Source organism: Mya arenaria, chromosome 6, assembly GCF_026914265.1.
Source record: "Mya arenaria isolate MELC-2E11 chromosome 6, ASM2691426v1".
NCBI lineage: Eukaryota > Metazoa > Mollusca > Bivalvia > Myida > Myidae > Mya > Mya arenaria.
The window spans coordinates 62,022,657-62,094,745 of record NC_069127.1 but is presented as its reverse complement, the minus strand read 5'-3'; the positions used below and the strand labels follow the sequence as shown (position 1 = coordinate 62,094,745).

The window sequence follows — 72,089 nt, the reverse complement described above, 5'->3', positions numbered from 1 at the left end:
AAACACTGGGATTAAAGACAATGTTGAAGACATATATGAGAATACAAAAGCTGAGGTATTGAATAAACAGCAAGTGATACAAGTTGACAGTAATGGTTATGCTCCAATGAATGCCATACCTCTTAGAATTTCGGACAAAACTAAAAAGGGCGAAAATGAAAATAAATGTATAGACACGAGTAAAGCGACTGATGCAAAGGACCAATTCCTTGACGGATAAATTAAGAACGACAGCAGTACATTTGAACAAGATATGGCAAGTAATAACAATGGGCGAACGTTTCAAGGCAGTGGTGACAATCTGTTTCCAAATTTAATGGAATTCAAGGGATGAGATCCTAGTGTGAGGCAATCTGATTAGACTGCCATGAATGTTGAAGCTAATGATTCACTAAACAAAGACAATGTGAAAACCAAAAGACATGTGCGATCAGATAATACAAAGGTGAATACATACGGGTTGTACGCAAATAACCACTCGTAATTAATATTATTCGGTAAAGTATGCTTATATATATATTGGTATGTTATTAATGTGTTGATATTTGTAACTGTTGATTGATAGAAATAATATGTACTGGTGTACTTTTATGCCGACATCATTGTCATAGTTTAAAGCCCGCTGCTTAAGGAGCTACTTTCCGCGAGTTTGGGCCTTCGGGACATAATTAAATAGTCATTAACAATATTGCCATAATTAATAAATGTTTTAATGTGTTTTTATCTATTTTCCTTTAAACTTTACTCGTGTTTTCATAGCAACCACGGATTTCGACTGCATTCAAAGTGTCTGTTTTAAAGGTCCTGATTTTTAAAAAAAAACACCATTAGACTTTTCTTTATTTGTGTTTTATAAAGATTCAGTGGTATGATAAAAACTTAAATAATAAGCAAGTTGCAATATTTATACTTTGAGTAGGGGTATAATTTTAAGTTTGTAAATTCATATGATTTGTACACTTAGTCTAATCATAGAATAGTCATTATATGGTAACGCATTAACAAAAGTACTTGGGAACTACAGGGACATGTCCAGCAGTCAAACATTTGACGAATACCCTCAGACTCAATGTTCAGGCATGACATTCACTAAACGAGATATACACTGTACCGATAGAAAAAGACAGACTTAACATGAATTACACAAATCTAGGGGTTATCGCCATGTTATGGTCAACAAACTAGAGTTCACTGTTCACATAAATTAGTTCATGGGTCCCATCCTTACACCTGTCCCAGCATTCATCAACAAAAGATTTATATACGAGTAAATCGCAACACACACAGACGATATGAGCACCAACCACATGCCGAAGGATAATCAAGAAATACTCGTATAGGTTAAATATAACACGCTGTTTATTTGGGGTACAACCTTGGAAGAATCAATAACATCATTAAAGATTCCATTTGGAGTGTGTTTGTAGGCGGGGAGGGGGTGAAATAGTTCACGGGCACCATTCGTCAAAAGTCACATTTCATGCCCTCAAAAGAGCGGGGTATGTAATACTTTTGATTTGCACTAGATAACTAGGATACGTTTGGGCCTTACGTCCAGCATGCCCACCAGTTGACTCATTTTTAGGAAAGTATGCATATCAAAGGTCACGCTCGTGGCGACCATGTGCACAAAAGCTTGTCCGAGTGATAACCAGAGTATGCTTGGTCCTACGGTCCTCAAACTTGGCATGACCAGCAAATGACCGTATTTTTGAGGTAGTAGACACAGGAGTTAGAGTATGCTTGGTATGCCTACGGTCCTCAATTCGCGCAGGGATATTGGTTTTGACCAGCAGTTGACCCCTATCGGGTATGGTGCCAGTAGGTCAAAGTGGTATTGACCTTGAAGAAATAAAGCTTATCCGATTTATAAATAGAGTATGCTTGGCCGTACGGTCGTCTAACTTGGCAGGGATATGACCAGGATATGATCCTCTTGATTTTAAGGTGAAAGGTCATGGTCGCGGTTACATTGAACACAAAAGCTTGTCCGATTGATAACAAGAGTATGCTAAGCCTACGTACTCCAAACTTTGTAGAAAGGTTGGTCACGACCTATAGATCACTAAAGGTTAAGATCAACAGATCAACGGTCAAGGTCACCAGATCGAACACAGCACGGTCACCTATTAAAACAGGCATTTAAAAAAAGTTACAGTGAATAATAACCCAAATGTTTTGCCTAAAAGTTGCAAGAAAATGAAAGTTACTGTCGTACTTTTATAAACATATTGGTCACCACTTGAATTGCCTTTAAGCAGCTGTAGAATTATCTGCATTGCCCATATGCATCTCTTTATGCGATCCGTTTAACTTATTCACTGCTGCCAGGAGGACACGTCCATGTTTTACTGGAAACTATAACTCATCAATTTCTATAACATTTAAAATTGGTCAATAACTATACCTACTATCCTCAAACTTTGAAGGGATGTTGGTCATAACCTTTAATTACCACAACAAACATACACTGTGTCTTGACTAATTAGCTACCGTTAGGGGACATTCATGTTATACAAACATCTCTTCTTGTATTTAGGACTTGCAAAAAAGAATCCGCTTACTTATTAGGGAACACGTCGCAATTTGTAACTGAAAAGTAAAACGAATCAAATTGGCAATTTGTTATAAAAAACACGGAATTAATAATCCGTTCATTTGTAATAAAAGACATATCGAAACACCGATCATTTGTAATAAAAAATGTACCACTCCGCCCATTTATAAAAGGACAAATGGTAGCTACCCATTCATTTGTAATAAAAAAGACAAACTGCAACACTCCGTCATTTGTACTAATAAAAAAGACAAAATGTAACACTCCGCTCATTTGTAATTAAAAAGACAAACTGTAGCACTCCGCTTATTTGTAATAAAAAAGACAAAATGTAACAAATCGCTCATTTGTAATAAAAAAGACAAAATATATCAATCCGCTCAATTGAAGTAAAAAACTGTAACACTCCGCTTATTTGTAATAAAATGACAAACTATAACACTCCGATCATTTGTAATAAAAAAGACAAACTGTAACATTCCGCTTATTTGTAATTAAAAGACAATCTGCAACACTCCGCTCCATTGTAATACAAAAAATATATATGAAACTCCACTCATCTGTTATAAAAAAGACAATCTGTAACACTACGCTCATTTGTAATAAATAGACAACCTGTAACGCTCATTTGAAATAAAAAAGAGACAAAATGTTAATTTGTATAACGGTTAAGCGTTTTAACAATTAAAACGAGTATGCGTACATGGCCAATTTCAAATATTTTTTAGAGTATTTAATACCTCGCCAATGAAGTTTTTCAACCATGTTACAATAAAACAGGAGACAGTGTAATCAAGATTATATTTATTAAATTTATAACAAAGCCATATCTCGCCAAATGATTTAACAGAATAGCATGTAATCACAATACTTAACATCATTTATTAAACATGTAAATCAAGTGCAGTTCAAACATCATAATCCACAAAAAAAACACATGGCAAACATCGAATAGTGTATTCAAACACCATACTATCTTGAAATTCAAAAGTACTCAAATTGATCAAGTCCCAACTACTTAAATCAGATATCTCTTGGGTGATCCTGGTGCTATATATATATATGTTCATTGTATGCTTTCCGGTGGTGTACACATACTTCTGTCATGATTTTCGATGAAATATGGAGTTTTATCAGTGAAATAACAACAGTGATAATACCAATTTGATATTGAAAAATAACGGTGAATTATTTATAGAATAATACATGGTTGACCATGACTTTTGGTCGATTATTGCCCCATTGAGTTAATCGAAAAGTAAGTTCACTGTTTTTACTCCAATTTCCCCGTTTCACAATTAAAAAGAAAGTTATCGCACACAGTGCCGTATATAAAAATCATTGACGTGATTTCCGTAATGACGCCATTTCACTAAACCATGGCGCGAATTTAAATTTAATATCAATTAATTACTGGTTTTGTTGATTTTCAAGCATGAAAAGAAAAAAAAAATGTTTGTTTCAATATAAGATTGCAATATATTTCACTTCGTGAAAACCAAACTATATATGATTATAGATATGAGTGATTTTGCAAACTCAGTTAATTAACTTGCTTTTTTACACTGGAACAAACTATTAAACTATATGTTTTATGTTGTAATCATTTGATACTTACAAGTGGCACAACGCAGGCATGACAAATGAAATAGTTATAAAATGTTTGCTTTTCTTCAGTAATGTTTAGTTGTGGTTTTAAATCTTATACTAGAACATATTAAGATTTTATTTCAGTTCAACTAATGCTAATGTTCTTGAAAATGATGATATGAACGTTCAAACAATGTTTTGGAATCGAAACTGTCAAATTTCTGAAAACCAAGCAGATTGATAAGTACGAGCTGGGCAGTTATTTAATGACCAAATAAATGAACGTACTGTTCCTGAACTAGCATTGTCAGGGTATTGTTTTAAATTACCATCAAAATTTTGAAGGAATGGGGGCCCAAACTCTTGAATATGAGACTTGTATTTCAAAGTCGATTTAATAACATGCCTATGAAATGATGTTTTTAGATCAGGGAATCTTGGAACGCACTCGCTCTCAATAAACCGATCTCCTAAAAAAGGAGTTATAAATGATAATTCTTGGAACGATATTTCACATACTATTATTCGGTAAAGTAACAAGAAGGTAGAATGTAAACAATGTGTAGCGCGCAAAATAAATGACTCCAACGTGGAACGGTATGCCAACAAATCCATGTTGGTACAATGCTTGATGTCAAATTTGCTGAACATAAGCATGAAATAATTATTCATTGAGTTAAAATGGTGAGTGAGAAATGGAACCCTTGTCGACATTAACAAACGAAGTTTACGTATCAAGAATGCAACTGAATTCAAACAAGGATTGCAATTGTTTTCAAGGAATTTGAAATGATCTGTACCGGTACAGGCACGTAGGTTGTTATTTATGCCTATTACCATGACTTGATATTCAGTTAAGTAAGCTATTGCCATTCTATACGAGCTATTGCAAACCAATTGTAGCTGGAAATTCCAGTGCAAACACTCTAATCGTTTAGAAACTGTCCTAGTATTGTAATGCCGTAATGGTACCATGTAAAGTAAGACACAGCGCAGTGGCATCAAACTGTCGATTACTGCAAAACGTGTGTCTAAATGGAACTTAAAAATAGTTGTATGTATTAAACTACACTTTACTTCTTCATTAAATGGTTTGTGAAATAGTTCGTGATTTCCAAACATATTAGAGAAATAAAGAACTGTTTCATTATTGAATGTTTCACACTGTAAAAGTTCAAGACCAAATACTTCGCTTAAAAAATGAAGTGATAATGACATGTTGTTTATAGCCAAAATGTGCGCAAGAGAAAGGCTGTGTCTGTTTGTTTGGCATAAGTCATTTTTGTGAAGATAAAGGATATTGTCAGACAACAATTTCTGTGAGAATATATCTGTGCGTACAAACATGTGGTTCCAAGAAGTGAAATGATGGTGTTTAAATTTGGCAAACTGTGACATATATAAAAGATATGCTATTCATTAAAAATTGTATCGGTGTTAAATTGTTATTATCTTTACTTAGAAAAAGTGTCGAAATGTTATGTATATGTGAATGTTCTTGTATGATAGGAAGTACTTGTAAGTATCCGTTTAATGAAGCGTAGTGTAAAAAGTTTCTTCCAAATTTATCAGTTGCTCTGAGTGAATTGTTTGACCTTAAATGATTAAACATGAAAGCTATCAATTGTCTGTGCCTGTGTGAAACATTTTTGTTTGGTTGCAGAAAGAGGTAATGTAAAGGGTTCATACCATAATTGTCCATTAACTCATCTACGTTTTGAAAAGTGTCATTTAACAAATGTATGCATAAGGGAGATCTGTGGAGAGCAGCAAGATGCACAATGCTCGATCCATTTAATGATTTCGTTGTTAAAACGATGCCGTCCTTATTTAAAAGCTTTATATTGAAATAAAGAAATAAAATATTATCATAAATGGCAGCATGATGAATTGGATAAAGTCCGTCATAATCTGCAGTAAACCATCCATCAGAATTTACAAATGTCTTTGCAAGATGCAGAATAAATTCAGATGTCCCGTGTATGGCAATTACATGTGCAAAATTGCCACCTAACGAACAGATCGGTAATTCTTCATTTGTATGAAAGATGCCATAGATATGATTAGAAATATTTCCACACTTGTCTTCAGCAGTTTGTTTCTCGAGAATCGAAAATATTTCTGTGTTGTTCGACTGAATAGCAATCAACATAGGTGTGAAACCAAGGGCGTTTTGGCAGTTTATTAAGGCGGGGAAATTGTCGATAAGGTATCTTGCAACATCATTTCCTCTTACTTGTATTGCGGCATGCAAAGGATTATTCTTGAACACTCTAGACCAAATATCCAGAGAATTGTACTTGTCTCCTCCGAATTCAAATGTTGGAACACATTTTGATAAATCCTGTATTTGAGCAAGTGCTGTTGCAGATTCTTTTTCTCCAACACAAGAAGGGTTTATTCCCTTTGAAATCAAAAATTCTATTATGTCTGTATTGTTTCCTAACGCTGCATAATGAAAACACCTTGTCAATAAAGACTTTGCATTGAAAAGCTGAACAAAAATTTCGAAATATCCCTTTTCACATGCTATATCCATTGCAGTCTGTCCAGTAATTGTCTTTTCATTCAGCAAATTATTGTTTATATTTTTAAGTAGAAATTTTATAATTTCTTGCCTTTCAAAATATGTCGCAATGTGAAGTAATCCGAAACCTGAAAACAATGCGTTTTGATGGAGGTTGATATTTTCCAATGTCTCTTTGTACCTGGGTTGACAATACGCCTTTCCTTGTTGAAGGAAGTCAATGTTAGCTCCATTTGCAAAAAGGTATTTTAGCTGAGCTGTGTGGCCTTTTAATGACGCTTTGTATGCAGGCGTCGTCAACATTCCATCGAGTGAATTTATTTCTTTATCGTGATAATGCACAAGCCTTAGAGCTTCAACTGATGATGTTTTCATTATAAGTTCATGCAAAGGATATCTTTCAGTGAATTTCATTGATTTAAACAAATTGCCTAAAAGTTTGTCACCAGAAGCCGCAGTATGGATTGCGAGTGTGGTCATGCTGTTGTTGACGGATTTAGTTTGGGTAGCATTCATTAAGAATCTTGCCATCATAAGGTGCCCTTCACGGAGTGAAATTTTGAAGCGAATGCTTTCTTCACTTATCAGCCACTTGTATAGCGACTGATGAATGAAATTCACACCGTCTTCTGTTTCCCATAAGAAGAATGTCATTGTATTGTATCTTTCGTGAAGTGTGTTCTTTTCCGAAACATTATTAAACTCTAATATAGCAAAAATGTCCCCAAGTTTTAGTGGCGTAATAGATGCACATACTAATTCAAATATTGGCCTAACGTCCTGGAAACCATCTTTTCCAAATTCTCTTTCAAAATTTACTTCATAAATATCTTCTAGGGAATGTGGTACCTTCTCAATTTTAGTAAGGTTTGTTTCAGCCAAATACCTCAAAGCATGAACCACATACAGAAAACTACTGTCTCCCTCTTTTATCAGTTTGGATACTTTTACGGGCACCTGGTGATGTATAAGATATTTTCTATATCATTTATATTTCTCTCGTCAGTGTAGTTCAAAGAAAACAATTTGAGGTGACGCTGAAATGTGGGCGCTGTTGTCAAATTTCTAGAGGTGATTATAAATTTAACCCATTTCGGCAAAAGTCGTATTCTTGTCTGAACAAGTTCTGAAATAAGGTTTTGACCACTTTCATAACATTCATCAAGTGCATCAATGACAATTATATGCGTGCCTAGTTTCCCACTAAATTCACCTAATGGAAAAGTAATTGCCTGATCAAAACATGCTTCTATTTCCGATGCGCATTTCTCTTCATTGAATATCAACGAAGTGCTGGGTAAATATGCAAGATATGCCCGATACTCTGCACTTCTTGTTCCTACAAGTCGTTTGATAAATCTATATGGGTTTCTGGTGCTTTCAACATTGAATTTACAAACGTGAAAGGCAACAACTTTCTTCCTGATACTGTATGCAGTTGTACCCTCTACGAAATAACTTGAAATAATAGCAGATTTCCCATACCCTAGCTCCGCACTGACAAATACACCCCTTTTATGCTCAAGAGATTCAATATCGCTCTCCATCTCTGTAAAAAGCCATTTGCGTCCAATCAATTTTCTGTGTTGTTTGAGATATCCAAGCAATGGCAAATCTTGAGGAAAAGGATAGGTATACTGTTCAGATGCGTATTCTGAAAGAAATTTTCAGAATGGAATTATAATTTCTGGTCCAGATTGTACAACATTAGTGTCCCTATGTATTTTCTGTTATGAGCTTTTGTGCATTCCTTATATACAGTATAAGGTAATAGCTACTAATAGTACAGGTTGAGTATCCACAACTCAACAATACATAAACCCGAAAACATTTTTAAACAAGAGCTGTCACAGTATGTGACGAATGCCTCCGAATGTGACATTGACCTATGAACAAGGTCAGTACATGAAAAGTTGATCTTGCCTAAAAGTTACGTGTCAAATACACATGGCAAATTATTCTAAATTGCCCCTGAACATAAAAAATACCACCCATACTTGACAACCTACACTGTTATGTCCTTATATTCAGCATTCCATTGTGAATAAACACTAAGTGTATATTTCACCTTAGAGGTAGGGACATGGGTCTTGTACCCGACACGTCGTCTTGGTATGTCAAACACATGTGGTAAGCTATTTTAAAATCTGTTCATATAAGAGAAAGTTACAGCCCGGACATGACAAACTATACTCTGTGTCCTTATATGCAGCATTCCATTGTGAATAAACACAAAGTGTGACCTTTGACTTAGAGGTAGGGACATGGATCTTGCACGCGACACGTCGTCTTGGAATGTGGAACACATGAGTCAAGTTATTTTAAAATATGTCTATACAAGGATAGTTACAGCCCGGACACGACAAACTATACTCTGTGTCCTTATATGCAGCATTCCATTGTAAATAAACACAAAGTGTGACCATCAACTTAGAGGTAGGGATATGTGTCTTGCACGCGACACGTCGTCTTGGTATGTGGAACACATGATGCAAGTTATTTTAAAATATGTCCATACAAGGGAAAGTTACAGCCAGGACACGACAACCTATATTCTATGTCCTTATATGCAGCACTCCATTGTAAATAAACACTAGCTAAGTGTGACCTTAACCTTAGAGGTAGGGACATGGGTCTTGCACGCGACACGTCGTCTTGGTATGTGGAGCACATGTGGCAAGTTATTTTAAAATATGTCCATACAAGGGAAAGTTACAGCCCGGACACGACAAACTATACTCTGTGTCCTTATATGCAGCATTCCATTGTAAATAAACACAAAGTGTGACCATCAACTTAGAGGTAGGGATATGTGTCTTGCACGCGACACGTCGTCTTGGTATGTGGAACACATGATGCAAGTTATTTTAAAATATGTCCATACAAGGGAAAGTTACAGCCAGGACACGACAACCTATATTCTATGTCCTTATATGCAGCACTCCATTGTAAATAAACACTAGCTAAGTGTGACCTTAACCTTAGAGGTAGGGACATGGGTCTTGCACGCGACACGTCGTCTTGGTATGTGGAGCACATGTGGCAAGTTATTTTAAAATCTGTCCATACAAGGGAATGTTACAGCCCGGACACGACAACCTATACTCTATGTCCTTATATGCAGCACTTCATTGTGAATGAACACTAAGTGTGACCTTGAACTTAGAGGTACGGACACGGGTCTTGCACGCGACACGTCGTCTTGGTATGTGGAACACATGTGGCAAGTTATTTAAAAATCTGTCCATACAAGGGGAAGTAACAGCCCGGACACGAGTTATTGAGTCGGACACACGGACGGACGGACGGTGCGATTTTAATATTCCCACCTTTGGGGGCATAAAAAGCGTTTGTTTACTGTGATCAATGATTTTATGATCTAGATAATTACCGACGCTGACCTTATCGACGCTTGCGAAACTCGGACTTGTATGAGTTAGTATTTTCTTGAAATAAACCATTTATTGTTCCCGCTAACAGGTCAAAATCTACTAACTCGGAATAATGACGTCACAGGGCGCATGCGCATCACATCAGTTCTATTAACCTACATTTAAGATATTTATAAATAGAAATAACGCTTAATTTGTTTTGAAAACGGCGTTGAACGTTTGAAAAGCGAATTATAACTCGCTAGCTAAATTGTCAATTATGAGTATGTAAAATTATTAATTTTACTGTTATGTACATGCATTTCTGCGTGGTCACAAAGGAAGGGAATGAACTCCTGCTTTGGTGTAGTATGTTCTGTATGCTCTTTTCACGGCAATTTACCTAAAAAAGTATTTATTTCTTCTTCATATTTATCAAAGGGGTCACTCCGATCAATCAGAAACTAAATACTTCTGCTGTTTAACAATGTCAAATTAGGAGTTCATTCTCTTGGCTGTGCGACTTTTGGTAGGCCATTTCTAATTGAGTTTTTAATGTATTTATTATACCATCAGTTGGTAAAAGAGAATTATTTTTTTTAAATGGCATGTTATTTTAGAAAATACAACAACACCTTCTTATAAGTGTTCGCGATTTTGATACTCCATAGCGTAATTTGAAGAGTGAGAATTTACTTACCTATAGAAGTCCTATCGTGATCTGGAAAAAGAGTGTGTTTTACTATCATAATTCCACAGACAATGATCAATGCAATACATAAGACTTGCTTGCTTTTCTTACTTGTCACAATCTCACGTGCATATTCTAGTAGTTTTGAAAGAAGGTTACGTGGCTTCGTAACTTCAAAGTCTTTGTCCCATTTTACATGTTCTATCTTTTCTATGATACTTTTGTTATTTGCGAGTATTTCAAGCTGCGTTTTGTTAATTTTGTTGACATCCTCTTTGATTTTATGAATTGCATTCTGAAAAGCAGTGTTTCCATTTTGAAGTTCATCAAATTTCTTTTTACATGCTGCTTTATCCAAATATTGCTGAACATCGGCATCAGCTATAAGATCACAAGCAACGTCGAAGATTTCACTTTTAAAATCTAAACAAACTTTCATTGTTTTGTTACACTCGTGGTATAATTTGTTTCTTAAAACAAGAACTCTTGAAACCGTGTTGTTATTTAACTGAAAAACTTTACAATTCTTCCAGAGGTTGCAAGCGAATGATATATCTGTTATTTCTGGTGTTGTATTCCAGCTTGTTGGAGCAAACACATCTATGATATCTTGAAACGAATTTGACCATATCCAAGATTTGCATTTCAAAAAATTAAAACGACTCTTCGTTACTTTTTCTTTTTCCAGGCGTGTTTTCCAACCGATGCAATGTTGACACCACCTGAAAAACATACAACACATTTTAATTGCCATGTGACTTAACCAGCTTAGACACTTTTAGGATTTTACACCAACGAAACGAATAAATAAGAACGAATAATAATAACGCCAAAGACGTGTGTATACCAAATGGCATATAACGCCACACATATTTATATTTATAAACACTCTAAATCGCTCTCACTGCTCAATATTTACACCTCAACTTCCATTACTTAAATGAACTGCCTTTCGGCAATTGCGTTCATCAATCGATGCACGCAACATCATCGGATATGTTCGGATCGCAAGTCATCGCATAACAGTGAACATGAAAACTATTGATCTTGTTATTGTTTGTATTGTGTTAGCAGGTCCTGTTAACTATAAATCAACATTTTAGAAAGTGTTAAACTACTATATTTTAAACGTATTGTTGCCAAAAGTGTTTCAATTTTACGTTTTAAAGTCATTTGAAGTGGTTGATCTTTTCCCGCGTTATTGTGACGTCATTTGAAAAAATGTTTCCAGTTACTGTCGGGTCTTTCTATTTACAGAATGGGTAAGAAAGGATTACTGAAAGATTTTCTTAAGTGAAATGAATTAATTTTTTAACAATTCTTGAATGAAATTAAAAACTATTGGTGTAAATATAAGTAATGAATTGCGGGATTGATGTCATTATCGGGGATATGAACGCAATTGGGCTGGTCAGAGTACGCGTGTAGTCCTTCGGACTCCACACACTTTGACCAGCCCAATTGCGTTCATACCCCGATAATGACATCAACCCCGCAATTCATTCCTTAAATGGTAAATATCTGCTTCAGGTGCGGAAGGTGGTAGGATAAATATCCGTCTGATATATGTTAATTAAAATACTGATAGTGCTGCACGGCTTGAGCGATTTTTCCTTCTATGTGAGATATAAAAAAGATCATATGAATGATAGCATGGCACTCGCTCGCTCTCATTCCAGACCGTCTATACACCCAACTTGCCGACCCCCCCCCCCCCCCCCCCCCCCCCCCCCCGTTCACTCACTCACTCGTCACTCCCAAACAACCAAACCCAACAACCAAACTGATTCGTTGTATTCTATGAGCAGCGGAATAAAACGGGCATCATAGCAAAAGGTGGTATATAGATTCAACTGAACTTTTATACTAGTGTATTATTCTAATGTGCTTGTCAACTTCAATTTTAAAAAAATGTGAGAACAATTGAGGTATAGAAAATACTCTTTCAAATAGGATCATAGCTTAAACAAAGATTGTATAATAAATTACTTACAAATGTAAATATTTAAATCAATTATCCGTAACAGCACTATATGAAAATACGAATCATTAGAATGTTCATAAGCATATGACTTATTTACGTAGGAGTGGAGATATTTTGAACTTACGCACATATAGCAATACAAATGAATATTACCAAGCTTACCAAGAAGTATGAAAGCCAAATTACACCTTTGCAAAACATGAGGTATATATTAATGGAAAATGATATAGGATATATGTTCTTCCATCTTACATACAATGATACTTGGTATATTTCATCCAAATAGCTTATTTCACTGCTAGAGCAGTCCAGGCAGAAGGGAGAAACCGCACTGGATTAATTATGCAATGTACATCTCAATTCCCTTCCCTGAAGTATCTTATTTATAGAATCATTAGCAATATAGTCCCAATGAGGTCAAAACTAGAACTTCAAGGAGTTTTCCAGTTTATAGGAGTTTTCCCTTTCATATCCGTGTTTTAAACGTGTGTTTTACAGCTAATATAAGCAAAATATTATATACTCTTATATGAACTTAATTTGTAAATCAAACATTATTTCAGATATGTTTCAGAGACTGATTTCTATTGAAATCTGGTACTTTCGAGTATGATGTTCAACTCCACATGTACTCAGTTGAATTTTGGCTGTAGCTCAAACCTAAAAATGAGTTCCAGTATCTCCTTTACCTAACACTCGACATAAGAAGGTAGAACTAGGATATTTGGAGTACCTATTACTGGTGAAAACTGATTAAACGACATGTGTCTCCCGTGTATTGGTGCTTTACGCCGAGCATTTGTAAAAACCAAGAAGTCATTTAGAATATGGCTAGAATATCACACTCGGATCTACTTCTATCTCTTTTTTTTCAACTCTGCTAATATGTATATCTTAATCATTACAAAAATTATATACACATACAATCGGTGCAAAAACTAAAAAGGAGACACCTTTTTTGTTTTTGCACCGATTTGATATGCACATTACACATTCCACGCTGCTCTTAAAATCAGGTTTTGACTAAACTGCGATAGTCGAAATTATCATTCCGTTTTATTGCTATTAATTCAATACGAAACTAGAAATGATTCCAGATCAGCTTGAAACATGCTTAATTATATGACAAGTTCACAACACATCATTCATTTAACTAAGGTAGTTCGGCCTATACTGTTTTCCTCATGTCCAGATAAAGTGACCTTGACTTTGTACCATCAAACTTAATTTGCTACCCATGTTTTGCTATGCATGTCTAAACATGAACTTGCTACATACCAAGTTTCTTCATCGTGTAATTTCTACCCGAAGTCATTAAGGAAAATATATACTCGCTTATTTTAGAAACGGTGATCTAACAAACATTATGCATACCCAATGTAGCTTTTCTTAAGGGCTTGCTCCTATCAAGATAATCCTATTCAAATAATGCTCAAGTTGTTGTTGGAGTAAATACCCTCACCCCCACCCAGTGCAAACAACAAAAGAAAAACGGCAATGTTTAGTATTCTTTTTAAATTTAAGATTTTATATGTCCTCTAAACTTTCTATTTGAAAAATATTATATCTAGTGCTTTTTCACATTTGTACAAACAAACAAACAAAATGTTATATTAAGATTGATGATGTTCTGTTCCAGATTGTATTACGTTGACTTTGCCTCAAAATTAAGATTTAAAACCTGTCTCCATTAATCAATATCCTATTCAACAAATTAAAGATAGTAAAGATGTATAAATATATCCTATTGAAATTTAAACATAACATAACACAACATAGTGTTTATTGTAATATAAGGCCACCAGCCCAGAATACATGTAACAAATTGTAGTATTTAGTACGTCAAATATGAACTATATTGGATATTTACAAAACATGTTTTATGTTGTTGCACAAATCAAGCATATTAAAGTAATGGTCATATACAAATATATGTAAACATATAACCACACACACACGCGCGCGCGCGCGCGCGCACACACACACACACACACGCACACACACACACACACACACATATATATATATACATATAGATAGTTCTATTTCATGTATTAGTAGTTGTACAATAAATTATCTGTGTAAGATCAGTTGCTTTCTCAAATCGAATGCTTTATACACGAATTTAGTTAGCGAGAATATCTCACTAGTGGCATCAGTGCACATTATATTATTGAACAATTGAAAGCTTGAATGAGTGAGCCAGGTAGTCCGGAACAGTTCACGCCGTAAACCATCGTAAGAAGGACAGACCAGAAGAAAGTGGTTCTCATCTTCTATTACATTGTAACCAGTACTCGAACCGGATTTCCCGTGCAATATTCAAGTGTCTTCCTTTTTCTATCATAAGCGTATGACCTGAGCATCTTAAGTTTGCAAAACATTTTTTCCAAGGATGTGGTAGGTCTATTGACAAATAACGCTCTGGGTCAAGAAGAGTTTTATAGTGTTTATAATGTTCAGCTTTTGGTGACGACTCAATATTTGCATACATGTTCTGTAGGGAACAGTCTTTCAACCTGTTCGTGGACATTTTCATGAATATGTTTGGTTGGCCAACATCTTGCGCTATCCATGCGTATCCAAACCCGTGTTCAAATATGATATTTTTAATGTGTGTTGCCCAACTACTACGACCAGCATTACCCATATTCAAAAGCATAATGTAACACTGACGTGGATATCTATTACTGGTCATGTTCATAATTTTGATCCAATATCTAACACATTTTGGAAGATAAATTGTCAGCATTGGTAGTCTACCACACTCGCTCAAAGCAAAAAAGTTTGAAACTGTTCTATTTAGCCCACACAGTTTCTTACAGAAGTTATAATGCACTTTTTCTATGTTCTGGCAGTATTTGTATCCCCAAATTTCTGACGAGTAACATAAAATTGGCGTTACCATAAAGTCGAATAGTTTAAACGCATCTTTGATATGAAAATGACCAAAATGATTTTGGTAGCGGAATATAACTGAAATTGCTTTCGTTGCCTGTTTTGAAAGATGATCGGTTGTCATAGTCCATCTTAATTTAGGCTTAAAAAAATGAGCCGAGGTACTTATATGATGACACAACTTCAAGTTGTATTTCCCTGTACCACAATCTTTCATAATGCCGCAACGTGCCCCCGTTTCGGAAAACCATTACTTTTGATATGTCCGTATTAATGTTCATACCTGTGCGGTGACAGAACCTATCGATAAGGTTAATTTGAGCTTGTAAATTACGGGCTGTATCTGCGAAACTAGCAACATCATCCGCAAACATAAACGCATACAAACTTCCCGTCTCCTCCGTGACGTAGATTCCATTTGGTGAATGTTCTTTTGAGTACGTTTATGAGATCATTCATTAATAGTGAAAATATTCCGGGCGACGAGATGCATCCTTGTTTGGTCCCTATTTCACAGGGGAAGTACTCAGTTAATCCACAAGAGAGTTTTATACACGATTCAAGTTGCCCATTCATTGATTTAAAAATATTTATAAATTTTCCATGAATTCCCGATCTGTACATTGACTGCCACAGTGTATTGTGTAAGCAACCATCAAATGCTTTAAGAAAGTGGACGTAAAATACATAGAAACGACCGCCCTTTTTGGATAAGTATTTCTGTATCACCGATTGTAAATTAAAAATATTGTCAACCGTTGAGTATTTTTTTCTAAAGCCTGCCTGCGACTCGTCAATAACTTCATTGATTTCACACCAGCATGTCAGTCTCTTCGTCAAAATATTCACAAATATTTTACTGAGGCTGTTTGATAGTGTTATAGCTCTATAGTTATTACACTCCTTTTTTATGTATAGGGGTAACTATATTTCTACTCCATTCGGGCGGAAACACTGCACGGTCATAAATTGTGTTAAACAGATCTAATAGGTATGTTTCAACAATGTCTATTGTGTATTTATACATGTTCATATTAATACCGTCTATTCCGGAGGCAGTTTCCCCGAAGGCTCTTTACACTATCACGTAGTTCAGACACTGTGATTTGACTATATAAACAATCAGAGTTTCTCTCCCTTTCTAATGGTGTCAAAATTGTACTATCAAGTGTGTCGTTAGAATGTCTCACTGAAAAGAGATCTTTAAAATAGTTAAACCAAATATCACCCGATATTAGGTCCGTGTCATCTTTTGGCTTTGCCTGAGCAGATTTTATTTTTTTCCAGAACAATTTCGGATTTGATCTACTTTCAATTAACTCGACCCGACGTTTGTTTTCAATAGATCGCTGTTTTAGCTTGCTGTTATGATCTAGTAATTTGATACTGCGAATATTTATTATTTGCTCTTTTGTTAAACAAAGCGAGCTTAAAGCAAAACTAGAACGTTGTAAAGATGACGCCTGAACACTGGCTTAGTGATGAATTTCATAATTTCATTTACTGTATATTGATGCTGAATGAGTTTGCAAAGATGTTACAAAGTTACACAGAGACGAAGTTACAATTGCTACATCAGAGGATTTATAGCGAAATGGCCAGCACACCGCCATGCCAGAAGAAATGCAGTTTAAAGTACGGGGACAAACGCAAATGTAAGTGTTTAATTAAGTCTGCAACCATAAGCCATCGTATAATTCTAAATTCATAAACAAAGCCTTTACAAAAGACATACTACATGTGTCGGAATTTGATAATACCGATGAAATCCTGTTCTTTTACTATTTTGCATATTAGGCATTGGACGGGCAATCACATTTTGGTTGAAATCGCTATTTAAAACAGTTGACGGCTGACTTTCTTAAATCTGTGTCTGGTTTTATTTGATCTGGCAGGACAGTTATCAGGTGAACATGGGTAGTTCTTGATGTTGGCGAGTTGTACATTGCAATCAAATAAATTGTGTCCTTTGATGGCATAACAAGTTGATAGGTAAGGGTTTGTAGTAAATGGTCTGAATAAGAAGCTGCCTAAGTTTACGAGTAAATGCAGTTTTCTTGGCAAGCACAGCAACCCAACCTTCTCTTCATTAACAATGAGCTTGTCAGATCGGCGAATGTAAGAGGTAGGTACACAGGTCGGGCCACCCATGCTCTATGTCCTTATATGCACTATTGCATAGAAAACAAGCGCAACATATGACCGTGACCTTAGAGATCGGGACACGTTTCGAACACATGATACGTCGTCTTGGTATGTCGAACACATGTGGCAAGTTATTTGGAAATCTGTTCTTACAAGATAAAATTCCGTCCGGACAAGATAATTTGAGCCTTACGCACGGACGTATGGACGGACCTTACAGGTAGTGACACGGGTCGTGCATGCGGCAAGTAATGGTGGTATGTCGAACACATGTAGCAAGTTATTTTAAAATCTGTCCATACCAGAGAAAGTTACAGTCGGGACAAAAAAAATACAGCCGGACGCTCGGACAGACGGACCTTAGAGGTAAGGACACTGGTCTTGCACGCTTCCTGTAGTGTTGATATGTCGAACACATGTGGCATTTTATTTTAAAATATGTCCATACATGACAGTGTTAAAGCCCAGATACGACCACATACACTCTATGTTTTCATATTAGCCATTGCATAGCAAACAAAGTGTGACCTTTTTTTAACTAAATTCCATAGATTAGTTATGAAATTCGTGGCTTCGAAAAAACAAGAGCCGTAGTAAGACGCTCGACAACACCGCTTTGACCTAGAAGTGAATACAATAACGATGTTATATTACCGAGTTTGGTTTCTTTATGTCAAACCTAACTAAAATTATTCGATACATAAGGTGACTTTGATGCTGCCCTCCCACCAGCCCGCCAGAACAATGACGCCAAATCATTCAAATAACTTGATTTCCCATTATGAATATGTGATTAAGAATATACAAATATGCCTTTCAAATTAAAAAAATTAAAAAAATTCAAGGGCCATAATTTGTATTTATTTTTGAAGGGTTAAAATGGAATTATGTTTTTTGTTGTAAGATGGTCGTAAATAATTTTGAATTTTATTAAGTGCATTGAATGAATGGTATAGAAGTTGTTTTTTTAATAAAATCTCAACTTACTTTTAAGCTTTTACTTGCCTAAAGCTTTAACCTAAGTCAATCAGGGGCCATAACTTGTATTAAGGATATGGAGTTATGTAACCTCATAGGGTGATGGTTCCTGAACAATTATGTGAAGTATTAAGACAATTGAATGAAGGGTATAGAAGTTATTAAAAAATATCCCAACCTGCCCTATAACTTTAACCTAAGTTCCATAGTCAATCAGGGCCATAATTTGTATTCAAGATAATATGGAGTTATCTAACCTCATTATGTGATGGCTCTGAACAACTGTGTGAAGCATTAAGTCAATTGAATGAATGGTATTGGAGTTTTAAGTGAAAATCACAACTTGCCCTAAAACTTTAACCTGCCCTAAGACTTTAACCTAAGTCAATCAGGGGCCATAACTTGTATTAAGGATAATATGGAGCTATGTAACCTCATTGTGTGATGGTCCTGAACAACTGTGTGAAGTATTAAGTCAATTGAACAAAGGGTATAGAAGTTATTAATAAATATCCCAACCTGCCCTAAAACTTTAACCTAAGTTCCATAGTCAATCAGGGGCCAAAATTTGTATTAAAGATAATATCGAGTTATCTTACCTCATTATGTGATGGCTCTGAACAACTGTGTGAAGCATCAAGTCAATTGAATGAATGGTATTGGAGTTTTAAGTGAAAATCACAACTTGCCCTAAAACTTTAACCTGCCCTAAGACTTTAAACTAAGTCAATCAGGGGCCATAACTTGTATTAAGGATATTATGGAGTTATGTAACCTCATTGTGTGATGGTCCTGAACAACTGTGTGAAGTATTAAGTCAATTGAACAAAGGGTATAGAAGTTATTAATAAATATCCCAACCTGCCCTAAAACTTTAACCTAAGTTCCATAGTCAATCAGGGGCCATAATCTGTGTAAAGAATAATATGGAGTTATCTAACCTCATCATGTGATGGCCCTGGACAACTGTGTGAAGTATTAAGTCAATTGAATGATGGGTATTGGACTTATAAGTGAAAATCCCAACTTGCCCTAAAACTTTAACCGGACGCCTAGCGATCTACATTTACCCCCAACCGGACCAAGAATCTAAGTTGACCTAAATTTATTTTCTTAAGCACTATGATCAAAATTTAGTGTTGTTTGACCAATTGTGTGCCCTCTAAAGTGTTAACAAGTTTTTGTCTTTGTTTGACCTTGTGACCCTTTCTATGACCCCAAACGATCCGTAGTCGACCTTGACGAGTATTTTATAAAGAAACACAATCTGAGAATGTTCCATAGATGTATGGCCAAAACTTTCGCCTCTTCAATTTGGACACGGTGTTTCTTTGATTTGACGAAGATCTGGATGAAATAAACCATACTCGAACTTGATTTAAGAGACAAACATACGCACCAAGTACCATTCATTTCGGGCCAAAATTGTGCCTTCTAGTGTTTAAAACATTTTTCTTAGAGATCTACATGTACTGTTTGACCATACATGACACTGGATCGAACTTGACAAAGATTCTGTAGAAATATTCTGACCAGGTTGCCTAGGTTTTGGATAAAAAATGTGACATCAATAGTGTTGACAAATCAAGAGTGGCAAACAGACGGACGAAAGACTTAATGTAACTTCCCTAAAACATCACTCTAAGCACTGGTATCAAGAGCTATATATCCTCATTAGTAAGTGATTCTAAATTTATAAATCTTTCTGTTGTAGGTGGGTAAAAGTGACTTTCGCTATCGTCTGTTCCATTGCCTTGTCTATACAGGGTTTATACTTGAATGCTTAATACTGTTTGACCATACATGACACTGGATCGAACTTGACATAGATTCTGTAGAAATATTCTGACCAGGTTGCCTAGGTTTTGGACAAAAAATGTGACATCAATAGTGTTGACAAATCAAGAGTGGCAAACGGACAGACGAAAAACTTAATGTAACTTCCCTAAAACATCACTCTAAGCACTGGTATCAAGAGCTATATATCCTCGTTAGTAAGTGATTCTAAATTTATAAATCTTTCTGTTGTAGGTGGGTAAAAGTGACTTTCGGTATCGTCTGTTCCATTGCCTTGTCTATACAGGGTTTATACTTGAATGCTTCATACTGGGCTTGTCCCAATAGTTTTCATTGTTTTATTGCATAGCTTTGATAAAAGATCAACAAAGAGTTACATTACTTGGCTGCAAGATATCCGAGACAACATTGATTTAAGTTTTAACTAACTCGTGTAAGAGGTTTGTAAAATGCAAAACTGCAAAGCAAAGGTGACTGAACAGCCCACCTGAGCTTTATTTATCTATAAATAAAACAATGCATACTCGCTCCTATATTTTGGTCAAAAGTAAGGTTTGTTGTAATGTACTATAACATCATAGTGGTAATAATAAAATGACACAGGATTATTATAGAGACCATTACTGTAGCCATTTAACTCTTCATGCAAAAACATTGTGAAACCTTGACATAAACTCTTCGCTCTTTTTAAAGCACATAATTCTTCACAGCATCATTTTAAGCATTCAAAGCACTAATTATTCACAATACATGTATAACTAAATTAGTTCCTTAATCTGATCTAGAACAAGTTCAACCTTCCACAGCATGACAGACATTGCAAAATTAAGACATTCATTAGTATGTTGATTACTTTACAAAAGAAAAGAAAAGTAAACAAAATACAAATAACAAAACCGGTAATTTAAGTTTAAACATTGTAAATTTTAACAACGATTGTGAAGAAAATTATGATAACTTGTGGAGAGTTTAGTCATTTATTGTGTGGGAAAGCAGAGTACCCGAGAAAACCGACCTAACCCGCTTGGTGACCACCAACCACACTCACATGCACCCAGGCTGGTAATCAAACCTGGGTCGCCTTTGTGAGAAGTGAGTGTGCTTACCACTGCGCTAACCTGACACCGGTAATTTTGACATGCTTTAACAAGTATTTGTAAAATACATATATGTTGTGTTCCGTAACCAAGCCAACCCTTGTCAATGTTCTATAATTCTTGAGCTGACAGCACAAAATAACCTTATTTCACTTTTTGATGGTTCAAAAATGGGTAATACTGGGGTAATTTAATTACGTTCAAGACCATAACAGTCATGTGCAAACACGCATCAGTTTTCTCAGCAGATCAAAATGCAAAACGTACCAGCGTATACACATGAATCTGCCCTGCTCACAACGAAAGGTAATGCAAGGAATGTTACGAATATACATTTTACAATCAAAACACAATTCTAATAATATTATAATACAAAAGAGTTTGTCACAATAAATATTGCACTTAACTAACACAAATGGACTGTCCACATGTAAATGTAATTCATATTGATCAGTAATAATTAAAGGCGCACAATAAACATGTACTAAGGTTGATGCAAAACAAAATTGTTTCAATTTTAATGCATTATCATGTTTACCCTGTACCTCCTTTGACTAAAATGATAAAAACAAAAAAGCATATAATTTAGGAACAGATAAACAAATGTTAGCCTTTAAAAATGTGTTTTTGTTAATCATGAATAGATACGTGGCTACAAAATCCCCAATTAAAACACGTAAAAAAACGCATAGTACTATACATACAACGTTATAATTATATTCAAGGAAAGGAGTGATGGAAACCCTTTCCTTTCTTCGTTTTAATCATTAAAGCCAAACGAGTTCAACACAATAAAGCATTAAACATTTTTGAAAAAAAAATGCATCAATCTATAGTGTACGCCTTTAATATAACATGCATTATTTGTTTTGATGCCCACTGTCTACAGAACTTGAAGATGAAGACGGCCTTGATACATCGGGTCTTGCTGAAGGCCTTCCTTCCGTAATGGTATCATAACGAGGACTGTCTAAACTCCCGTAGTTGTTACTTTGACTACCGAGGAATAATCTCTTTGCTGGAAGTAAGACGTAAAAGAAACAATGAACACACAGCCAGATGTGTTTATGTTTATATTTGTTCTAATTTGTATGAATATGACTTATTTCGATAAAAATGTGTACAGTTGAACCCGGTTGGCTCGAACTCGCTTGGCTCAATTTCTTTGTTGGCTCGAACTAGATGTCAAGGTTTTCTTTCAACCGAATGTAAGCATTCGAATTCCCCGAGGCTCTCCTTTTTTTCACCGGTCCCTTGGAGTTGAGCTAACCGGGTTTGACTGTAGCTCATAGATAACTAGAACTGTAAGCCATAGGCTAACGAATACCCCCCACCCCTCCATGTCTAGGTTGTTTGCCCTGGAGTTAGGCCGGACAAAGCTAATTTTGCCTACAAGGGGAGATAACTCCAGTCAGGGTCATGTGACCTGTACCAAATTCACAGAGGCGAAAGTTTACAACATGGCCATTAATTTCTGAAAGTTTGATAAAGATTTGTTGAATAATAACAAAGATGAATCCCGGACAGGGCTTATTTTGCCTACTTTAACACATCAAGGGGAGATAACTCCAGTCAGGGTCATGTGACCTGTACCAAATTCACAGAGGCGAAAGTTTACAACATGGCCATTAATTTCTGAAAGTTTGATAAAGATTTGTTGAATAATAACAAAGATGAATCCCGGACAGGGCTTATTTTGCCTACTTTAACACATCAAGGGGAGATAACTCTGGTCAGGGTCATGTGACCCGTACCAATTTCACAGAGGCGCAAGTTTACATCATGGCCATTAATATCTGAAAGTTTGAAAAAGATTTGTTCAATAACGACAAAGATGAATCCCGGACAAAAAAAAACCGGACGGACAGACGGACAGACAGACAGACAGACAGACGGACAGACGGACAACCCGATTCCAGTATACCCCCCCCCAAACTTTGTTTTGGGGGGTATAAAGAATTGCGCAAATCCATCTCTTTGGTACACTGGTAGAAATAGAGCTATAAATGAATATGATTAATACCCCAATACACCACCTTCTTGAAGTAAAAAGTTTCCCTGGGAGTGATATATGCTCCTTGAATGCCTTATTAAAAATACTGCACCCAAAGTTATAGTTCCTGTGCACTGCAATTCCCCTGAATGAGATGTATCTGTATATAATGTTTGAAGTCAATACCAGAAGGAAATTGCAAGTTATGCTTCGGACAAACAAATATGATTTAACAAAAGGCAATGACTTAAAAAATACTGCAGACGAGTTATGGTTCATGTGCACTGCGCATTTTTCCTAAATTAGATATCTGTATATGAAGTTTGAAGTCAAAGACTTTCCCATTTATGCTCTGGATAGGATTACCCTGTGGAGAGAAGTATTTATTAATTAGCACTGAGCTAAAGTACATTTATTAACCTTGTGGTTGGGATTACAAAACCCTGTATCAAATTAGCATACAGAATTATGGATGAATTATATATTCTATACTAGCCCGTATTACATGTAAATGCATTCTTAGATAATCACCATGGTTGTTTAACATAGCTCAGCACTTATGCCAGAGATACAATGGGACGCCATTTCCAGACGAGGGAAACAGTTTGAAAAACAATGGCTGTTGCAATGACATTGCAAAAATCTAGAACATATTTTCTATTAATTTACGTCGATATAGATAGAAGATAAGTTTCATAATTTATATAATCAATTCTTTTGAAGTCTTGACTTATCTGTGCACTGTAAGCTGCAACATGGATTGGTACATGGCTGCATGAAAGTAATAGCCAAAAGAAGGTTTTATATGTATATTGACCAGCATGTAAATGATGCCTTAGTTTGAGGAGTTTCCTCAAAACAAGCATAGAATTGTAAATGCGAGCTAGTAGGAGGCCAATGACACGTCACTTTACATGGTTAAAATAATCAACGCAACAATCATGTTGCTGTCTCATCTGTGTTTCCCCATTTAAAATGGTGCATAACGGTTTCCCACTTTAAATCATATCTGTTTAAGAGTACAGATAAATATACAGACCCTAATTTTTTGGATAAACGTCGTAGACAACCGTAGAAAATTTCAAATTGAAAAAATGCACAAAAACTAGAAAAGATGCATGTGTCATAAGCGATGTGATACATAAGTAAGTAAGATTCATGCGTTGTTCACAATGATGTCAATTTTATGTATGGTAAGTTTTTGACAATTCTCTTTTGCAATTGTATCATCTGGTGTCTAGCCCCTTTAAGATGCATTTAAACGCATAAAGTAGGACAATCAACATGACAACTAGCAGGATATTTCAAATAAAAGGTTGGTGCTGAAATCGACCCAGGCACCAACCATGTGTTCTCTACTTACACATGGAATCAGACATAGAACGGTAACCATTTGAGTATTGTGATGAATTTAAATAAAATTTGAATATTCATTTAGTAAAGTAAAGCTTACGTATCATAAAATTTCTCTCCCGCTTGGTCCCATGTAAAGCAGCAGTGATGTAAAAAGCGACGGGCAACATCATGAGGCATGCAATGGTCACTACAGCTGGGACATACTGCCGATGATTGACCGTACAATTCAAAATCTCTCCCCAAGTCAATCTTGTATAGTTCATCTTGAAAAATAAAACATTTCAATATAATATTTAATGAGAATTGTACATGTAACACAATTTAATGTGTTTTGCCAGTTTTGGGGTATTTTTTTACTACACCAAAATAAAAAGTCAGGTTGGTACACACTTAATTTTAAGTTGGAGTCTCCAATATTTCAGTCTCCAAAATCTTTGAATATTTTTCAGCATTTTAAATATCATTTCTACATTATTATAAAGGGTTTCTGATATATTCTCAAGTACACTGTAGCTTAAGTTTGCATTTAAGCTCCTGTGGTATGTATTACCATTCAGTATACAGAATGTGTTTTACCCTGAAAATATCAGTCAATCAATCTATCAAAAGTAATTTGAGTATCCATAGTTTTTGGTACTCTTTTAGGAGTATATTCAATTAAGTACTTGTGCATCTACACGAAAACAATAGTATTGCATGTTAAAACATAATAAAACATTCAAGATACAATGACACCCTTTATTGGAAAGTGTCGTATAAGGGTTTTAGCTTAAGAGTTATGGATGGGTGCTGAACCCTGCCCTTATTTGGTAGCAGGTAGCTCCCGCCCTCATGGAGACCAGCATGGGCAGCCTTCTGCCTCCGTAGAATCAAATGCTGAGGGTTGTCAAATAATTAGTTTGCTTTGCTTAAAATTAATCATATGATTATAAATACTTACAAAATTTACAAATTTCGCTGTTGAAATACAATTAAACAAAATTCCTTTTCAGGTAAAAGTATTTGTGCTATAAAATGTGTAATTTTCTCTTTTAGAATACTGTCGCTCTTCTGCAGCACCGATTCTTTTTTAAACCTTCTAAAACTCTAATATAACAACAAATGTCAATACCAGTGGTGTTTCGCAACCTCAATATTAAATATTAAAAAAAACATCTCACCATATCAACAATATCCATACAAACATGCTGGTTCTTGTTGTCAGCAAAAAGCATGTTGTTGAATCTTGTGTTCATGTCTGTATAATTCTGGTGACATTCTGAACATTTCAACTTATTTACTGAAAGCTGAAGAAATAGACAGAAGTTGTTGCATTTTCTCACATGACATTAATAACATTATTGTCTTGAATTGTGTGTGACAATTTTTAATATATTACATCATATGCTTAGGCAAAAAATGATTTGGTTAGGGTAACATCCTTTTCAAAAACAGGTAGGGTAGTTAGGCTTATTTTCAACTTATTTATTAGGCTTTAAATAAGATCGTAATTATCATCTTGTTCAAATGGTGTTAAAGGAATATTCTGAATAAAGCTTTAAAGGTTTAAAACTGCATATTAAAGCAGACTTAAAAAAAAAAAAAAATATATTTTGTAGGTAGGGTCGGGTAACCCGAACCAAATGTATTTTTGGCCTTAAAACATTGGTCTATTCAGTCTGTAATCAGGAAGTTAATGGAGAAAAGTAATTGATTTTTTTTCACATTGTATTTCCTATCTTAAAAACATATCATTAGCAAGACATTCTCGCATATGTCTGAATTCTAAGTTATTACAGAGCTTTGGATAATTTTTACTTAAAGCACTTATGTAATTTCGTGTAGTGAACACTTTGTACACATTTGTTGCGTTAAACAATAAAGTGTAATGGAGATAGTAAAAGTCTACTGACATGTTAAAGTGCAAGCATGCATGTGTTTTATATACAGATACAGGGTGAGGAATCACTTGACTCAAACTGGGTTCTTACATGGGTCACCACGCTGTCACAACTGATGTAAACATACAAATAAGTGGTCTTAAATCTAAGAGCAGAGTGAGGAATCATGCGACTTCAACAGTGTTCTCACATGGGTCATCACAGGTCACAACAGATGTAAACAAGCAAGTACATTTGTAAATGACGTTATTTTCCTAATTACTTTTTTGACATAAAATATATGGAAATATTTCTTAGCCTATATAAGACTTTCCTATTTTCTGCTTCAACACATGTGAACTTTTTTAGATTTGCTTGTATTCAAATGATGCAACCCTTGGCCAAAAATGCAGCTTTACATCATTCTGCAATATTATATCAAATTTAAATATTATATGGCTGCGTCTTCCCTATATGTCTATATTGGCTGCGCAAACAGCTGCGTTTAGTACCGACCCCTCATATCATCGGACCTCATCCAGTAACTCCTATACTTACCACATTTTCAGTGAGATTAACACAGGCAGTAAAGTTGTTGTATAGGTCAAAGAAATCTTCCACCTCCTTCTTAAGGGTGTAATGCACTGTAGCATTTGCATCTTCACTCAACGAAGAAAAACATTCTGAAGATATGGAGACATATAGTGCTTAGGGTACAACCATAGTTAGAAACAAGTATGTTTAATTTGAAATATGTTTCATCAGAAAAAAAAGTACTTGCAATTATTGAGAAAATAACGGTTGGGGAAAAGAGCATCACATAAATAACTTAAGTGGCACTCTTATTCAAAATCAGTACATTCTCATGTATAACAAACACAAATTTGAGTGATTAACCTTTAACAACTTACTTAATATTAATGCATTTAAGGAAAATATTAGTTATTGATAACAAGATTGTAACCGTGTCATAAATAGCTGAAAACGCAAAAATATTTAATGATTGGTGAGTGCTAAAAGTAAAAGATTTACTGTGATCTATTCACATCTCATAAGGTAGAAATACCGTGTTTTCTGCACCTTTGTTTAAAACTAAATTCAGTATCCTTCATAAGAACCATTGTTTTCGATATTTATTTATCCTTTTTATAGTATATTAAAACAATTGTATTAATTGCGGATTTTTTTTATTTGGGAGTAAGAGTGCATCTTTAAATGTCAGGTGTAGATCCAGGATTTGCATAAGGGGGTACATCTTAAGTGTTGCAAATGAGGTCATGCAACCCTTTCCCTGAACGAAAAAATATACAGTTTGGATACTGTAGGGAGATTTGAGGTTTGAATCCACTAGCAGTCATGTTCATCTGATTTTACCCATTGGCTAAAATAAAGGTTAAGGTTACACCAGTTTGAATACATAGATTGACCTAATGCTTTTCACCTTTTTTTTACAAAAACCATTAAAACTTGTACAGTATTTCACTAAATTGTTTCCAAATAAACACAGAAATCCAAATAACAACTTAGAAACAAACTATAAGTATTAGGTTGATGTTTTTCATTTAAGTAACCCAAGTTTTTAAATTATATATTCATAACAAAGATCAATTTAAAAAAATCATGTTACCTTAAGTGCTCCAGAATGATATTGACAAAAGCTAAATCCATTTTCCAGTCAGCAAAATTGGACTTTAGGGTGAACAAACCCAAATTCTTACGCTTATTATTTTTTACATATCCTACAATATAAAATCAAGTTTGAAGCAAGCCATTACAGCTCTGTACCAGTGCAAAGGTTTATTCTATTTCTGGCCACTATATTTTAGACAATGACAATAAAGTTGGACTTACGTTTACAATCGGCATCCGTCCATATCTTGTCAATGGATGACATGACACTATTTATCACTTGCACTCTGTCTGATACCAGCAGTAGCTTCTTACAGTTGTCCAAAGTTCCATCATTCTGAAAATATGACCAAATAGAAATCATTATCATTTATATAATTAAAGCATACAATCACTTGTTAACTTTTTAGTCTACAAAACTCAAAACCATTAAAACAAGAGTTATGGGCCTTGATACATGTATTGTAGGCATGTGTGTATTGTCAGAGCGAAAAGGTTTCACAAATGTCCTGTTTTAAGGGTTTTTATTATCACTTATGACCAACACTTAAAGACGCACTCTTACTCACACATAAGATTTACCACAATTAATACTATTGTTTTTATATTCCCAAAAGGATGAATAAATGACAAACAATGATTTTAATGAAGGATACCAATTTTAATTTGAAAGAAATGTGCATTAAACACAGTATTTCTACCTTATGAGACTATAGTAGATCACAGTAAATCTTTTAGCATTCAACAATCATTTAATATTTTTTGCATTTTTAGCTATTAAATACATGGTTACAGTCTTCTTTTTCGGTAATTAATTCTTTCCATAAATGCATTTTTTAGTAAGTACCTAAAGGTTTATCAGTCAATATTTATGTTTTTTGTACATGTCTATGTAGTGATTTTGAATAAGAGTGTCACTTTAAGAATTTGCAAAGCACTTACAACAACACCAAAACTCTGACATTACTTTCGCTTTCCTTGTTGCTGTAAAGTGATTTTAATATTAAATGTTAAATATTCTATATCAATAAAATAAATACTTAAAGTGAGATGTGTAAAGTGATAGTGCAGAAAATGGCGCAATGCATAAAGGTCCACAAACAGCATGGAAAATAATTTTCTATTTATAATAATAAGCTACAGCAACCTTACAAATATTCAACGCTTGTCAATGTTTTTATTCATTCTGATAAATGTCTGATGATAAATGATAAATAAAATATTTCCATGAAGAAGACATGTATACTTTTAATTTGGAACACATAGTGATACCTTAAAAGAAGCTTATAAAATTGCATCACTGTGACATAGTGTGATTATTTTCTCTTTCACTCTTTCTCTAACCATTCCAGTGGCTCTTCTTTGAAAATTTTCACTTGCTATTTGGTCTTTCTTATATTTAGAAGCCCATACAGGCTACGCATACACCATACTTTACTTATGGTAAACTACATACTCCAAAGAATATTGTTCCGCAAATTTTCTCTACCAAAGTACATGATCATGATTGTGTGCACTAGCCACAATAATGCGCATTTAGGGAACTTTTTTAACATTTGGACATTCATTTTGTTCCCTTAATGCCAAAACAAAAGTCATCAAAGACCGAAGCAGCTGGTAATATGGACTAACGTGTGCACAAATTTGGAGATTTGTTTTGGTTGACAGCTGCTGATCTATGAAAAAATGGTATTTTCATGTATTAAATTTGTTTTCATGCATTGCATCATGTCTGTAGGTAAAGGACAACAAGATTACAATTATAATGCATTCATACTCTTGTGTTATTTTATGGCTGGGGTGTAGCTACAATAATGAGCTATCAGGGATACTCCTTTGTTATTTTGACATTTTATCTGTATCCCTGTCTGGAGTCTGCCATAGTAAAAAATTTGTCAAAAGACTCGTTGACGGCCTTTTAGGTGAAGTAGCCTGGGGTGTAAAACAACACAAATTTTATGACATAAGTGATTTTTTGCCGCCTACTAAATGATTTCACAGGGTTTCCGCCAGGAATTTCATAAGGCATGTCGGAAGGGGAGGGTTTGGGAGGGGTGTCCCCTCCTGACGTCGATTTTTTTTAATTTTCGTATCCAAAATGGTGCAATTTCCTGCATTTTAAACAAGTTTACAGTTATGTTCCTATGATTTAGAATTACCAACTCAAGTCCTATTAACATTAAACATATTTGTGAAAAGGTTTAATAGGTTCTCTTCATTAATTATTGGTATTTCTTAAGTTTTCCGACGATATCGATCGACTCATGTTTCGTTTAGTGCGGGTATTATCTTTATTGACACTGTTGACGTCACAGCAAAACGTGTAAAGCACGCTGCATGCTGGAACACAAAAGAGCCCAGAGCAAAGCGACTGCTCGTGGGTGTATTCGTATTTAAAGCTGCAACAGCTAATATTTTTAAAGCCGGGTCGGCTAAATAATAACTTAAAGGGAATGTAATGTGTATTTTCAGATTTATTTATCTTTTTTCTAAATAAATTAAAAGAACGATAAAATAATCAAAGTTTAATAATAAGCAACACAAAATATAACTTTAAACTAAACTAAAGACGGGAACGCGACTCAATTACATACGACGACATAGCATAACCATTGTTTATAATAACACAGATATCTTAACACGGTTCTCAATTACAATTTAATAATTGGTTAACAAACGGACTCTGGATTAAGAAACAAAATAAAACGACACATGATTTATGTTACAGAAATCAATTAACACTTATTGTTTACTTTGCGTTCATAGATGATTATAGGGATGAAGGTCGCAATTACGACAGTGGTGTTTTTCACACATTCCCATTTTGATAAAGAATAGGAGGAGTTTGGTTGATTGCACTGTTGAACCTCACCGACACGCCTTCATGCTGTCGTCGATCCTGAATGGCTGATACAAATGCCGTAATCGTCCCGACACGCCTTCTGGCTGTCAGTTGCAACCGCAACAAAATTGTGTATTGTCAAAACTGATGATTGTTTTGATAAGGATTGTCGCTACGCAGATTAAAGCATGTCGGCATAATTAACGCGTGTTGGTAATTAGCCTTGCCAGCGGAAGGCACGTCGGGGCCGACAACCCATAAAGGGCTGATTTCATATAAAAAAACAAAAAAAACAAAACAAGCGTCCAAGGATTTTCTTATCTTAATTCTTATCATATAAATGCAAGTCAATTAAACTATTATTACCTTCACAATGTCATTGTACACAGTTTTTGCTTTCATGTAATGTTCAGCACAACCGCAACAAAAACGAAATGGTCTTGCATTGTCAATGGAACACTCAATAAAGTGAGAGGCACGTTTACTAAATTCGTAGACAAATGCTTTACAATCTGGTAGCAAGTCAGATGAGTTGCTATTTTTCCTCTTCGCTGGAGCATTTATTTTGATATTCCCCAACTCAATTTTCCATTGGAGAAACGTATTTGACAAATCTTCTATATTACAAAATGATTTCTCTAATTGTAGGAAAAAACATAAGCAAACAAAGGCTACTTTGTAATGAAAAAGAACCATTGTTGTTTTCTGTCTGTCATTTCCTTGTTCGCGAAATTATATGATATCAAAACAATAAACACGTATTAACCGTTCTCTTCCGTACCGGTGCAGTCCTGGGATATACAGTCAAAACGTCCCTAGGTCAAAACGTCCCCAGGTCAAAACGTCCCCATTTAAATGGCTCAAGACCACAGTGATCTGCCCCCCCCGTTTTAGTGACGTTTTGACTGTATATCCCAGGACTGCACCGGTACGGAAGAGAACGGTTAATACGTGTTTATTGTATAGCAATCTAATGCATTGCAATCCATTTGAAAGCTGTAGATTATTAAAACTGAACACATATGTTCATATTTGTTTCATCATAAGAAGCTATGCTGATCAATACAGGTTATCATCCATGCAAACAGTTTCATGTGTTATGTAGGAATGTTAAAGTTTAATAAACTTTTATCTGTTGTTTCGTTCGTTAATCAACATGTATGTGCTATTATATATTTGCCAGTTGATTTTCATAATGGTTGTACATATTAGAGCTTTTACTTATTGTACTTACATGTTCTTTCATAATTCAATTTGTATGTTAATAAAGTTTTCTGAAACAATTATTTCGTTTATAGTATTTAATATCTGTTTTAACTATGGGTGTATCCAGGTTTTGGCGCTAGAGTGGCATAAGAAAAGGGTGTACAACTTTAGATATGCGTCTCCTGCCTTATAAGTGCATCCTCTGCACCTTAGCATATCATAACCTATCATGATACACTGGGCAAAACAGCTGTAAAAAATCTCGTACTCATGAATCATTAATAAGGTGAAATCCAGCCACTTGATTGGTCGCATGAGACACACCTCATGCGGTGCGGAAATGGCTGACAAGTTACGGTTGTAAATGTAATATCGGTTCAAAATAATCTAAAGAGATCACGTCGTACACATCGTTTTAGGTAAGATATTGTTAAATATGCCGATAGCTCTTCACAAAGGAGATTAACCGTCTCCGTGGCCTAGTGGTTGAGGCGTCCGCCTACGGAGCGGGAGGTCGTGGGTTCGATCCCTGGCCGCGTCATACCAAAAGACGTTAAAAGTTGGTACAAGTAGCTCCCTTGCCTGGCGCTCAGTTTTTAAAGGGCTCGGAAAAGTGGTGTTCTCAGTAATGGTTCAATACAAGAAAGTTGTATCCCGTGTATCGGTGCTTTACACCGAGCACCTTAAAGAACCAAGAGGTCTCTTTGCAAAGAGCTAGGGTATCGCACCCGGATATCTTGTATCTCACTCTGATTTCCAATGTCTGGATTTGACTGCAAATTGCTGTCACTTCTATCTTATGTCACTTATGGCATTTAAACACAATTTAAGTCGTTATGGCGTCACGGCGGGGTCAAGCCATAATGCAGCCAATGTGCGCGGGTAGACCTTGATAAACTCAAATAAACAAACAAACACAAAGAAGATTCTTTCCTATAATAATAATAAAAATGATAATAATAATAATAATAATAATAATAATAATAATAATAATAATAATAATAAAAATAAGTTTAATAATAAATAATAATAATAAATAATAATAATAGTATAAGTAGTGATAATATCTCTTAACAGCATACTATTATAATGTTCACAACAATCACAGGAAACATACATATGTATATAAAGGAACAAACATTCTGTAGTTCTGTTGAAATGTAAGTGCATAGTTGTTAACTTGACCCTGTTGCTTATTCAAAGAAAATATGTCTACTTCAATTTTGATGTTGTATCATACACCTTAACATAATTGTCGGCATTCCCACGTGTCCAGAGGGCAACATACATCTTGTTCTGCTGCTCACTGTAGCAGACACAGGATGGGGCCGCTATCCCTTCCTCCTTCCCCAGTAGCTGGGTCATCTTGCCACTGGGCAGGTCCAGGCACATTATATTGTCACTAGCATAACCACAGATTATCAGCTGGTTTCCCACTACAGTGATAGCTGTTGGTCCACGTAGAGCGGGGTGCTTGAATGTTTCGAGAATGTTCAAGTTAATGTCCAGCTTAGTGATTTCGAACTTCCTTAAGTCGGACACATATATGGCTGCTGTCTGATCGTCACCGACTATTTTCAAGTACCAAGGGTTTTTAAACGACATATTTGACATTTTTTTCAATACTTTCCCTTCCATATCAATCTTCTGAATCTTCCCGCTGTGAAATGAAATAATTAAACTACCGTTGTGGTAACCAACACCACGACAATCATCATCCACCTTGATGTTCTTCCCGAGGATGAGTTCCCCCCGTGTCTCAAAGGACTGAATACTATGAGAAACACTAACAGCCACCATGTCCCCAGGGATGTGACACATGCCCCATGGTCTGCCTGGTACACTGACCTCGGTCATTAGACTGCTTGTCTTGAGGTCTACGATTTTCAATGTTCCATTTGAATTGTCACTCAGTAACAGCCTGTCCCCAGACAGGAGGAGAATGCCGTTCAGGCAGCAGTTCTTAGTGTCAGATGAAGACCCGACTAGGATGTCATGGGTTGATGTGAACTTCAGGCTGGTCAGGTCATTGCTCACTTTGTTCTGTGTTTCTGGGAAAAAACAAAAAAAAAAAAACAACATCAACAATGTAACCATACACCAAATCGAGGTTACCACTTGTTCTTTTGTTACCACGTACAAAGGTGATATCATATGTATACGTATAATGATATAAATATAATTGTATTGAAATGGCATATTACTTTGTAAACAATATAAAAGGAATAAATGACCATACTTATGTGTCCAAGCTATATGACGCTCATCTTTGCCATGTTACATATACTAAGGTATCCTTTTCTTGTATGACTTTTTTGCAATGTTTTTAATTGATTTATATTGTGAAGGAAACATAATGATACAATTCGGAACGAAACATTTTAATTTTGTTCAATAATTTATAATGTAAAAGCAAAATGATGACACAATTCGGGGTAAAATTTTGAAATACCTTTTAAATGATGATATTAATCATGATAGGGTATGCTATATTAGTTGGTTAATGTGTGGAGTTATAGTACTTCGAGTTGCTTGTGTAAAGACCATACTGCACGTTACCATAGTAAATGTGAAGTTATACTATATACAACAGATCACCCAACTAACATAGTATTTGTTTTATTCCATACAATTTCATAAATAGAGGATCTTTATTATATGATTCTATTCATGACTCAAACTCGGTCCAAATCTAGGACAAAGTTTTTCAATACACATTCTCGTGTATTAAACAGAGCGAAGAATTTATATTGAGTGTTTTAGGATACCTCATCAGCAGGAAAGAAAATAATCCGACATAAAAACATTTTATTTACAATAGAAAAGCATAATTCATGTCTCAATTATCAACCGAATTTCAGAGATTTCACTTAAATAAAAAAAGAATACATATTTCAACCCATTTAAATCAAGCAAATCAATAAAAAGAGCAATGTCAGAACTGCGTGACGTCATTAGTAATCGCACGAGTGTGTACATGTTATTTGGCGGTTGAAGTTTGAAACGAACGTAAGTCAGCGTCTAAGTCACTTTCAATGGTGCGAATTCGCTTTGCAACTGTTCGATTACATAATGGGTTATGGTTATTTTAATGGACTTGCACAATGAGTTTTACCTCAGTGAAAACGAGCACCATAAATGTTGTATAATCATATTAATAGACAAAAACAACCAATAACTAATGATCACCACATGAAATTATCTATTATAGAATGGATTGGTCGTTTTACGCATATTCCATTAGCTAAGCAAAATGTATGAACAATGGACATTGAAAGGCTGAGAGAATGAAAACACATATATTTAGATGTCACGTTCATGAGTTTGACAAATTATCTGCGTGGGATTTTATTCTGTACAGGTTTCGTATTTATAATGTGTTTGGCAGTATTTCGCAAAACATATTTTATATGTAAGATCTTCGCACAACACAATATTTGGTCATTCTTTTAATTACTTTTATCTCTATTGAGTCACATCCGAAGCAGTATTAACTTTTAGGATTATTTACAAAAAAGGTCCGATGGTAAGATTGTTGATTCCTTTTTAGACACTAAACAGATGAGGGGCACAAAAACAACCATATTTACCGAGTGGAATGAAAACGTAATTATTTTCGTGCATTTGAAGTACTGTTTGCTACGAAAACAAATATTATACATGGAGACAATACAAAGTGTGGTAAAATATTAGATCTAGGTTATTATTTAAAAATTATTACTTTGTTTTGGTTTTGCAGATGTTTGCGTTCCACTAGGATTCAAAGGTGGTTCTGGAACTGTATTGGCCGAGAACGTCTTGGTTGTTTGGGTAGCCTGGATGTCGACAACGGCTTGTGTGTTGGAAGCAGCATCAGATGAAGTGGTATTCTCGTTCCTAACTGCTTTTACGTTGGAAGCAGGATCAGATGTTGCACGTATCTTCTCGCCTTCACTTTGTGATGTGGACCTCCTCGAATGCTCACATCTCTGACCTTTGATTTATAAACATTTAACTACTTATATGCAATGTTTCAATCGGATATTTTATATTCTTGTTTAAAATTTTAATTTGTATTATTAGTTTTACTCCTTATTCGTAAGTATGTAATTTAAATAAGTAAAACGGTTTTAAAAATACAAAGGAACACTCAAATGTGATTTTAGCATACTGTTTAAGCAACTAAAATAAATACCTAGCTTTTGTGAAGTATCAATCTCTTCGAAAGTGCCTAGGCCTGTCCTGGAACCGAGCAAACTTTCAGTTGCGGGGTCTTTCCTAATCTGATACTGTTGTATCGTATTCTTCTTCTTAATCTCAGCAAGACTTAATTGCAGTCCCTCCAGCAAGCTTTTGGATATATGGGCCTCAATAAATAACAGGCTATTGTTGTTCTCTTGCGCCGCTAGTTTTGCTTTAATTTCATCGACCTGGGTCTTAAGGTTGTCACATTTTGGTTTCAGTGAGTTTAGGAGTTTTTCAGCCATGTTTTTCATCTGGGCAATGGTTTCAAGGAGTGTTTGTTCACGTTCGTCAAAGTATTTGTTAATCTGATCTCGATAATTCCTTATTTTAGCAATCTCGCGTTCTCCAAGGTCTTTTATGAGCTTAGTGTTCGCTTCAACATCAGATGCACAGGCATCAATGTCCTTCAGTAGTTTGACAATAACCTGTTTGATGCCTTCATAACTCTGGCCGTCTTTGAAGGCTTTAGCAATTTCAGAAATGATCTGCTGTTTACAAGATTGATGATCAAGTACCGAACAATGTCCGCAGTTAAGTGCTTGATGGGTCGGACAGAAGTATTTGATACATTCTTCAGGGTGAATGTCACAAGGTTTTGTGCTCTCTTCTTTGGTTGTAAAATCTTGCATAGTAGAAGGCATGCTGCTCTTGTCAAGAAGTGTATGGGACTTTGTCATTCTTATTTTCTTGTGGACACTTATGCAGTTAATGCACATAAACTCCTTGCAAACAGTACAGTAGGCCTCGGCTGGGAGGGTTTCCCCATCGTGGGAGCAGGGTTGGCAGTAGGTCGCCTCCAGGGCAGAGGCATCTACCTGGAGTTTCTTGCCCGGGACTTGATCCATTGGATGACTGAATTTGCACAATTGTGAAAGTATTAAGCATACCCTATCATCTCCAGATAAAATATAATTATTAAATATTTTGTAAATATTTGTTTAAAAAAAAATTAAGCATTTAAGCATTGAGGTACAACAAACATGTTAACCAATAAGTGTAAATATTTGTAAACAAAACTGATTCAATTTATGTATTTTCCTGTATGTTTGGTTTGAGTAACCATTGGAATTGTTTATTGTCATTCAGGAGGTTATTGGTTAGATTTCAGCCGGTATGTGAGTCGTCTTGTGGTATTGGTGACCACCTCTTACACTATTTGGTGTTGGTTCAATACCCATCAGGTTGAGAGCAGTCTAGTGGTATAAGCCTCTCACAGCCTTTTACATAGCATAAAGGTACTGTTTAAAAATGATCGGAGAGTGAGTCATATCTGCTTTTGGCAGTTTTCACAATCAAGCTTTTTTAAAGTGGAATTACCGGTATACAGAAAAATCGAAAAGCCGCAAAACTCTTTAATTTTCATAAGTTTATATAAGTATACGAGAGTGGGGAAGGGCGTGGGGTTGGTGCGCCTGAGGTTCATACTATATTGAGTGTGATGGCTGTATATCGTGTGTATGGGTGGGTGGTGAGAGGTGGGGAAGTCGGAGTTGGCGGGAGGATGGGACTTAAACTATACACTTTGTGAGGTGAGTATGCTGTTTGTGAGGATGGAAGGGGTCATAGCTGGAGGATTTGTGCCCCTCCCCCTCGCGCACGATACTGTATAAGATAGGGGAAATTAAAGTGTTTTCCGGTAATTAGATGTAGCATTTGAGATATTTTTAAAGCTCCTCCACCCTTCTGACTTCCCCACCCCCTTGCCCATCACCAACACACGATATACACCCATCCAACACAATAGTATTAGCAAAAACCTTACCATCTCCACCCACTTGCCAATCACCAACACACGATATACACCCATCCAACACTATAGTAATAGCCAAAACCTTACCACCCCACCCCCTTGCCAATCACCCACACACACGATATAAACCCATCATACACATAATAGTATTAGCCAAAACCCTACCACCCCCATCTCCTTGCCAATCACCTACACACGCGATATACACCCATCCCACACATAAAAATATTAGCCAAAACCTTACCACCCCCAACCCCTTGCCAATCACCCACACACACGATATACACCCATCCCACACATTATAGTATTAGCCAAAACCCTACCACCCCCAACCCCTTGCCAATCACCCACACACACGATATACACCCATCCCACACATAAAAATATTAGCCAAAACCTTACCACCCCCAACCCCTTGCCAATCACCCACACACACGATATACACCCATCCCACACATAATAGTATTAGCCAAAACCTTACCACCCCCACCCCACCCCCTTGCCAATCACCCACACACGATATACACCCATCCAACACAATAGTATTAGCCAAAACCTTACCACTCCCATCCCCCATGCCAATCACCTACACACACGATATACACCCATCCCACACATAAAAATATTAGCCAAAACCTTACCACCCCAACCTCCTTGCCAATCACCCACACACACGATATACACCCATCCCACACATAATAGTATTAGCCAAAACCTTACCACCCCAACCCCCTTGCAAATCACCCACACACACGATATACACCCATCCCACACATAATAATATTAGCCAAAACCTTACCACCCCACCCCCTTGCCAATCACCCCCACACACGATATGCACCCATCACACACATAAAAATATTAGCCAAAACCTTACCACCCCACCCCTTGCCAATCACCCACACACACGATATACACCCATCCCACACATAATAGTATTAGCCAAAACCTTACCACCCCCACCCCCTTGTCAATCACCCCCACACACGATATGCATCCATCACACACATAAAAATATTAGCCAAAACCTTACCACCCCACCCCCTTGCCAATCACCCACACACACGATATACACCCATCCCACACATAATAGTATTAGCCAAAGCCTTACCTACCCCACCCCCTTGCCAATCACCCACACACACGATATACACCCATCCCACACATAAAAATATTAGCCAAAACCTTACCACCCCCAACCCCTTGCCAATCACCCACACACACGATATACACCCATCCCACACATAAAAATATAAGCCAAAACCTTACCACCCCACCCCCTTGCCAATCACCCACACACACACGATATACACCCATCCCACACATAATAATATTAGCCAAAACCTTACCACCCCCACCACCTTGCCAATCACCCCCACACACGATATGCACCCATCACACACATAAAAATATTAGCCAAAACCTTACCACCCCACCCCCTTGCCAATCACCCACACACACGATATACACCCATCCCACACATAATAGTATTAGCCAAAACCTTACCAGCCCCACCCCCTTGCCAATCACCCACACACACGATATACACCCATCCCACACATAATAGTATTAGCCAAAACCTTACCACCCCCACCCCCTTGCCAATCACCCACACACACGATATACACCCATCCCACACATTATAGTATTAGCCAAAACTTTACCACTCCAACCCCCTTGCCAATCACCCACACACACGATAAACACCCATCCCACACATAATAGTATTAGCCAAAACCTTACCACCCCACCCCACCCCCTTGCCAATCACCCACACACACGATAAACACCCATCCCACACATAATAGTATTAGCCAAAACCTTAACCCCCCACCCACCCCCTTGCCAATCAGCCACACACGATATACACCCATTCAACACATTATTGAATTAGCCAAAACCTAAGCCACCCCATCCATTACAATACTTTATATGATAGGGAAATGAAAGTGATTTTTCGGTAATGAGCTGTAGTATTTAAGACATTTTGAAAGCCCCTTAACCTATTTTGCTCTACCCCCACCCCCTCCAACTTTCTAACCCCTCCCTATCATCCCACCACACTTAAAACAACTCTTACACTCTATAGTACGACCCCGTAGCCATACCAAACCCCCTCGAAAACTTTATTTTAAACACTAATAAAAATGATATTGTTTCCGAATTTTCGTTTTTTTTCAATTTTCCGATAATTCCACCAACCTGACTTTATAAATCAGTACTGTATACAGTAAAATTTAAAATTGTGAGTACATTAATCCTTTTATATTTGCATAATTCATAGATCAATAATGGACAATATCTAATTAATGTATTGGTAAACAAAGTTAAATTGACAATTCTTGCCTCAAATCTTATATGTTCACGTGTTTACTATTGAACCAGGAAGTAAAAGATGATACACCAACTTAACTTGTACTGCCTAAATTATGAATACAGAGGAGTATACAAAGATATCAATGTTTGATTATAATCGGGTCATAAACACATGAACATTAATAAACTACATACCAGTCAGCAGTTTGAGAAATCACTCATTGTAATTTTACAACCAGTCCATCTGGGCCCCGTTTTACTAACTTACGTAAGCGTAACTCCAATATTTCCGTAAGTTTTTGCGTACGCACAATTTCTTAAAAGAGTAGGCAGGCCAGTTTTGTGGTGCTGTTCTATAGACACCATTAAAAGCTACAAGGAAAACTTTACTTGGTCAAATTATTCCAATGCATAAGGAAATAATGGCTCTTCAAAGGTTTGCGGCTTAACATTTGAGGAAAATGGCTGTTTCTGCCTTTTATGAAAATACCACAGGTGCTAATACTTGTCTCATTCATTTAGTATTTGATATATCATTGCCAAACTTTCAGTATGTGTTGCATATAGCCTGAAGCTGAACTATAGGAGTTTTGAAGTCTGTTTCTGAAAAAATGTTGCTTAAATTGATATAGAGGAAGCTTTTGGAGGGGTGGCCTATTTTAAATTGTTATAAATTCTTAATTTATACAGCTATCTGGTTGAAATTTGGCCAGTTGACAGTGCTTAGCCATAGAATATTGGTGTTTGAGTATGAAATGTGAAAATCTTATATTACATAATATAAATTAATAATATATAATTTTCTTATATATTTTTGACATTTTTAAAAAAAACTACTTTCACTTTCAATTTAACGTTTGAAAATAGTTCCAAATGATGGTAACTAATGAATGAAAGCCTCACTTTCAATTCCAAAGTATAAATGGAGGGATTTTTTTAACATAGGAAGCAGACCCAGGAGGAACTGTCTGTTGAAGAACCTCCCCCCCCCACCAAGCTGCCCACCAGAGGCCAAGCTGTACTTGGTGTTTGCCAACATCCTGTAATTTGTAAGTACTTCAAGATAATATATTAGAAAATGGTATCCAAACTGAAGTACAAAGTGAGACAGTTTGGTCATAAAAGCCCATTGAGACTGTTTGTTCCATTCCTAAATGAATTTCTTTCATGTTGTCAATCATTTCTGATGTGGCTTTGATAATAATATTATTTTCTAATGAAACTGCTGGCTTGTATCAGTCTTTGGTCTGTATTGTGCATCTATTCACACATTTTGTTTGCTCTTTTAAGCAAACATTACAATAATTGCAAATTCTATAAGCAATTAAACAAAACTTACTGCACATAGGATGCAGAATGATGTTTTATTTAGTGTGCATATGATTATCAGCTTATGGACAAGAAAACATATACTTTAACAATCACAGCAACACAATGAGATCCCAATTTTAAAGAAATAATGCCACCTTTCATTAATTCATTAATTCATTCTATCAATCATTCATATATATTCATTAATTCATTCATTTATTCAGTTTATTCATTGAAAAACTTGACATTTCTCAAGGCAAAATAAATAAAAAGTGAGCAGCTTTCATAAAGAATGGAGCCTTTTCCCTTAATGCATTAAAAAACACAACCTTAATACAGTATAAATGTTTTAAAAACCCTAATTTATTGCTTATTTTAATAGCCAGCCTGGTTGCTGTAGCCACAGAGGAATTTTCAAGGACAAGAACCAGTGCTGGTAAAACTGTGGTCTTGTGTGGTTTTCCATACCGGCTCTCGGCGAGGATTTTCAAGAAAGGAATACCATCTCCAAGTAAGAAGAAATTCTAAGCATGTCTGGTTTGAATGCTTGCAAATTGCATCTGGGTACTCAATAAGATGAGATTTACCTTTGAGTTGTTAAACACTGATTGCAAAATGTCCAAAAGACTATATATTCTATTAAATTTGTCCTGAAAATCTTTGAATTCATGAACTTTTCTGCATATTTATCACATTTATGACTATATTAAAGGTTGTGTATGCCTCAAATGAGTGTTTACAGGCCTTTTCAAACTTTAACAGTAGTGGCAGATAGTTTTATTTGTGTAAAACATTGCTTTTGTGTCTTGCTTGCAGATCATGATGTGCCAATAAGCTCCAGTTAGCTGCGGCCTTTTCCCCAGGCGGTAGTCCTGCAATCTGAATCCAGGAGATGCAGCTCTGAATCCAATATTTCAGAAGAATGAAGATGTTAGTCAACTCAGTAGTGCTTGTTTGTGTGTAAATGATTCCAATGAGTGAGATTTATAGCAAATCAGGTGTAAATAAGCATCTTATAGACAATAGTGAAGTGCTGTACTCTGAATTTAATGCCAAATCTAGCCTTCAAAACAGATTCTTAAAGTATTTTTTTTTTAAAAATGGGCATAATAATGCTATCTCTGCATTTTCTACATCATGTAGCCACCTCATACATGAAAACACTAGCAGTTGTCATGAATCTTTAAGTTTTGGTGTGTTTTTTGCCATTTCCTTTGTTGCGCCATTTGTCCCGGAAGCCAACAATTTGGCATATAGTGTTGTTTAGACTGTCTATTAACACATTATCACTAAATTTCTTGTGTTAAACTGAACAGTTCTGTTACCTTTGTATATAAGTGGACCAGAAAAGCAAAATTTTGACAAGTTGAGGCATTTCAGTTGGGCTCTATGTCATTTTTTATATAAAACACTAAGCCGATGAAGTGGAAAAACCTTATTTTGCTTAGAAAAAAATCTTAAAAGAGTAGGCAGGCCAGTTTTGTGGTGCTGTTCTATAGACACCATTAAAAGCTACAAGGAAAACTTTACTTGGTCAAATTATTCCAATGCATAAGGAAATAATGGCTCTTCAAAGGTTTGCGGCTTAACATTTGAGGAAAATGGCTGTTTCTGCCTTTTATGAAAATACCACAGGTGCTAATACTTGTCTCATTCATTTAGTATTTGATATATCATTGCCAAACTTTCAGTATGTGTTGCATATAGCCTGAAGCTGAACTATAGGAGTTTTGAAGTCTGTTTCTGAAAAAATGTTGCTTTGATATAGAGGAAGCTTTTGGAGGGGTGGCCTATTTTAAATTGTTATAAATTCTTAATTTATACAGCTATCTGGTTGAAATTTGGCCAGTTGACAGTGCTTAGCCATAGAATATTGGTGTTTGAGTATGAAATGTGAAAATCTTATATTACATAATATAAATTAATAATATATAATTTTCTTATATATTTTTGACATTTTTAAAAAAAACTACTTTCACTTTCAATTTAATGTTTGAAAATAGTTCCAAATGATGGTAACTAATGAATGAAAGCCTCACTTTCAATTCCAAAGTATAAATGGAGGGATTTTTTTAACATAGGAAGCAGACCCAGGAGGAACTGTCTGTTGAAGAACCCCCCCCCCCACCAAGCTGCCCACCAGAGGCCAAGCTGTACTTGGTGTTTGCCAACATCCTGTAATTTGTAAGTACTTCAAGATAATATATTAGAAAATGGTATCCAAACTGAAGTACAAAGTGAGACAGTTTGGTCATAAAAGCCCATTGAGACTGTTTGTTCCATTCCTAAATGAATTTCTTTCATGTTGTCAATCATTTCTGATGTGGCTTTGATAATAATATTATTTTCTAATGAAACTGCTGACTTGTATCAGTCTTTGGTCTGTATTGTGCATCTATTCACACATTTTGTTTGCTCTTTTAAGCAAACATTACAATAATTGCAAATTCTATAAGCAATTAAACAAAACTTACTGCACATAGGATGCAGAATGATGTTTTATTTAGTGTGCATATGATTATCAGCTTATGGACAAGAAAACATATACTTTAACAATCACAGCAACACAATGAGATCCCAATTTTAAAGAAATAATGCCACCTTTCATTAATTCATTAATTCATTCTATCAATCATTCATATATATTCATTAATTCATTCATTTATTCAGTTTATTCATTGAAAAACTTGACATTTCTCAAGGCAAAATAAATAAAAAGTGAGCAGCTTTCATAAAGAATGGAGCCTTTTCCCTTAATGCATTAAAAAACACAACCTTAATACAGTATAAATGTTTTAAAAACCCTAATTTATTGCTTATTTTAATAGCCAGCCTGGTTGCTGTAGCCACAGAGGAATTTTCAAGGACAAGAACCAGTGTTGGTAAAACTGTGGTCTCGTGTGGTTTTCCATACCGGCTCTCGGCGAGGATTTTCAAGAAAGGAATACCATCTCCAAGTAAGAAGAAATTCTAAGCATGTCTGGTTTGAATGCTTGCAAAATGCATCTGGGTACTCAATAAGATGAGATTTACCTTTGAGTTGTTAAACACTGATTGCAAAATGTCCAAAAGACTATATATTCTATTAAATTTGTCCTGAAAATCTTTGAATTCATGAACTTTTCTGCATATTTATCACATTTATGACTATATTAAAGGTTGTGTATGCCTCAAATGAGTGTTTACAGGCCTTTTTCAAACTTTAACAGTAGTGGCAGATAGTTTTATTTGTGTAAAACATTGCTTTTGTGTCTTGCTTGCAGATCATGATGTGCCAATAAGCTCCAGTTAGCTGCGGCCTTTTCCCCAGGCGGTAGTCCTGCAATCTGAATCCAGGAGATGCAGCTCTGAATCCAATATTTCAGAAGAATGAAGATGTTAGTCAACTCAGTAGTGCTTGTTTGTGTGTAAATGATTCCAATGAGTGAGATTTATAGCAAATCAGGTGTAAATAAGCATCTTATAGACAATAGTGAAGTGCTGTACTCTGAATTTAATGCCAAATCTAGCCTTCAAAACAGATTCTTAAAGTATTTTTTTTTTAAAAATGGGCATAATAATGCTATCTCTGCATTTTCTACATCATGTAGCCACCTCATACATGAAAACACTAGCAGTTGTCATGAATCTTTAAGTTTTGGTGTGTTTTTTGCCATTTCCTTTGTTGCGCCATTTGTCCCGGAAGCCAACAATTTGGCATATAGTGTTGTTTAGACTGTCTATTAACACATTATCACTAAATTTCTTGTGTTAAACTGAACAGTTCTGTTACCTTTGTATATAAGTGGACCAGAAAAGCAAAATTTTGACAAGTTGAGGCATTTCAGTTGGGCTCTATGTCATTTTTTATATAAAACACTAAGCCGATGAAGTGGAAAAACCTTATTTTGCTTAGAAAAAAATCTTAAAAGAGTAGGCAGGCCAGTTTTGTGGTGCTGTTCTATAGACACCATTAAAAGCTACAAGGAAAACTTTACTTGGTCAAATTATTCCAATGCATAAGGAAATAATGGCTCTTCAAAGGTTTGCGGCTTAACATTTGAGGAAAATGGCTGTTTCTGCCTTTTATGAAAATACCACAGGTGCTAATACTTGTCTCATTCATTTAGTATTTGATATATCATTGCCAAACTTTCAGTATGTGTTGCATATAGCCTGAAGCTGAACTATAGGAGTTTTGAAGTCTGTTTCTGAAAAAATGTTGCTTTGATATAGAGGAAGCTTTTGGAGGGGTGGCCTATTTTAAATTGTTATAAATTCTTAATTTATACAGCTATCTGGTTGAAATTTGGCCAGTTGACAGTGCTTAGCCATAGAATATTGGTGTTTGAGTATGAAATGTGAAAATCTTATATTACATAATATAAATTAATAATATATAATTTTCTTATATATTTTTGACATTTTTAAAAAAAAACTACTTTCACTTTCAATTTAATGTTTGAAAATAGTTCCAAATGATGGTAACTAATGAATGAAAGCCTCACTTTCAATTCCAAAGTATAAATGGAGGGATTTTTTTAACATAGGAAGCAGACCCAGGAGGAACTGTCTGTTGAAGAACCCCCCCCCCCCCACCAAGCTGCCCACCAGAGGCCAAGCTGTACTTGGTGTTTGCCAACATCCTGTAATTTGTAAGTACTTCAAGATAATATATTAGAAAATGGTATCCAAACTGAAGTACAAAGTGAGACAGTTTGGTCATAAAAGCCCATTGAGACTGTTTGTTCCATTCCTAAATGAATTTCTTTCATGTTGTCAATCATTTCTGATGTGGCTTTGATAATAATATTATTTTCTAATGAAACTGCTGACTTGTATCAGTCTTTGGTCTGTATTGTGCATCTATTCACACATTTTGTTTGCTCTTTTAAGCAAACATTACAATAATTGCAAATTCTATAAGCAATTAAACAAAACTTACTGCACATAGGATGCAGAATGATGTTTTATTTAGTGTGCATATGATTATCAGCTTATGGACAAGAAAACATATACTTTAACAATCACAGCAACACAATGAGATCCCAATTTTAAAGAAATAATGCCACCTTTCATTAATTCATTAATTCATTCTATCAATCATTCATATATATTCATTAATTCATTCATTTATTCAGTTTATTCATTGAAAAACTTGACATTTCTCAAGGCAAAATAAATAAAAAGTGAGCAGCTTTCATAAAGAATGGAGCCTTTTCCCTTAATGCATTAAAAAACACAACCTTAATACAGTATAAATGTTTTAAAAACCCTAATTTATTGCTTATTTTAATAGCCAGCCTGGTTGCTGTAGCCACAGAGGAATTTTCAAGGACAAGAACCAGTGCTGGTAAAACTGTGGTCTCGTGTGGTTTTCCATACCGGCTCTCGGCGAGGATTTTCAAGAAAGGAATACCATCTCCAAGTAAGAAGAAATTCTAAGCATGTCTGGTTTGAATGCTTGCAAAATGCATCTGGGTACTCAATAAGATGAGATTTACCTTTGAGTTGTTAAACACTGATTGCAAAATGTCCAAAAGACTATATATTCTATTAAATTTGTCCTGAAAATCTTTGAATTCATGAACTTTTCTGCATATTTATCACATTTATGACTATATTAAAGGTTGTGTATGCCTCAAATGAGTGTTTACAGGCCTTTTTCAAACTTTAACAGTAGTGGCAGATAGTTTTATTTGTGTAAAACATTGCTTTTGTGTCTTGCTTGCAGATCATGATGTGCCAATAAGCTCCAGTTAGCTGCGGCCTTTTCCCCAGGCGGTAGTCCTGCAATCTGAATCCAGGAGATGCAGCTCTGAATCCAATATTTCAGAAGAATGAAGATGTTAGTCAACTCAGTAGTGCTTGTTTGTGTGTAAATGATTCCAATGAGTGAGATTTATAGCAAATCAGGTGTAAATAAGCATCTTATAGACAATAGTGAAGTGCTGTACTCTGAATTTAATGCCAAATCTAGCCTTCAAAACAGATTCTTAAAGTATTTTTTTTTTAAAAATGGGCATAATAATGCTATCTCTGCATTTTCTACATCATGTAGCCACCTCATACATGAAAACACTAGCAGTTGTCATGAATCTTTAAGTTTTGGTGTGTTTTTTGCCATTTCCTTTGTTGCGCCATTTGTCCCGGAAGCCAACAATTTGGCATATAGTGTTGTTTAGACTGTCTATTAACACATAATCACTAAATTTCTTGTGTTAAACTGAACAGTTCTGTTACCTTTGTATATAAGTGGACCAGAAAAGCAAAATTTTGACAAGTTGAGGCATTTCAGTTGGGCTCTATGTCATTTTTTATATAAAACACTAAGCCGATGAAGTGGAAAAACCTTATTTTGCTTAGAAAAAAATCTTAAAAGAGTAGGCAGGCCAGTTTTGTGGTGCTGTTCTATAGACACCATTAAAAGCTACAAGGAAAACTTTACTTGGTCAAATTATTCCAATGCATAAGGAAATAATGGCTCTTCAAAGGTTTGCGGCTTAACATTTGAGGAAAATGGCTGTTTCTGCCTTTTATGAAAATACCACAGGTGCTAATACTTGTCTCATTCATTTAGTATTTGATATATCATTGCCAAACTTTCAGTATGTGTTGCATATAGCCTGAAGCTGAACTATAGGAGTTTTGAAGTCTGTTTCTGAAAAAATGTTGCTTTGATATAGAGGAAGCTTTTGGAGGGGTGGCCTATTTTAAATTGTTATAAATTCTTAATTTATACAGCTATCTGGTTGAAATTTGGCCAGTTGACAGTGCTTAGCCATAGAATATTGGTGTTTGAGTATGAAATGTGAAAATCTTATATTACATAATATAAATTAATAATATATAATTTTCTTATATATTTTTGACATTTTTAAAAAAAAACTACTTTCACTTTCAATTTAATGTTTGAAAATAGTTCCAAATGATGGTAACTAATGAATGAAAGCCTCACTTTCAATTCCAAAGTATAAATGGAGGGATTTTTTTAACATAGGAAGCAGACCCAGGAGGAACTGTCTGTTGAAGAACCCCCCCCCCCCACCAAGCTGCCCACCAGAGGCCAAGCTGTACTTGGTGTTTGCCAACATCCTGTAATTTGTAAGTACTTCAAGATAATATATTAGAAAATGGTATCCAAACTGAAGTACAAAGTGAGACAGTTTGGTCATAAAAGCCCATTGAGACTGTTTGTTCCATTCCTAAATGAATTTCTTTCATGTTGTCAATCATTTCTGATGTGGCTTTGATAATAATATTATTTTCTAATGAAACTGCTGACTTGTATCAGTCTTTGGTCTGTATTGTGCATCTATTCACACATTTTGTTTGCTCTTTTAAGCAAACATTACAATAATTGCAAATTCTATAAGCAATTAAACAAAACTTACTGCACATAGGATGCAGAATGATGTTTTATTTAGTGTGCATATGATTATCAGCTTATGGACAAGAAAACATATACTTTAACAATCACAGCAACACAATGAGATCCCAATTTTAAAGAAATAATGCCACCTTTCATTAATTCATTAATTCATTCTATCAATCATTCATATATATTCATTAATTCATTCATTTATTCAGTTTATTCATTGAAAAACTTGACATTTCTCAAGGCAAAATAAATAAAAAGTGAGCAGCTTTCATAAAGAATGGAGCCTTTTCCCTTAATGCATTAAAAAACACAACCTTAATACAGTATAAATGTTTTAAAAACCCTAATTTATTGCTTATTTTAATAGCCAGCCTGGTTGCTGTAGCCACAGAGGAATTTTCAAGGACAAGAACCAGTGCTGGTAAAACTGTGGTCTCGTGTGGTTTTCCATACCGGCTCTCGGCGAGGATTTTCAAGAAAGGAATACCATCTCCAAGTAAGAAGAAATTCTAAGCATGTCTGGTTTGAATGCTTGCAAAATGCATCTGGGTACTCAATAAGATGAGATTTACCTTTGAGTTGTTAAACACTGATTGCAAAATGTCCAAAAGACTATATATTCTATTAAATTTGTCCTGAAAATCTTTGAATTCATGAACTTTTCTGCATATTTATCACATTTATGACTATATTAAAGGTTGTGTATGCCTCAAATGAGTGTTTACAGGCCTTTTTCAAACTTTAACAGTAGTGGCAGATAGTTTTATTTGTGTAAAACATTGCTTTTGTGTCTTGCTTGCAGATCATGATGTGCCAATAAGCTCCAGTTAGCTGCGGCCTTTTCCCCAGGCGGTAGTCCTGCAATCTGAATCCAGGAGATGCAGCTCTGAATCCAATATTTCAGAAGAATGAAGATGTTAGTCAACTCAGTAGTGCTTGTTTGTGTGTAAATGATTCCAATGAGTGAGATTTATAGCAAATCAGGTGTAAATAAGCATCTTATAGACAATAGTGAAGTGCTGTACTCTGAATTTAATGCCAAATCTAGCCTTCAAAACAGATTCTTAAAGTATTTTTTTTTTAAAAATGGGCATAATAATGCTATCTCTGCATTTTCTACATCATGTAGCCACCTCATACATGAAAACACTAGCAGTTGTCATGAATCTTTAAGTTTTGGTGTGTTTTTTGCCATTTCCTTTGTTGCGCCATTTGTCCCGGAAGCCAACAATTTGGCATATAGTGTTGTTTAGACTGTCTATTAACACATTATCACTAAATTTCTTGTGTTAAACTGAACAGTTCTGTTACCTTTGTATATAAGTGGACCAGAAAAGCAAAATTTTGACAAGTTGAGGCATTTCAGTTGGGCTCTATGTCATTTTTTATATAAAACACTAAGCCGATGAAGTGGAAAAACCTTATTTTGCTTAGAAAAAAATCTTAAAAGAGTAGGCAGGCCAGTTTTGTGGTGCTGTTCTATAGACACCATTAAAAGCTACAAGGAAAACTTTACTTGGTCAAATTATTCCAATGCATAAGGAAATAATGGCTCTTCAAAGGTTTGCGGCTTAACATTTGAGGAAAATGGCTGTTTCTGCCTTTTATGAAAATACCACAGGTGCTAATACTTGTCTCATTCATTTAGTATTTGATATATCATTGCCAAACTTTCAGTATGTGTTGCATATAGCCTGAAGCTGAACTATAGGAGTTTTGAAGTCTGTTTCTGAAAAAATGTTGCTTAAATAGGCTCAAGACCACAGTTATCTGCCCCCCGTTGACCAAGATCCGGATGTGAATACAGAAACAAAGAGTGCTTGTGTTCAAGTATCAATATTTTATTAAAATTGAATGAAAAAGAAGCAAAAAATGTTCTTTTTGCAGAGAACTTGACTGAATTTGACACTCTTTTGCAGAAATTGATAGTTTTCAATGTAAATATTGGAAAAATCATAGCTTGTGGAAGTCTGAAAATTAGTTGTTTGTAGCCGATTGACTCCCTGGCGGAAGGGTTATGTATTTGAACTCAATTTTGACAGTCGGGTCAATGGTCAACATGGTGTTTTCTTGTGATTATATTTTGTGTCTTGAATTTTTCTAGAGATGCCATGTCCTTGTTTTTCAATTGGGGTGTGTATAAAGTCAAAAGCCAGGTTAGTGTCTATATGAAACATATAGTAAAAATAACTGTGGTCTCACGCCTGATATAGAGGAAGCTTTTGGAGGGGTGGCCTATTTTAAATTGTTATAAATTCTTAATTTATACAGCTATCTGGTTGAAATTTGGCCAGTTGACAGTGCTTAGCCATAGAATATTGGTGTTTGAGTATGAAATGTGAAAATCTTATATTACATAATATAAATTAATAATATATAATTTTCTTATATATTTTTGAAATTTTAAAAAAAAACTACTTTCACTTTCAATTTAATGTTTGAAAATAGTTCCAAATGATGGTAACTAATGAATGAAAGCCTCACTTTCAATTCCAAAGTATAAATGGAGGGATTTTTTTAACATAGGAAGCAGACCCAGGAGGAACTGTCTGTTGAAGAACCCCCCCCCCCCCCCACCAAGCTGCCCACCAGAGGCCAAGCTGTACTTGGTGTTTGCCAACATCCTGTAATTTGTAAGTACTTCAAGATAATATATTAGAAAATGGTATCCAAACTGAAGTACAAAGTGAGACAGTTTGGTCATAAAAGCCCATTGAGACTGTTTGTTCCATTCCTAAATGAATTTCTTTCATGTTGTCAATCATTTCTGATGTGGCTTTGATAATAATATTATTTTCTAATGAAACTGCTGACTTGTATCAGTCTTTGGTCTGTATTGTGCATCTATTCACACATTTTGTTTGCTCTTTTAAGCAAACATTACAATAATTGCAAATTCTATAAGCAATTAAACAAAACTTACTGCACATAGGATGCAGAATGATGTTTTATTTAGTGTGCATATGATTATCAGCTTATGGACAAGAAAACATATACTTTAACAATCACAGCAACACAATGAGATCCCAATTTTAAAGAAATAATGCCACCTTTCATTAATTCATTAATTCATTCTATCAATCATATATATTCATTAATTCATTCATTTATTCAGTTTATTCATTGAAAAACTTGACATTTCTCAAGGCAAAATAAATAAAAAGTGAGCAGCTTTCATAAAGAATGGAGCCTTTTCCCTTAATGCATTAAAAAACACAACCTTAATACAGTATAAATGTTTTAAAAACCCTAATTTATTGCTTATTTTAATAGCCAGCCTGGTTGCTGTAGCCACAGAGGAATTTTCAAGGACAAGAACCAGTGCTGGTAAAACTGTGGTCTCGTGTGGTTTTCCATACCGGCTCTCGGCGAGGATTTTCAAGAAAGGAATACCATCTCCAAGTAAGAAGAAATTCTAAGCATGTCTGGTTTGAATGCTTGCAAAATGCATCTGGGTACTCAATAAGATGAGATTTACCTTTGAGTTGTTAAACACTGATTGCAAAATGTCCAAAAGACTATATATTCTATTAAATTTGTCCTGAAAATCTTTGAATTCATGAACTTTTCTGCATATTTATCACATTTATGACTATATTAAAGGTTGTGTATGCCTCAAATGAGTGTTTACAGGCCTTTTTCAAACTTTAACAGTAGTGGCAGATAGTTTTATTTGTGTAAAACATTGCTTTTGTGTCTTGCTTGCAGATCATGATGTGCCAATAAGCTCCAGTTAGCTGCGGCCTTTTCCCCAGGCGGTAGTCCTGCAATCTGAATCCAGGAGATGCAGCTCTGAATCCAATATTTCAGAAGAATGAAGATGTTAGTCAACTCAGTAGTGCTTGTTTGTGTGTAAATGATTCCAATGAGTGAGATTTATAGCAAATCAGGTGTAAATAAGCATCTTATAGACAATAGTGAAGTGCTGTACTCTGAATTTAATGCCAAATCTAGCCTTCAAAACAGATTCTTAAAGTAATTTTTTTTTAAAAATGGGCATAATAATGCTATCTCTGCATTTTCTACATCATGTAGCCACCTCATACATGAAAACACTAGCAGTTGTCATGAATCTTTAAGTTTTGGTGTGTTTTTTGCCATTTCCTTTGTTGCGCCATTTGTCCCGGAAGCCAACAATTTGGCATATAGTGTTGTTTAGACTGTCTATTAACACATTATCACTAAATTTCTTGTGTTAAACTGAACAGTTCTGTTACCTTTGTATATAAGTGGACCAGAAAAGCAAAATTTTGACAAGTTGAGGCATTTCAGTTGGGCTCTATGTCATTTTTTATATAAAACACTAAGCCGATGAAGTGGAAAAACCTTATTTTGCTTAGAAAAAAATCTTAAAAGAGTAGGCAGGCCAGTTTTGTGGTGCTGTTCTATAGACACCATTAAAAGCTACAAGGAAAACTTTACTTGGTCAAATTATTCCAATGCATAAGGAAATAATGGCTCTTCAAAGGTTTGCGGCTTAACATTTGAGGAAAATGGCTGTTTCTGCCTTTTATGAAAATACCACAGGTGCTAATACTTGTCTCATTCATTTAGTATTTGATATATCATTGCCAAACTTTCAGTATGTGTTGCATATAGCCTGAAGCTGAACTATAGGAGTTTTGAAGTCTGTTTCTGAAAAAATGTTGCTTAAATTGATATAGAGGAAGCTTTTGGAGGGGTGGCCTATTTTAAATTGTTATAAATTCTTAATTTATACAGCTATCTGGTTGAAATTTGGCCAGTTGACAGTGCTTAGCCATAGAATATTGGTGTTTGAGTATGAAATGTGAAAATCTTATATTACATAATATAAATTAATAATATATAATTTTCTTATATATTTTTGACATTTTAAAAAAAAACTACTTTCACTTTCAATTTAATGTTTGAAAATAGTTCCAAATGATGGTAACTAATGAATGAAAGCCTCACTTTCAATTCCAAAGTATAAATGGAGGGATTTTTTTAACATAGGAAGCAGACCCAGGAGGAACTGTCTGTTGAAGAACCCCCCCCCCCCCCCCACCAAGCTGCCCACCAGAGGCCAAGCTGTACTTGGTGTTTGCCAACATCCTGTAATTTGTAAGTACTTCAAGATAATATATTAGAAAATGGTATCCAAACTGAAGTACAAAGTGAGACAGTTTGGTCATAAAAGCCCATTGAGACTGTTTGTTCCATTCCTAAATGAATTTCTTTCATGTTGTCAATCATTTCTGATGTGGCTTTGATAATAATATTATTTTCTAATGAAACTGCTGACTTGTATCAGTCTTTGGTCTGTATTGTGCATCTATTCACACATTTTGTTTGCTCTTTTAAGCAAACATTACAATAATTGCAAATTCTATAAGCAATTAAACAAAACTTACTGCACATAGGATGCAGAATGATGTTTTATTTAGTGTGCATATGATTATCAGCTTATGGACAAGAAAACATATACTTTAACAATCACAGCAACACAATGAGATCCCAATTTTAAAGAAATAATGCCACCTTTCATTAATTCATTAATTCATTCTATCAATCATATATATTCATTAATTCATTCATTTATTCAGTTTATTCATTGAAAAACTTGACATTTCTCAAGGCAAAATAAATAAAAAGTGAGCAGCTTTCATAAAGAATGGAGCCTTTTCCCTTAATGCATTAAAAAACACAACCTTAATACAGTATAAATGTTTTAAAAACCCTAATTTATTGCTTATTTTAATAGCCAGCCTGGTTGCTGTAGCCACAGAGGAATTTTCAAGGACAAGAACCAGTGCTGGTAAAACTGTGGTCTCGTGTGGTTTTCCATACCGGCTCTCGGCGAGGATTTTCAAGAAAGGAATACCATCTCCAAGTAAGAAGAAATTCTAAGCATGTCTGGTTTGAATGCTTGCAAAATGCATCTGGGTACTCAATAAGATGAGATTTACCTTTGAGTTGTTAAACACTGATTGCAAAATGTCCAAAAGACTATATATTCTATTAAATTTGTCCTGAAAATCTTTGAATTCATGAACTTTTCTGCATATTTATCACATTTATGACTATATTAAAGGTTGTGTATGCCTCAAATGAGTGTTTACAGGCCTTTTTCAAACTTTAACAGTAGTGGCAGATAGTTTTATTTGTGTAAAACATTGCTTTTGTGTCTTGCTTGCAGATCATGATGTGCCAATAAGCTCCAGTTAGCTGCGGCCTTTTCCCCAGGCGGTAGTCCTGCAATCTGAATCCAGGAGATGCAGCTCTGAATCCAATATTTCAGAAGAATGAAGATGTTAGTCAACTCAGTAGTGCTTGTTTGTGTGTAAATGATTCCAATGAGTGAGATTTATAGCAAATCAGGTGTAAATAAGCATCTTATAGACAATAGTGAAGTGCTGTACTCTGAATTTAATGCCAAATCTAGCCTTCAAAACAGATTCTTAAAGTAATTTTTTTTTAAAAATGGGCATAATAATGCTATCTCTGCATTTTCTACATCATGTAGCCACCTCATACATGAAAACACTAGCAGTTGTCATGAATCTTTAAGTTTTGGTGTGTTTTTTGCCATTTCCTTTGTTGCGCCATTTGTCCCGGAAGCCAACAATTTGGCATATAGTGTTGTTTAGACTGTCTATTAACACATTATCACTAAATTTCTTGTGTTAAACTGAACAGTTCTGTTACCTTTGTATATAAGTGGACCAGAAAAGCAAAATTTTGACAAGTTGAGGCATTTCAGTTGGGCTCTATGTCATTTTTTATATAAAACACTAAGCCGATGAAGTGGAAAAACCTTATTTTGCTTAGAAAAAAATCTTAAAAGAGTAGGCAGGCCAGTTTTGTGGTGCTGTTCTATAGACACCATTAAAAGCTACAAGGAAAACTTTACTTGGTCAAATTATTCCAATGCATAAGGAAATAATGGCTCTTCAAAGGTTTGCGGCTTAACATTTGAGGAAAATGGCTGTTTCTGCCTTTTATGAAAATACCACAGGTGCTAATACTTGTCTCATTCATTTAGTATTTGATATATCATTGCCAAACTTTCAGTATGTGTTGCATATAGCCTGAAGCTGAACTATAGGAGTTTTGAAGTCTGTTTCTGAAAAAATGTTGCTTAAATTGATATAGAGGAAGCTTTTGGAGGGGTGGCCTATTTTAAATTGTTATAAATTCTTAATTTATACAGCTATCTGGTTGAAATTTGGCCAGTTGACAGTGCTTAGCCATAGAATATTGGTGTTTGAGTATGAAATGTGAAAATCTTATATTACATAATATAAATTAATAATATATAATTTTCTTATATATTTTTGACATTTTTAAAAAAAACTACTTTCACTTTCAATTTAACGTTTGAAAATAGTTCCAAATGATGGTAACTAATGAATGAAAGCCTCACTTTCAATTCCAAAGTATAAATGGAGGGATTTTTTTAACATAGGAAGCAGACCCAGGAGGAACTGTCTGTTGAAGAACCTCCCCCCCCCCACCAAGCTGCCCACCAGAGGCCAAGCTGTACTTGGTGTTTGCCAACATCCTGTAATTTGTAAGTACTTCAAGATAATATATTAGAAAATGGTATCCAAACTGAAGTACAAAGTGAGACAGTTTGGTCATAAAAGCCCATTGAGACTGTTTGTTCCATTCCTAAATGAATTTCTTTCATGTTGTCAATCATTTCTGATGTGGCTTTGATAATAATATTATTTTCTAATGAAACTGCTGACTTGTATCAGTCTTTGGTCTGTATTGTGCATCTATTCACACATTTTGTTTGCTCTTTTAAGCAAACATTACAATAATTGCAAATTCTATAAGCAATTAAACAAAACTTACTGCACATAGGATGCAGAATGATGTTTTATTTAGTGTGCATATGATTATCAGCTTATGGACAAGAAAACATATACTTTAACAATCACAGCAACACAATGAGATCCCAATTTTAAAGAAATAATGCCACCTTTCATTAATTCATTAATTCATTCTATCAATCATTCATATATATTCATTAATTCATTCATTTATTCAGTTTATTCATTGAAAAACTTGACATTTCTCAAGGCAAAATAAATAAAAAGTGAGCAGCTTTCATAAAGAATGGAGCCTTTTCCCTTAATGCATTAAAAAACACAACCTTAATACAGTATAAATGTTTTAAAAACCCTAATTTATTGCTTATTTTAATAGCCAGCCTGGTTGCTGTAGCCACAGAGGAATTTTCAAGGACAAGAACCAGTGCTGGTAAAACTGTGGTCTCGTGTGGTTTTCCATACCGGCTCTCGGCGAGGATTTTCAAGAAAGGAATACCATCTCCAAGTAAGAAGAAATTCTAAGCATGTCTGGTTTGAATGCTTGCAAAATGCATCTGGGTACTCAATAAGATGAGATTTACCTTTGAGTTGTTAAACACTGATTGCAAAATGTCCAAAAGACTATATATTCTATTAAATTTGTCCTGAAAATCTTTGAATTCATGAACTTTTCTGCATATTTATCACATTTATGACTATATTAAAGGTTGTGTATGCCTCAAATGAGTGTTTACAGGCCTTTTTTCAAACTTTAACAGTAGTGGCAGATAGTTTTATTTGTGTAAAACATTGCTTTTGTGTCTTGCTTGCAGATCATGATGTGCCAATAAGCTCCAGTTAGCTGCGGCCTTTTCCCCAGGCGGTAGTCCTGCAATCTGAATCCAGGAGATGCAGCTCTGAATCCAATATTTCAGAAGAATGAAGATGTTAGTCAACTCAGTAGTGCTTGTTTGTGTGTAAATGATTCCAATGAGTGAGATTTATAGCAAATCAGGTGTAAATAAGCATCTTATAGACAATAGTGAAGTGCTGTACTCTGAATTTAATGCCAAATCTAGCCTTCAAAACAGATTCTTAAAGTATTTTTTTTTTAAAAATGGGCATAATAATGCTATCTCTGCATTTTCTACATCATGTAGCCACCTCATACATGAAAACACTAGCAGTTGTCATGAATCTTTAAGTTTTGGTGTGTTTTTTGCCATTTCCTTTGTTGCGCCATTTGTCCCGGAAGCCAACAATTTGGCATATAGTGTTGTTTAGACTGTCTATTAACACATTATCACTAAATTTCTTGTGTTAAACTGAACAGTTCTGTTACCTTTGTATATAAGTGGACCAGAAAAGCAAAATTTTGACAAGTTGAGGCATTTCAGTTGGGCTCTATGTCATTTTTTATATAAAACACTAAGCCGATGAAGTGGAAAAAACCTTATTTTGCTTAGAAAAAAATCTTAAAAGAGTAGGCAGGCCAGTTTTGTGGTGCTGTTCTATAGACACCATTAAAAGCTACAAGGAAAACTTTACTTGGTCAAATTATTCCAATGCATAAGGAAATAATGGCTCTTCAAAGGTTTGCGGCTTAACATTTGAGGAAAATGGCTGTTTCTGCCTTTTATGAAAATACCACAGGTGCTAATACTTGTCTCATTCATTTAGTATTTGATATATCATTGCCAAACTTTCAGTATGTGTTGCATATAGCCTGAAGCTGAACTATAGGAGTTTTGAAGTCTGTTTCTGAAAAAATGTTGCTTTGATATAGAGGAAGCTTTTGGAGGGGTGGCCTATTTTAAATTGTTATAAATTCTTAATTTATACAGCTATCTGGTTGAAATTTGGCCAGTTGACAGTGCTTAGCCATAGAATATTGGTGTTTGAGTATGAAATGTGAAAATCTTATATTACATAATATAAATTAATAATATATAATTTTCTTATATATTTTTGACATTTTTAAAAAAAACTACTTTCACTTTCAATTTAACGTTGAAAATAGTTCCAAATGATGGTAACTAATGAATGAAAGCCTCACTTTCAATTCCAAAGTATAAATGGAGGGATTTTTTTAACATAGGAAGCAGACCCAGGAGGAACTGTCTGTTGAAGAACCTCCCCCCCCCACCAAGCTGCCCACCAGAGGCCAAGCTGTACTTGGTGTTTGCCAACATCCTGTAATTTGTAAGTACTTCAAGATAATATATTAGAAAATGGTATCCAAACTGAAGTACAAAGTGAGACAGTTTGGTCATAAAAGCCCATTGAGACTGTTTGTTCCATTCCTAAATGAATTTCTTTCATGTTGTCAATCATTTCTGATGTGGCTTTGATAATAATATTATTTTCTAATGAAACTGCTGACTTGTATCAGTCTTTGGTCTGTATTGTGCATCTATTCACACATTTTGTTTGCTCTTTTAAGCAAACATTACAATAATTGCAAATTCTATAAGCAATTAAACAAAACTTACTGCACATAGGATGCAGAATGATGTTTTATTTAGTGTGCATATGATTATCAGCTTATGGACAAGAAAACATATACTTTAACAATCACAGCAACACAATGAGATCCCAATTTTAAAGAAATAATGCCACCTTTCATTAATTCATTAATTCATTCTATCAATCATTCATATATATTCATTAATTCATTCATTTATTCAGTTTATTCATTGAAAAACTTGACATTTCTCAAGGCAAAATAAATAAAAAGTGAGCAGCTTTCATAAAGAATGGAGCCTTTTCCCTTAATGCATTAAAAAACACAACCTTAATACAGTATAAATGTTTTAAAAACCCTAATTTATTGCTTATTTTAATAGCCAGCCTGGTTGCTGTAGCCACAGAGGAATTTTCAAGGACAAGAACCAGTGCTGGTAAAACTGTGGTCTCGTGTGGTTTTCCATACCGGCTCTCGGCGAGGATTTTCAAGAAAGGAATACCATCTCCAAGTAAGAAGAAATTCTAAGCATGTCTGGTTTGAATGCTTGCAAAATGCATCTGGGTACTCAATAAGATGAGATTTACCTTTGAGTTGTTAAACACTGATTGCAAAATGTCCAAAAGACTATATATTCTATTAAATTTGTCCTGAAAATCTTTGAATTCATGAACTTTTCTGCATATTTATCACATTTATGACTATATTAAAGGTTGTGTATGCCTCAAATGAGTGTTTACAGGCCTTTTTCAAACTTTAACAGTAGTGGCAGATAGTTTTATTTGTGTAAAACATTGCTTTTGTGTCTTGCTTGCAGATCATGATGTGCCAATAAGCTCCAGTTAGCTGCGGCCTTTTCCCCAGGCGGTAGTCCTGCAATCTGAATCCAGGAGATGCAGCTCTGAATCCAATATTTCAGAAGAATGAAGATGTTAGTCAACTCAGTAGTGCTTGTTTGTGTGTAAATGATTCCAATGAGTGAGATTTATAGCAAATCAGGTGTAAATAAGCATCTTATAGACAATAGTGAAGTGCTGTACTCTGAATTTAATGCCAAATCTAGCCTTCAAAACAGATTCTTAAAGTAATTTTTTTTTAAAAAATGGGCATAATAATGCTATCTCTGCATTTTCTACATCATGTAGCCACCTCATACATGAAAACACTAGCAGTTGTCATGAATCTTTAAGTTTTGGTGTGTTTTTTTGCCATTTCCTTTGTTGCGCCATTTGTCCCGGAAGCCAACAATTTGGCATATAGTGTTGTTTAGACTGTCTATTAACACATTATCACTAAATTTCTTGTGTTAAACTGAACAGTTCTGTTACCTTTGTATATAAGTGGACCAGAAAAGCAAAATTTTGACAAGTTGAGGCATTTCAGTTGGGCTCTATGTCATTTTTTATATAAAACACTAAGCCGATGAAGTGGAAAAACCTTATTTTGCTTAGAAAAAAATCTTAAAAGAGTAGGTAGGCCAGTTTTGTGGTGCTGTTCTATAGACACCATTAAAAGCTACAAGGAAAACTTTACTTGGTCAAATTATTCCAATGCATAAGGAAATAATGGCTCTTCAAAGGTTTGCGGCTTAACATTTGAGGAAAATGGCTGTTTCTGCCTTTTATGAAAATACCACAGGTGCTAATACTTGTCTCATTCATTTAGTATTTGATATATCATTGCCAAACTTTCAGTATGTGTTGCATATAGCCTGAAGCTGAACTATAGGAGTTTTGAAGTCTGTTTCTGAAAAAATGTTGCTTTGATATAGAGGAAGCTTTTGGAGGGGTGGCCTATTTTAAATTGTTATAAATTCTTAATTTATACAGCTATCTGGTTGAAATTTGGCCAGTTGACAGTGCTTAGCCATAGAATATTGGTGTTTGAGTATGAAATGTGAAAATCTTATATTACATAATATAAATTAATAATATATAATTTTCTTATATATTTTTGACATTTTTAAAAAAAACTACTTTCACTTTCAATTTAATGTTTGAAAATAGTTCCAAATGATGGTAACTAATGAATGAAAGCCTCACTTTCAATTCCAAAGTATAAATGGAGGGATTTTTTTAACATAGGAAGCAGACCCAGGAGGAACTGTCTGTTGAAGAACCCCCCCCCCCCACCAAGCTGCCCACCAGAGGCCAAGCTGTACTTGGTGTTTGCCAACATCCTGTAATTTGTAAGTACTTCAAGATAATATATTAGAAAATGGTATCCAAACTGAAGTACAAAGTGAGACAGTTTGGTCATAAAAGCCCATTGAGACTGTTTGTTCCATTCCTAAATGAATTTCTTTCATGTTGTCAATCATTTCTGATGTGGCTTTGATAATAATATTATTTTCTAATGAAACTGCTGACTTGTATCAGTCTTTGGTCTGTATTGTGCATCTATTCACACATTTTGTTTGCTCTTTTAAGCAAACATTACAATAATTGCAAATTCTATAAGCAATTAAACAAAACTTACTGCACATAGGATGCAGAATGATGTTTTATTTAGTGTGCATATGATTATCAGCTTATGGACAAGAAAACATTTACTTTAACAATCACAGCAACACAATGAGATCCCAATTTTAAAGAAATAATGCCACCTTTCATTAATTCATTAATTCATTCTATCAATCATTCATATATATTCATTAATTCATTCATTTATTCAGTTTATTCATTGAAAAACTTGACATTTCTCAAGGCAAAATAAATAAAAAGTGAGCAGCTTTCATAAAGAATGGAGCCTTTTCCCTTAATGCATTAAAAAACACAACCTTAATACAGTATAAATGTTTTAAAAACCCTAATTTATTGCTTATTTTAATAGCCAGCCTGGTTGCTGTAGCCACAGAGGAATTTTCAAGGACAAGAACCAGTGCTGGTAAAACTGTGGTCTCGTGTGGTTTTCCATACCGGCTCTCGGCGAGGATTTTCAAGAAAGGAATACCATCTCCAAGTAAGAAGAAATTCTAAGCATGTCTGGTTTGAATGCTTGCAAAATGCATCTGGGTACTCAATAAGATGAGATTTACCTTTGAGTTGTTAAACACTGATTGCAAAATGTCCAAAAGACTATATATTCTATTAAATTTGTCCTGAAAATCTTTGAATTCATGAACTTTTCTGCATATTTATCACATTTATGACTATATTAAAGGTTGTGTATGCCTCAAATGAGTGTTTACAGGCCTTTTTCAAACTTTAACAGTAGTGGCAGATAGTTTTATTTGTGTAAAACATTGCTTTTGTGTCTTGCTTGCAGATCATGATGTGCCAATAAGCTCCAGTTAGCTGCGGCCTTTTCCCCAGGCGGTAGTCCTGCAATCTGAATCCAGGAGATGCAGCTCTGAATCCAATATTTCAGAAGAATGAAGATGTTAGTCAACTCAGTAGTGCTTGTTTGTGTGTAAATGATTCCAATGAGTGAGATTTATAGCAAATCAGGTGTAAATAAGCATCTTATAGACAATAGTGAAGTGCTGTACTCTGAATTTAATGCCAAATCTAGCCTTCAAAACAGATTCTTAAAGTAATTTTTTTTTAAAAATGGGCATAATAATGCTATCTCTGCATTTTCTACATCATGTAGCCACCTCATACATGAAAACACTAGCAGTTGTCATGAATCTTTAAGTTTTGGTGTGTTTTTTTGCCATTTCCTTTGTTGCGCCATTTGTCCCGGAAGCCAACAATTTGGCATATAGTGTTGTTTAGACTGTCTATTAACACATTATCACTAAATTTCTTGTGTTAAACTGAACAGTTCTGTTACCTTTGTATATAAGTGGACCAGAAAAGCAAAATTTTGACAAGTTGAGGCATTTCAGTTGGGCTCTATGTCATTTTTTATATAAAACACTAAGCCGATGAAGTGGAAAAACCTTATTTTGCTTAGAAAAAAATCTTAAAAGAGTAGGCAGGCCAGTTTTGTGGTGCTGTTCTATAGACACCATTAAAAGCTACAAGGAAAACTTTACTTGGTCAAATTATTCCAATGCATAAGGAAATAATGGCTCTTCAAAGGTTTGCGGCTTAACATTTGAGGAAAATGGCTGTTTCTGCCTTTTATGAAAATACCACAGGTGCTAATACTTGTCTCATTCATTTAGTATTTGATATATCATTGCCAAACTTTCAGTATGTGTTGCATATAGCCTGAAGCTGAACTATAGGAGTTTTGAAGTCTGTTTCTGAAAAAATGTTGCTTAAATAGGCTCAAGACCACAGTTATCTGCCCCCCGTTGACCAAGATCCGGATGTGAATACAGAAACAAGAGTGCTTGTGTTCAAGTATCAATATTTTATTAAAATTGAATGAAAAAGAAGCAAAAAATGTTCTTTTTGCAGAGAACTTGACTGAATTTGACACTCTTTTGCAGAAATTGATAGTTTTCAATGTAAATATTGGAAAAATCATAGCTTGTGGAAGTCTGAAAATTAGTTGTTTGTAGCCGATTGACTCCCTGGCGGAAGGGTTATGTATTTGAACTCAATTTTGACAGTCGGGTCAATGGTCAACATGGTGTTTTCTTGTGATTATATTTTGTGTCTTGAATTTTTCTAGAGATGCCATGTCCTTGTTTTTCAATTGGGGTGTGTATAAAGTCAAAAGCCAGGTTTGTGTCTATATGAAACATATAGTAAAAATAACTGTGGTCTCACGCCTGATATAGAGGAAGCTTTTGGAGGGGTGGCCTATTTTAAATTGTTATAAATTCTTAATTTATACAGCTATCTGGTTGAAATTTGGCCAGTTGACAGTGCTTAGCCATAGAATATTGGTGTTTGAGTATGAAATGTGAAAATCTTATATTACATAATATAAATTAATAATATATAATTTTCTTATATATTTTTGACATTTTAAAAAAAAACTACTTTCACTTTCAATTTAACGTTTGAAAATAGTTCCAAATGATGGTAACTAATGAATGAAAGCCTCACTTTCAATTCCAAAGTATAAATGGAGGGATTTTTTTAACATAGGAAGCAGACCCAGGAGGAACTGTCTGTTGAAGAACCCCCCCCCCCCCCCCCCACCAAGCTGCCCACCAGAGGCCAAGCTGTACTTGGTGTTTGCCAACATCCTGTAATTTGTAAGTACTTCAAGATAATATATTAGAAAATGGTATCCAAACTGAAGTACAAAGTGAGACAGTTTGGTCATAAAAGCCCATTGAGACTGTTTGTTCCATTCCTAAATGAATTTCTTTCATGTTGTCAATCATTTCTGATGTGGCTTTGATAATAATATTATTTTCTAATGAAACTGCTGACTTGTATCAGTCTTTGGTCTGTATTGTGCATCTATTCACACATTTTGTTTGCTCTTTTAAGCAAACATTACAATAATTGCAAATTCTATAAGCAATTAAACAAAACTTACTGCACATAGGATGCAGAATGATGTTTTATTTAGTGTGCATATGATTATCAGCTTATGGACAAGAAAACATATACTTTAACAATCACAGCAACACAATGAGATCCCAATTTTAAAGAAATAATGCCACCTTTCATTAATTCATTAATTCATTCTATCAATCATTCATACATATTCATTAATTCATTCATTTATTCAGTTTATTCATTGAAAAACTTGACATTTCTCAAGGCAAAATAAATAAAAAGTGAGCAGCTTTCATAAAGAATGGAGCCTTTTCCCTTAATGCATTAAAAAACACAACCTTAATACAGTATAAATGTTTTAAAAACCCTAATTTATTGCTTATTTTAATAGCCAGCCTGGTTGCTGTAGCCACAGAGGAATTTTCAAGGACAAGAACCAGTGCTGGTAAAACTGTGGTCTCTGTGGTTTTCCATACCGGCTCTCGGCAAGGATTTTCAAGAAAGGAATACCATCTCCAAGTAAGAAGAAATTCTAAGCATGTCTGGTTTGAATGCTTGCAAAATGCATCTGGGTACTCAATAAGATGAGGTTTACCTTTGAGTTGTTAAAAACTGATTGCAAAATGTCCAAAAGACTATATATTCTATTAAATTTGTCCTGAAAATCTTTGAATTCATGAACTTTTCTGCATATTTATCACATTTATGACTATATTAAAGGTTGTGTATGCCTCAAATGAGTGTTTACAGGCCTTTTTCAAACTTTAACAGTAGTGGCAGATAGTTTTATTTGTGTAAAACATTGCTTTTGTGTCTTGCTTGCAGATCATGATGTGCCAATAAGCTCCAGTTAGCTGCGGCCTTTTCCCCAGGCGGTAGTCCTGCAATCTGAATCCAGGAGATGCAGCTCTGAATCCAATATTTCAGAAGAATGAAGATGTTAGTCAACTCTGTAGTGCTTGTTTGTGTGTAAATGATTCCAATGAGTGAGATTTATAGCAAATCAGGTGTAAATAAGCATCTTATAGACAATAGTGAAGTGCTGTACTCTGAATTTAATGCCAAATCTAGCCTTCAAAACAGATTCTTAAAGTAAATTTTTTTTAAAAATGGGCATAATAATGCTATCTCTGCATTTTCTACATCATGTAGCCACCTCATACATGAAAACACTAGCAGTTGTCATGAATCTTTAAGTTTTGGTGTGTTTTTTGCCATTTCCTTTGTTGCGCCATTTGTCCCGGAAGCCAACAATTTGGCATATAGTGTTGTTTAGACTGTCTATTAACACATTATCACTAAATTTCTTGTGTTAAACTGAACAGTTCTGTTACCTTTGTATATAAGTGGACCAGAAAAGCAAAATTTTGACAAGTTGAGGCATTTCAGTTGGGCTCTATGTCATTTTTTATATAAAACACTAAGCCGATGAAGTGGAAAAACCTTATTTTGCTTAGAAAAAATCTTAAAAGAGTAGGCAGGCCAGTTTTGTGGTGCTGTTCTATAGACACCATTAAAAGCTACAAGGAAAACTTTACTTGGTCAAATTATTCCAATGCATAAGGAAATAATGGCTCTTCAAAGGTTTGCGGCTTAACATTTGAGGGAAATGGCTGTTTCTGCTTTTTATGAAAATACCACAGGTGCTAATACTTGTCTCATTCATTTAGTGTTTGATATATCATTGCCAAACTTTCAGTATGTGTTGCATATAGCCTGAAGCTGAACTATAGGAGTTTTGAAGTCTGTTTCTGAAAAAATGTTGCTTAAATAGGCTCAAGACCACAGTTATCTGCCCCCCGTTGACCAAGATCCGGATGTGAATACAGAAACAAAGAGTGCTTGTGTTCAAGTATCAATATTTTATTAAAATTGAATGAAAAAGAAGCAAAAAATGTTCTTTTTGCAGAGAACTTGACTGAAGTTGACACTCTATTGCAGAAATTGTTAGTTTCCACTATAATTATTGGAAAAAAAATCATTTCCCGTGGAACTGTGTAAATTGTTTGTTTGTAGCACTTTTCCGTCTTGACCTCAGGATCATGTATTTCTACTTAATTTCTAGAGACACTTCATTGGTCAACCTAATATTTTTTTGCTTGTGATTAAATGTTGTGTCTTGGACTGTTGTACAGCAACCAGTTACTTGTTTTTCAAATGGGACTGTTTTAAAGTGAAAAGCCAGGTTAGTGTCTATATGAAACATATAGTTTAAACAACTGAGGTCTCACGCCAGATAAAAATATCCCCAGGAGCTAGTCAAAACGTTCAGAAGAACGTCCCCACAAGTAAATGTTGCATTTAATAGTCATTTTAATAAATACATGTATATGGAGTGGATTAATCATTGAATAACACTGTCTCTATACATCGATAGTTTGGGGAAATGTATACATATTTTTAAATACAAAAAGTGATTATTTCATAATATTTATTTTGATAGCATGCATAATAATAATAATGAGAAGAATGATACATTGACTATAATACTACTAATGATAAAAATATAACAATACTTTAATGATAATAAGGTTAAAAATGATGATAATAATAATAACACCACCACCAACAACAACAACCAAAACAGCAACAACAACAACAACAACAACAATAATAATAATAATAATAATAATAATAATAATAATAATAGCTGTTAATCGTCCTCCTCCTGCTCCCTGCTCCTCTGTTCGCCGCACTCGGTGTCTATACAGCACTGATACCTTCTTTAGTAGTCCTAGTAGTCCTGACGTAGAGATGTCCCCGGCCGTCTAGGCGTCCCACGCATTAAACAGCCTCGACCCAATATACCTTGTCGATTCTCTTTGAATCCTCCAAAAACTCGAAAAAGTTCCGAAACCAGATGCACCTTCCCCGCAATCCTTGGCCTCGCGAAGTAAGACCTGGAGGAGGACGTAGAAGGGTTGCACCGCTCCCGTCTTCATGTTCATTTGACGAGGTCATCCTGAAGGAAAGAAAATACAATACATACATAATTGAATGAATCGATGAAAGTGATAATACTATTGCGACTGGTGGTATTTTCAAGAAGTTTGATATTGTGAAATACGAAAATAGGGTTATTTTCGCGAAAATACCATATTTGACAAAAATACGAAAATAAGGCTATTTTGGGCTTATAAGATTTTGATAAAGATCTGCAAATAGGGTAAGGTTTTGCGAAAATAACATTTTGACAAAAGATAAAGTTAGTTTTGGGCGTTTGGCGAAAATTATTTTGTCTGGTGTCATCAAATTGGTTTCCAGGGCGGCTAAATGACTTGATAGTTGGGACATAATAGAGAACCGTTCACATAAAGTTTATCGCGCACTAATGACACTTTATTCCCAGAATCAATATACTCCATTACAATCGGGTACAGTGTTTTCTGATTTCTTCCACTTTGCGTGAGAAATGTTCATATATATTGTAAGTATTATCCCGGCTCGTCTACCTCGCGCTGTTGAAATGATTCAAATGTGGCAATGGTGGGTCTGGGACGTCCATTTGAAGAAGGTTTATTCGGTCTACCAATGCGGTGCACTTTAGTGAATTTAATATTCGTAAAGTCGACGCCACACTGGCTAGAAACTTCGTGACGTTCAGCTAGTTCTTTGTGAAGCACTGCCCGAAGGACTTCTTCCGTATTTTCTCTAGGTACATTTTGTCCATTAGGGCCATGCATGGCCTCATCTACACCAAAAACGATCAGATCGTTCTCCATGAATATACATTGTAAATGAAGACACCGTGATTTTAAGTCTGCGTTTTGTTGGGAATAAGTGTTAAGTTTTGAATCCATTTCTTTGTTCTTTGTGGTAAGTTCAGATATTTGTTCTTGGATATTCATTTTACTGGATAAATAGTCATCAGCAATGTCACTAAATGTTTGGCAAAATTGTTCTTCTAATATCCTTGATGAGAGCGATTTGTTTACATCCAGGACGACTTCAAATTTGGATTTCAGGTTAGTGATATCATTCTCTAGTGGCATGAAAAACATTAACTGTCCAAAAGTAAGGACTGTTCCAAGAAACACGTCCATGCCGCATTCCCTTTTGCCTGGGTGAACCAAGTCCCTATCATAATGTCTTGGGAAACACAGACGCTTCCCCATGTCAACATAATCTGCACCAAGAGCCTTTTTAGTTTTTCATTTACTGATTTTGTTGATTTTTTTGGGGTGTCATGTTCGTGGTGTGGCCTGGATGTAGATGGATACTTTTCTACCACTTATGATTAGAAAAGAATGTGCTTAGTTTTGCCAAAAATAATGCAAAAAAAATCTTATTTTCGCCAAAAATAGCCTTATTTTCGATAAAAAAAACAACACATTAAATAATGCTAAATATTATACCATCATCTAAATTTAAGAATGTTATAATCTTCTTGTTTATTCACAAAAAATCTAACTCATTACAACCGCTTCTTATCTTATTTTAGTATTAAAGTCAAAATGCTATTTTCATCCAATGGGGACGAGGGGTCCCATTTTAAACTCGAACTGTAATGTGACGAGTTTGAACAAATACACATTACTGGCTATTTAATGACAATGTTATTTTTACGAGTAATTGCAAATATCATAATCAACTACAGTTTTTGACACATCAAAAACGATACAGATGTTTTTTTGTCTTATTGCCTCTTCTTCCAACATTATCACAAAAGAATTATATAATGACATGTTAGGGAACCTTCATTATCGTAACAACTGGGCCAATAAGGTAAAATCTTTGTTAGATATGTATGGTTTTTCATATGTGTGGTTAAATCCAAACTCAGTTAATTTGAAAAACTTTCATATTATGTTTAAAAATAGAGTGCTCGATGTGTTTAAGCAATCATGGTATGAAGGGATAAACAATAGTAGTACTTTATGCACATATAAACTAATTAAGGAACATTTTGAAATTGAACTTTACCTAGAGTATTTACCAAAGAAACTAAGAATGTCTTTGTCTAAGCTAAGATTGTCATCTCATAAACTCCATATAGAAACCGGCCGATATGGCCGAAATAGAACAGATAGAGCCCAACGTTATTGTACTGTGTGCAACTCTAATGATTTAGAAGATGAATATCATTTCATCATAATATGTCCGGTATATAATGACTTCAGAAAAAATTGATTAAAAGATATTATATTAGAAACCCAAGTATGTACAAGTTTATCGAACTAATGTTATCAAACAACGTAAGCATACTAAGTAGCTTAAGTTAATTTATAAAACAAGCATTTCTGTTAAGAAATTCCTTAATTAATAACACCGTTTAGATCTTTCAAGTATTATGACATTTGTGAATAACCTCCCATAATACTTCATTACTGTATTTAATATATACCACACAGTTTGATTTTGATATGTATCTTGTTTCCCTTTTTTGATACCTTATTTTTTATTATTTTTGTTCGCTCTTTAATTTAACTCACTTATAGTATTCTCTTTTCTTTGTATTTAGGCCATGAATCGTTGTGATTATAATTCGGATTATACTTTGTAGTGATCAGACGTGTTTTAGGGACGGGGCTAAATTTTGGGATTTTAACGTGAACCATTTGGAATACAATCGTGAAAGTTATACCATAAGAAAGAGTTTTTCATGGACATTACATAAACTAAAGATGGATTTAAAATGACTGGGAAAAATAGAAGAAATAAGAAGAAAAGGAGTGAAAGTGACGATGAGTTCAGTGGAAATAAACGTATAAATACACAGAAATCGCCGGGGGGCTTCGAGTCAATTAGCCAGGTGTTGGGCGAGGCGAATTCAGTTCTGTATGACGAGGAGATTAACGTTTCAACAAGCAATTTGTTTGAACCACTAACTACCTGGAACGATAATTGCTCACAATCGACAGATACTATGGAGGACCGTTCGGGACAACACACAGGGGGACCTACAAACTCCGATATTATCGCATTGTTGGGGAAAATGGACCTTAAACTAAATGACATGGATACACGGCTAAAAACACTAGACGGGCTGGAAAAGAAGGTCGATAATTTTGACAAAGAACTTAAGAAGCTTTGGCTACATATTGATAGCTCCATAAAAGAAAACAGTGTGAAATTGAATCGAGTGGAACATAAAGTGGACTCGGTGGATATTGAGTTGGAGGGGGCTAGGAAGAGGATTGCGGATCTGGAGCGAGACAAGGATAAGTTAAAATATGACATGAATTATGTGCAATCGCAGACTATGAGGAATAATCTCATTTTTGGGAATATACCAGAAGATGTCAATGAAACTCCAGCAAAATGTGATGAAATCGTGAGGGAATTCATTGAGAAAAATCTTAAAATAGCCAAGGAAACGGTTGCTAATATGAGATTCGAGAGGGTTCATAGGATGGGCCAAAGACAGAACGAGCCAGCCGAACGAGCAGGCAACGGAAATGGGAACGAACGGCGCCACCGCAGTATCGTGTGCAAATTCTCCTTCTTCAGCGAACGGGAGCTGGTCCGTGGTAGCAGTAGAAATCTAAGGGACACGCCATTCTTCGTGACGGAGCAGTTCCCACCGGAAGTTGCGGCGAAGAGGAGGAGACTGTTTAGGAGAGTGAAAGAGGAAAAGCAGGCCGGGCGGAGAGCCTGGGTGTCATACGACACTTTGTATGTGGACGGGAGGCCGGTTAAGGATGCGTAGGACGGGCCGGATGGGCTTAAATATGTTGTTTGGAACTGCAATGGCTTAAGCGCTTCTAAGCGCGAGGACCAAAACTTTATTTCTTTTCTTGTGCAACATGATGTTATTATTTTGACTGAATCATGGACATGTAAATCCAGTAAAATTGATCTTTCAGGATTCCATTGTTTTAACTATTATAGGAAATATAGGCATAGGCACGCCAAACGCAATAGTGGTGGCATTGTCATTTATGTACGAAATAACATTAAGGAAGGCATATCTATAGTTAAAAATACACATGATACTATTATATGGCTAAAAATGGATAAACATTTTTTTAATAATGATAACGACATATATCTTGCAGCAGTGTATATG

The 72,089-nt window shown here is 35.1% G+C and overlaps 3 protein-coding genes and 2 long non-coding RNA genes across 6 annotated transcripts in view; 3 read left to right on the top strand and 2 right to left on the bottom strand.

The window, feature by feature from the left end:
• Positions 1-717, top strand: part of LOC128239147 (uncharacterized) — a 6,734-nt gene extending 6,017 nt beyond the window's left edge. The window contains exon 5 of the mRNA XM_052955642.1: positions 1-717. This exon is cut by the window's left edge and continues 675 nt beyond it. Coding sequence (XP_052811602.1) covers positions 1-220 — 220 coding nt within the window. The 3' untranslated portion in view covers positions 221-717.
• Positions 718-20,774: 20,057 nt separating this feature from the next.
• LOC128239329 (osteopetrosis-associated transmembrane protein 1-like) lies at positions 20,775-32,060 on the bottom strand. The gene is made up of 6 exons (XM_052955931.1): positions 31,681-32,060; positions 28,695-28,809; positions 27,402-27,526; positions 26,145-26,270; positions 25,082-25,247; positions 20,775-22,653 (listed from the first exon to the last, which is right to left on the bottom strand). The coding sequence occupies exons 1-6, from the start codon at positions 32,008-32,010 to the stop codon at positions 22,496-22,498; spliced, it is 1,020 nt and encodes a 339-aa protein (XP_052811891.1). The 5' UTR covers positions 32,011-32,060; the 3' UTR covers positions 20,775-22,495.
• Positions 32,061-33,442: 1,382 nt separating this feature from the next.
• On the bottom strand, positions 33,443-41,218 carry LOC128236899 (uncharacterized). The gene is made up of 4 exons (XM_052952030.1): positions 41,006-41,218; positions 36,695-37,596; positions 36,242-36,493; positions 33,443-34,571 (listed from the first exon to the last, which is right to left on the bottom strand). Exons 2-4 carry the CDS (start codon positions 37,587-37,589, stop codon positions 33,733-33,735), a joined length of 1,986 nt encoding a protein of 661 aa, XP_052807990.1. The 5' UTR covers positions 37,590-37,596; positions 41,006-41,218; the 3' UTR covers positions 33,443-33,732.
• A 1,324-nt stretch (positions 41,219-42,542) lies between these two features.
• LOC128236883 (uncharacterized) lies at positions 42,543-44,305 on the top strand. Its single transcript, XR_008261463.1, has 3 exons — positions 42,543-42,632; positions 42,938-43,051; positions 44,203-44,305. It is a non-coding gene; the product is annotated as an uncharacterized LOC128236883 (long non-coding RNA).
• Positions 44,306-45,002: 697 nt separating this feature from the next.
• LOC128236882 (uncharacterized) lies at positions 45,003-64,758 on the top strand. 2 transcript variants are annotated; one of them, XR_008261462.1, is made up of 24 exons: positions 45,003-45,078; positions 45,385-45,498; positions 46,651-46,755; positions 47,400-47,528; positions 47,835-47,948; positions 49,101-49,204; positions 49,849-49,977; positions 50,284-50,397; positions 52,008-52,114; positions 52,755-52,883; positions 53,190-53,303; positions 54,459-54,566; positions 55,207-55,335; positions 55,642-55,755; positions 56,911-57,015; positions 57,660-57,788; positions 58,096-58,209; positions 59,361-59,464; positions 60,109-60,237; positions 60,544-60,657; positions 61,811-61,914; positions 62,559-62,687; positions 62,994-63,107; positions 64,718-64,758. It is a non-coding gene; the product is annotated as an uncharacterized LOC128236882 (long non-coding RNA). The 2 variants fall into 2 exon arrangements; XR_008261461.1 differs by lacking the exon at positions 64,718-64,758 and having other exon boundaries at positions 62,994-63,980.
• The last annotated feature ends 7,331 nt before the right edge of the window (positions 64,759-72,089 follow it).

Excerpts from the sequence above, each read along its gene's own strand:
- LOC128239329 (XM_052955931.1), bottom strand. The coding sequence starts at position 32,010 with ATGGTTCTTTTTCATTACAAAGTAGCCTTTGTTTGCTTATGTTTTTTC. Across the intron at positions 28,810-31,680 it reads TGTACAATGACATTGTGAAG|AATGATGGAACTTTGGACAA; the intron begins GTAATAATAGTT and ends TCATATTTTCAG. Across the intron at positions 22,654-25,081 it reads GGAGAGAAATTTTATGATAC|CAAAGAGATTATTCCTCGGT; the intron begins GTAAGCTTTACT and ends TCTTACTTCCAG.
- LOC128236899 (XM_052952030.1), bottom strand. The coding sequence starts at position 37,589 with ATGGATCAAGTCCCGGGCAAGAAACTCCAGGTAGATGCCTCTGCCCTG. Across the intron at positions 36,494-36,694 it reads TGATACTTCACAAAAGCTAG|GTCAGAGATGTGAGCATTCG; the intron begins GTATTTATTTTA and ends TATAAATCAAAG. Across the intron at positions 34,572-36,241 it reads ATCTGCAAAACCAAAACAAA|AAACACAGAACAAAGTGAGC; the intron begins GTAATAATTTTT and ends GTTTTTTCCCAG.